At 37.3% G+C, this 69,103-nt stretch overlaps 10 protein-coding genes and 1 long non-coding RNA gene across 16 annotated transcripts; 7 read left to right on the forward strand and 4 right to left on the reverse strand.

The window, feature by feature from the left end:
* The first annotated feature begins 3,248 nt into the window (after positions 1–3,248).
* LOC122007087 (protein sym-1-like) lies at positions 3,249–9,123 on the forward strand. Its single transcript, XM_042562858.1, has 7 exons — positions 3,249–3,675; positions 6,416–6,503; positions 7,264–7,358; positions 7,608–7,680; positions 7,918–8,010; positions 8,102–8,188; positions 8,970–9,123. Exons 1-7 carry the CDS (start codon positions 3,284–3,286, stop codon positions 9,048–9,050), a joined length of 909 nt encoding a protein of 302 aa, XP_042418792.1. The 5' UTR covers positions 3,249–3,283; the 3' UTR covers positions 9,051–9,123.
* Positions 9,124–9,571: 448 nt separating this feature from the next.
* On the reverse strand, positions 9,572–10,556 carry LOC122007088 (18.1 kDa class I heat shock protein-like). Its single transcript, XM_042562859.1, has 2 exons — positions 10,072–10,556; positions 9,572–9,989 (listed from the first exon to the last, which is right to left on the reverse strand). The coding sequence occupies exons 1-2, from the start codon at positions 10,337–10,339 to the stop codon at positions 9,670–9,672; spliced, it is 588 nt and encodes a 195-aa protein (XP_042418793.1). The 5' UTR covers positions 10,340–10,556; the 3' UTR covers positions 9,572–9,669.
* Positions 10,557–11,883: 1,327 nt separating this feature from the next.
* LOC122007089 (CAP-Gly domain-containing linker protein 1-like) lies at positions 11,884–18,709 on the reverse strand. Its single transcript, XM_042562860.1, has 5 exons — positions 18,378–18,709; positions 15,077–16,931; positions 14,721–14,927; positions 14,240–14,557; positions 11,884–12,472 (listed from the first exon to the last, which is right to left on the reverse strand). The coding sequence occupies exons 1-4, from the start codon at positions 18,707–18,709 to the stop codon at positions 14,243–14,245; spliced, it is 2,709 nt and encodes a 902-aa protein (XP_042418794.1). The 3' UTR covers positions 11,884–12,472; positions 14,240–14,242.
* Positions 12,515–19,457, forward strand: LOC122007090. Of its 2 annotated transcripts, none has more exons than XR_006118841.1 (6): positions 12,515–12,652; positions 16,367–16,582; positions 16,759–17,043; positions 18,308–18,528; positions 18,631–19,021; positions 19,231–19,457. It is a non-coding gene; the product is annotated as an uncharacterized LOC122007090 (long non-coding RNA). The 2 variants fall into 2 exon arrangements; XR_006118840.1 differs by having other exon boundaries at positions 18,801–19,021.
* Positions 19,458–25,325: 5,868 nt separating this feature from the next.
* Positions 25,326–27,424, forward strand: LOC122007091 (FHA domain-containing protein At4g14490-like). Its single transcript, XM_042562861.1, has one exon. The coding sequence runs from the start codon at positions 25,454–25,456 to the stop codon at positions 26,432–26,434; it is 981 nt and encodes a 326-aa protein (XP_042418795.1). The 5' UTR covers positions 25,326–25,453; the 3' UTR covers positions 26,435–27,424.
* A 1,688-nt stretch (positions 27,425–29,112) lies between these two features.
* Positions 29,113–36,007, reverse strand: LOC122007093. Its single transcript, XM_042562862.1, has 5 exons — positions 35,634–36,007; positions 35,258–35,451; positions 34,068–34,389; positions 31,871–31,954; positions 29,113–29,703 (listed from the first exon to the last, which is right to left on the reverse strand). The coding sequence occupies exons 1-5, from the start codon at positions 35,730–35,732 to the stop codon at positions 29,668–29,670; spliced, it is 735 nt and encodes a 244-aa protein (XP_042418796.1). The 5' UTR covers positions 35,733–36,007; the 3' UTR covers positions 29,113–29,667.
* Positions 36,008–37,368: 1,361 nt separating this feature from the next.
* On the forward strand, positions 37,369–41,969 carry LOC122007094 (zinc finger protein VAR3, chloroplastic-like). 2 transcript variants are annotated; one of them, XM_042562864.1, is made up of 6 exons: positions 37,369–37,910; positions 38,022–38,139; positions 38,339–38,622; positions 39,663–39,761; positions 39,841–41,539; positions 41,678–41,969. In XM_042562864.1, the coding sequence occupies exons 1-5, from the start codon at positions 37,459–37,461 to the stop codon at positions 41,492–41,494; spliced, it is 2,607 nt and encodes an 868-aa protein (XP_042418798.1). In that variant the 5' UTR covers positions 37,369–37,458; the 3' UTR covers positions 41,495–41,539; positions 41,678–41,969. The 2 variants fall into 2 exon arrangements, with proteins under 2 accessions (XP_042418798.1, XP_042418797.1); XM_042562863.1 differs by having other exon boundaries at positions 39,841–41,969.
* A 3,842-nt stretch (positions 41,970–45,811) lies between these two features.
* LOC122004181 (protein LURP-one-related 8-like) lies at positions 45,812–46,693 on the forward strand. The gene is made up of 2 exons (XM_042559106.1): positions 45,812–46,114; positions 46,206–46,693. The coding sequence occupies exons 1-2, from the start codon at positions 45,833–45,835 to the stop codon at positions 46,563–46,565; spliced, it is 642 nt and encodes a 213-aa protein (XP_042415040.1). The 5' UTR covers positions 45,812–45,832; the 3' UTR covers positions 46,566–46,693.
* Positions 46,694–52,850: 6,157 nt separating this feature from the next.
* LOC122004185 (cyclin-dependent kinase B1-1-like) lies at positions 52,851–57,380 on the forward strand. 3 transcript variants are annotated; one of them, XM_042559110.1, is made up of 8 exons: positions 52,851–53,140; positions 53,508–53,652; positions 53,737–53,798; positions 53,874–53,985; positions 54,383–54,476; positions 56,626–56,695; positions 56,793–56,931; positions 57,062–57,380. In XM_042559110.1, exons 1-8 carry the CDS (start codon positions 52,944–52,946, stop codon positions 57,152–57,154), a joined length of 912 nt encoding a protein of 303 aa, XP_042415044.1. In that variant the 5' UTR covers positions 52,851–52,943; the 3' UTR covers positions 57,155–57,380. The 3 variants fall into 3 exon arrangements, with proteins under 3 accessions (XP_042415044.1, XP_042415045.1, XP_042415046.1); XM_042559111.1 differs by having other exon boundaries at positions 57,065–57,380; XM_042559112.1 differs by lacking the exon at positions 52,851–53,140 and adding an exon at positions 53,295–53,346.
* A 403-nt stretch (positions 57,381–57,783) lies between these two features.
* Positions 57,784–60,535, forward strand: LOC122007095 (pentatricopeptide repeat-containing protein At1g80150, mitochondrial-like). Of its 2 annotated transcripts, XR_006118842.1 has the most exons (3): positions 57,784–57,959; positions 58,055–59,643; positions 60,195–60,535. XR_006118842.1 is itself a non-coding variant. In XM_042562866.1 (2 exons), exon 2 carries the CDS (start codon positions 58,077–58,079, stop codon positions 59,436–59,438), a length of 1,362 nt encoding a protein of 453 aa, XP_042418800.1. In that variant the 5' UTR covers positions 57,784–57,959; positions 58,055–58,076; the 3' UTR covers positions 59,439–59,647. The 2 variants fall into 2 exon arrangements, 1 of the variants encoding a protein (XP_042418800.1); XM_042562866.1 differs by lacking the exon at positions 60,195–60,535 and having other exon boundaries at positions 58,055–59,647.
* Positions 60,536–63,609: 3,074 nt separating this feature from the next.
* On the reverse strand, positions 63,610–64,588 carry LOC122004718 (acidic endochitinase-like). Its single transcript, XM_042559560.1, has one exon. It carries the CDS (start codon positions 64,582–64,584, stop codon positions 63,610–63,612), a length of 975 nt encoding a protein of 324 aa, XP_042415494.1. The 5' UTR covers positions 64,585–64,588.
* Positions 64,589–69,103: the final 4,515 nt, after the last annotated feature.

Raw genomic sequence — 69,103 nt, forward strand, 5'->3', positions numbered from 1 at the left:
TTCCCTTGTCCTTTTGTCTCTTCTGTTCCCGCGCTGAGCGTCCGGCCGCTCGACAGTCCCATCATGTCCGACCAGACGTAGGTACGGATCCGCTCGGGAGATTCCAGGTCGTGTGCTCGGATGAAACTATTCACAACATTACTGCTTTATGCCTCGGCCGAGCGAGCTACCCGCTCGGCCCGGCGACCTTGTTCACCATGAGCGTCGGAGACCCGACTCCCCATCGGGTTGTCTTTGCTTCCGCTTATACCCCGTTCGGCCGGTCGGTCCCCCCTTTTCCGGTTGACCGTTTGACCTTTGACCACCACGTGGCATTGACTTCCCTCAAAGGGGGTCCCCCGTCCTTACTGCCGGATCACTACTCTTGGTGATCTATTATTGAGATAACATGTCATGTTAACCGAATCGGCTCAAACATTGTCTGCTAGCCCTGTATTCAGCCTGAGACATCTTGTCTTCTCAATGATTATCCTGTTCAACCTTTCTACCACCTCGTTGTATTGAGGTGAGTGAACCGAAAAATACCTCATTATCCAATGTTTCTCGTAAAATTCTTGAAACTTTGAATTTATGTACTCAGTCCTATTGTCTGATTTAAGGCGTTTGATCTTTCTTTAGGTTTAGTTCTTTACTTCAGTTTTCCACAATTTAAACTTTGTAAAAGTTTGTGATTTGTAATGCATAAAGTATACTCATACCTTTTGTAAGTAATTATCAGTAAACCTCACTGGCTGGTTCCCAGAAATCTATATGTACATAGTCCAGAATTTTTTCCGTTTTATTTATTGTCGTCTTGTATTACACTTTGATATGTTTCCCAATAACACATAATTTATATAATTCAAGCTTGCATGTTTTGACACCCTTCAACAAACTTCTCTTGTGAAGTTCTAGCATCTCACGTTCACTCATATGCCCTAACAACATATGCCACAAGATAGTACTGTATGATTCATTCTCCACCAAGGCGACTCCACTGATAACTGTAGTCCCTATCAACTTATAGATGTTCCTTGCTAACTTTTGTCATTTTATTACCGTCAAAGCTCTTTTGCTAACTTTTATCACTCTGCTCACTGATTTATAACTACAACCAATATCATCTAGTGCATTTAGCGAGATCAAATTCTTTCTTTGCTCTGGTATATACTCTGGTATATATTTGACATCATATAGGGTTCCGATCATACCATCAAACATCTTAATTTTGACATTCCCTATGTCGATAACTCTACATGAAACATCATTTTCTATCAACACTGAATCAGAATCCACTACCCTATAGGTGTCAAACTAATCCATGTTTGGAGTCATGTGATATGAACATGCAGAGTCTAAAATCCATGCATCCGTTAGTTGCTCTGGACTTGACATAACTGATAGCATATCTCCATCACCGCTCTCCAAATTTTCCTCTTCAACTATGTTTGCAGATTTTGTCGAACTACCTTTGTTCTTTGTAGCATATTTCTTTATCTTTGGATAATCTCTTTTTATATGACCTTTGCCTCTACACTTGTAGCATGTGATCATCTTTTTTTTTCTCGACTTAGAACGAGCCTTGTTGTCGTTACCTGATCTATATCGAGATTTGCCCCTACCATGCTCTTGGTTGCTATTTATCGCAAGTCCTTTTCCCTGAGAAACTTCATCACTTGTTTTGTTCCTTTGGTGAAAAACTAGCAATGCACCTGTCATCTCCTTAAATTTAAGAGTTTCCTTATCCTACATCAAAGTAGTAACAAAATTCTAATATGTAAGAGATGAAGATAGAGAATTTAACAACATCAACACATTGTCTTCGTATTCGATCTTCAAATCAACTTACTTCAGATCGCTCACAATATGGTTGAATACGTTGATGTGCTGGCTTAGATCAGTTTCCTCTGTAATCTTTAGCCCGAATAATTTATACTTAATATACAGTTTATTTGTCAATGACTTTGACATATACTAGCTTTCCAACTTTTGTCAAACTGTTATCGATGACTCCTCGTCCATGACATGTTATATCACATCATCCATAAGACAAAGTCTGGTTGTTGTCATTGCCTTCACCTGAAGTTCTTCTCTCTGATCTCTCCATACTTTCCGATTTTCTTTCTCCTAGCGCCTTCATCGTGCCTTGTTGCACCAACATGTTCTTAACCCTTCTTTGCCATAATCCAAAATTTCCAGTTCCATCAAACTTTACTATATCAAACTTCGTGGAAGTCATCCCCGACATATTGAAAAAATCAACCAAAATCTTGCTCGGATATCAATTGTTGCACAAAGAGGGGGGGCAACACTTCTCAAGCTCTAATGGGGAAGAAGAGGAAGAGAGAAAGAAATCGCATGGAGCAATGCGATAAAGATGCTCAAGAAAGAGAAAGGAAGAAAAAGAAGAAGAGGAAGAAGAATAGTTACCGTAGTTCGGTGGCTTGCCTACTCTATAAAAATGACCGAAACTTTATTAAAAATCTCTCTACACAACAGAATCACATTTAATGATTCTTATTATGCAATAGGTTTATAATGATTAATATAAATAGTATCTAAACTCTAGATCCGATAAAATTATAATAGGTTTCTATTATGAAAAATCACAACAGAATTATATTATGAAAAATTATAACAGAATTCTATTACGAAAAATTTTAATAGATTTTTTTTTTCCATGATGCCCTTCATATTAGCCTTCTTCATCTAAATATTAGTCACCATCATCGGAAGAACTTTTAGTACTATTAATTGAGTTTGATCAAATTACATAATGCTTAATCGAACAACAAATAAGCTCTAGTTATGTGAGTAAATCGTGGCTTGTAAATCATACTTAGATGATTTAATTATGAATTATGCCAAATTCGACATGAATCGTCCCCAATCATAATCGTCACAAGCAACTCGAATGATTATGATCACCAAATGATCTAAACCCACTAACTTATATGTCAAATCTCACTTTCTATTCTTCTTTAAGAGTGAAAGTCCCACGAGAGTACCTTATTTTATATAATTATCCGAGATAAAGAACACTATGTTGGCGTACTGATTTTTAAAAATTAAATTAAATTTCAATATATTAAAACTATTTTATAAAAGTCTATTAATTTATTATTGTATTTGTTACTTGAAAAAAGATTAACAGTTGATTTTTTTTTAAAAAAAAATTGAGGAACGATGGTGTAGTTCACGGGCCCAGTCACGGCCCGTTTAGTTGCCCAATTGGGAAAGCAGCATTAGCTGTCGATTCCACTACCGTCAAAACCTCGACAAAGCCACCGCCTCGTGGTCGATCATGCTTCGCTGCGGCGCGAAAATGGCGGCATTTCTCCCCAATTCCATTCTCGCCGTCCGATCCCTCCCTCGCCGTCCCAAGTCGGTCGCCCAACTCCGTGGCCTGGAGCGGCTCTCTTTGGTCTGCGAGCACCAGAACCTCACCGATGCTCGATTCCCCTGCCGCCCCTTCGTTTCCTCCCCTTGCGTCGGGTTTGGAGGTGCGACCCCTCGTTTTTGTCCCCGGTTTGAGCCGATGGCTCCCGGTTTCGTGCGGTTTCGAGCCGCCTCAGACGGTGGTTCTGGTGGTTCCACCGGCGGTGGTGCTGGGCACGGGGGATGGGGCGACGGAGACTCCCAAGGCGGAGGTGGAAATGATAGAGGCAGTGGGAATGATTGGTCCTTCCTTTCCTGGTAAATGCTGGGGTTTCCCCTTTCCTTTTGTCAGCTCCCTACATTGTTAAACTTACTGTGCTGCTGTTTTTCGTTATTGCTTAGCATCTGTTTTAGACCACCGCAAAGAAATGTGGGGTTGAACTGTTTGCAATCTTTTGTACATATTGAATAAATTTTATTCTATTTTTATTGGACAGTCAGTCAATAAGTCCAACAACATGCCACCAAATTGGACAACCAACAGCTTTTAATTAACTGTATTACGGGTAAATGGATAGTAGAATTTGTATCTTGTACAGTTAATGTTGTGCCTATGGCTGCCATACTGATCAATTCGGCAGCCATTTGCATTACCATCTATCTCTATATAAGGAGGTATATTCAATATCTCAACAAAAGGGTAGTGTAGAGTAAAAGCACTGTCACATTTTAAACGTTGCTCAAGCTTTGATGTTTGAAGCAAACTTTCCTATAAAGTATTCAGATAGTGTATTCTAGAGGCAACTATTTGATTAATCAATCTAACAAGATTTTGATTGGTAGAAGTTCACACGAGATCCTGATTAGGAAAAAAAAAGTTAATTATGAATATAAGCATCTAAGTATTTGGTCGTTTATATTATGTCTAAAGGCAACCAAAAAATGGTGACTAATTTGATGAAAAGGGAAGTGTGTGTTCCTTGGGTATCCTTATGCCCAAAAGAGTTGAAAGTGTTTAGATTCGAAAACACAGGAAATCTTCGTGGCAAAGGATGTTATATTTAGAGAGTCAGGGTTCCCTTTGCATGGAGTAAGATATTTAGAAATCAGAAATTCCAATTCAAATGATAGGCGGAGTTGAACGAAAAATGTAGTGACAAGCCTGATTGAAATTAGAATGCAGAAAGGAGCACAAAAACAGAAGAAGTTTGAAGAGGAAAAAGTCAATATAGCCTAAAAATAAAGGCACAATCTATCAACATAATGCATTATGATGAGTAGATAATTAGGCCCCAAAGAGTACAAAGACCGCCAAAACGTTTGGAAGATCATATTTGTTACACCATCACTCTTTCTTGGGCAATCCAGTCCTCCTCGGCACAAGTTCAGGTGTGCTTTATCCTATATGTCTTGTAATAAATTATATCATCTTATAAAGCTTTTGTTGTTGCCATTGACTCAAACAATAAGTCAGCATTCAAGACCCACGATGGAGAGAGACAATATTTGCAGACATACAATCTATAGAAGACAATGAGACATGAATGGTTGAAGACTTACCAATTGGTAAGAAACCTATAGGATGCTGCTAGGTATATACAATCAATAGAAAGGTTGATGGGAGCGTTGAAGATAAGAGTCAATTGATTGGTAAAGGATTCATGCAAAAGAAGTGTGGATTTCCTCTAGCTGCTAAAATGACAACACTGTGATGTTAATGAAAGACTGGGCTCTTCATCAATTAGATGCTAACAATGCACTCTTACATTGAGACTTGGTTACATGGAGCTACTATTAGAGTTCCAACCTACTAACCTGATTAAAGCGTGTCGTCTAAGAAAATCTTTGTATGAGATAAAGAAAGTTTTTTGAAATTGGTTTGAAAATTTCACTTTTGCAGTCAAGGATTATAACTTCAATCAAGCAGACTTCAAGTGGCCAATGCCAGACTATTCCTTGCTTATAACTCAAAAGGTGATGAAGTTTATGTTGATGACCTTATTCATGCAGGAAATAGTTTGGCTTCTTTATCCAATTTTAAATGGTTTTCAAGGCATTTTAAGATTAGAGATCTTCGGTTACTGAAGTAGTTCCACGGTATTGAGGTAGCAAGACAAAAATCTGCTATTTTTCCAGAATACACTGTGTTGGGCTCAAATCCAGTTGGCCTCCCAATGCTGGAAATGTTTTATCTTAATTCTTGCAAGCTCTACGAAAGGCATTGGAATGGCACAATGTGAATCTAGATATTTGAAGAAGAATCTAAGACAAGGAATCTTACATTAGAAATCAACCTCCGTCAACCTTGTTACCTTTTTGTGACTTAGACTGGACAAATTGTCTATCGGCTCATGATTTTTGTCAGTTTCTTCATCATTTTTGGAGAATGTTGTATCTCTTGGCAGACCAAGAAATAGATGACCATCACAAGATTTTTAATAGAGGCAGAACATTGGTCAAATGACAGTAGCAACAAGTGAGCTATTATGGATTAAAAGCTTATTGATGGACTTGGAGTTGATCACTCGCAATCAATGTGCCTTTATTGTGATAACAAAAACGTTCTCCACGTTGCAACCAATCTCTTGTTTCATGAACTAACAAAACGCATCAAAATTAATTCTCTTTGTTAGAGAGCATGTTCAATGCTGGGCCATTGCAATACGTCAGATCTCAACCAAATATCATGCTCCCAACTTCAAGCAAGTATTGGACAACCAATCATCAAGTTCGACAACAAACCACCAAGTTGGAAAACCAACTGCCTGCTCGTAGCTTGATTAATTTTATCATTAGCTAAATGAATTGTACAATTTGCATGTTGTATAGTTGAAGTCATACCTATGCTTGCCATATTGAGTATGGTAACCATTTACACTACATCTAGCTCTATATAAGGAGGTAGATTAATCTGTTAATCTTCCATCCTTCCACTTTCATCTTCCATTGTTTTCTTTTTTTTCCTCTTCAAATTAAAATTTACAATTTTTGTTTGAGTAACATTTGAGTCTTATCATTGTGTAATGGTAATGTTGATAAAATCTGTTGCTTCATGCAGGTACTTGACAGCTCTTGATAAGCATCCAGTGATTACAAAGGCAATAACATCTGCACTTCTAACCCTAGTCGGAGATTTGATTTGCCAGGTTCCTTCCATCCTCCATGGGTTATTAATTTTAAATAATGTTTTTTTTTTCATATGTGCTAGGCTTATTGATTTAGATTGGTTAAAGTGAAACTAACAAGATGATTAAGACTGAATTTGTCTTCATGAGTAAATCCTCAAGAATAATCTACGACTGCTTCCATTATGTTATTGCTTGTAAATATTGCTATTTTTTTTTTTCATTTTGGATCTTTTAAATCATTCCCACAGTAAGTACATGTATCTTTATTTTTTATTTTGGCTCTTTTAAATCATCCACAATAGGTCCATGTATCTTTATTTTTATTTTGGCTATTTTTAAACCATCCTCAGTCGGTCCATACATTATTATTTTTTTATTTTGGTTCTTTAAATCATTCCCGCATGAGATCCGGGCCATTGCTTGTCTTTCTTCGATAAAAAATTCATTCTCTTCAACTATGAATTCTTGTTTGTGCTTCATTTTTATTCTTCCCTCATGGTTCAAGCGTGGGAACATATATTCTCCATAACTGAACATTACCACTGTAGGTCCATGTATTATTATTTTTTATTTTAGTTCTATAAATCATTCCCACATTAGATCCAGGCCATTGTTTGTCTTTCGATAACAAATTCATTCTCTTCAACTATGAATTCTTGGTTGTGCTTCATTTATCTTCTTTCCTCATGGTTCAAGTGTGGGAACATAAATTTTCCATAACTGAACATTAATGCATCTCTCTCACCTGTACTTAATTGTCATTTCTTGGATTTTCCAGCTTTTAATTGATCAGGTGCTGAAGTTGGATTGGAAACGAACAATCGTCTTCACTTTCTTGGGACTGGTATTAGTGGGTCCCACATTGCACTTCTGGTAAATATATGAACTTATGCTTTCTCTGTAACGCTGTCAATATATTGGTACATTGTGTGGTTGGTCTGGATGAAGTCCCATGTTTAAATCGTGTCAGTGCTCAAGCATGCAGTTTGTAAGGGTGAATCTCTGTTTGAGGCCTGCCTTTTACCGGAATGGAGCGTGCTCAACTTGAATTTGCCAGCCTCTTATCCATACATTGTGCTTTTTATGCTCAAAAGATTCATGCATGCTCCAATTCTATTGCAGGTACTTGTATCTGAGCAAATTGGTTACACTTTCTGGAGCATCGGGTGCCTTTTCACGTCTTCTGCTGGACCAGGTATTTCTTTTTTCCTTTCTTATGTACTTGACCAAGCATTTCCATTCTGCTGGCCTAGGTATCTCTATTCACGTACCGAATAGACAAGGGATATTGCCTTAATATACTTCTTGTTGTGGTATTTGTAAATTTCATCTTGAATGGCTTTTTATCAAGTCTGATGTTTTTTGTTGCATTGTGGTTTTACAATTTTCCTCTTGCTCTGTTTCTTGATGTCTTACTAAATCTTCGGTGCAGTTTATCTTCTCTCCCATCTTCATAGGAGTTTTCCTTAGTTCAGTTGTTGCCTTAGAAGGAAGACCTTCCCAAATAAAGCTCAAACTTCAACAGGTATTTTTTTTTCTTTTTCCAAAAAATAAACGTATTTGATGAAATCTACAAGCTGAAGCTTACTCTTTCCTGCTTTCACTGATATTTGCAGGAGTGGTTTTCAGCAGTGATAGCAAATTGGCAGTTGTGGTTACCTTTCCAATTCCTTAATTTCCGGTTTGTTCCACAAAATTTTCAGGTGTGGTAAATTCCTATTAATTGTATAGCTGTCAAAAACCCTAATGTGTTTCTTTGTGGAGAAAAGGTGGGGGGATGAAAGAGGCTCTAGGTTTTTCTCTTTGTTTCTTTGGAAAGAAAACAAGGGAGGGTAAGAAAGGAGTGAAAAATATTCTCCCACTTTCTTCACTTTGGCTTTTTCTCAAATCAGGCAAAAAGTCACTACAACAGACTGTGGCTGTGTTTTATGGTATTTAGTATAGTATTTCTATTCATTTTTATGTTATTAAAAACCAAAATTTCTAATTTTACTTTCTTTCAAGAAGATGATGGGAAAAAAGTTTGATTGTTTCTTTCCCCACAAAGGAAACAACATGAGGGAACCACTCTATCATCTCTTCTATCCATTTTCTTTTCTCAGATATTTTTTTAGTTTCCATTTTCTTTCCTCAGTTATCTTTTTAGTTTCCATTTTCTTTCCTCAGTTATCTTTTTAGTTTCCATTTTCAATCAATCCTAAGAAACACAGCCTAAAGGATTTGAATCATTATAAATCAGCTGTCATATTCAATTTTTGACTTTCCATATTTTATCAGGGAAAGTTTTTCTCTATTTAATAATGTTATTCATGTTGCTCTATTGTTTATAAAGATTGAATGTGACTTATTTTTTTTACCAAAAAATTGGATTTGTATCCGAGATTTATAAATTCCTTTGCTTCTTCATTTATTTTTTAGTTCATTTCTTATTGCTTCTTCATTTATTCTTAATTCATTTCTTAATCTGACGACTTCTAATGGCAGGTTCTAGCTGCGAACTTTGTGGCTCTTGCATGGAATGTAATTTTGTCATTTAAAGCGCATAAAGAAATTGTGCTGAAATAGATAATATCTGTTTCTGGGTTTCATTGTAATATTTCAACAAATAGACTTATTACAAAACTTGATTTTAGATTAAGGCGTTGTTGAAAATGTGAGATATGTCAAAAGAGGAGATAGGCGGCCTTCTGTTTTCCAATATTGAAAAGAAAAGTAGGTAGAGAGAATAAGTTGCAAAATAAGTTAAACTTTGTCAAACTGTCGATTATTTATGGTCAGTTGATGAATATCTCCCTTTTAAATTTTATACAAAGTCTATATCACTAAAAAATTTTAAATTACAGTCCCTGACCATGATGACTATTATCTAAAGTTATATATTCTCAATGAAGGCTTGTGAATATTGATGGCTAATTGTTTTAAATTTATAGGTTTCAGTTGGTTTTGTGAATATGTTGACTCATTTTTAGTCGAAATTAACGATCACCGCTCGCAGTTAACCTGACAGGCTGATACCATTTTATGCTTCAGTTAGGGTTTAGGGTACGATGACCTTTTTGTAATTTCGCAATGAAGCAAAGACAAGATACAGCTAGCAGCTTTTTTATCGTTTATTTACTACAAAAACTCAACACATCAGTTCACACATGCAGATACAGGCACACAGACGAGTAAAAACGGAGTTTCACATTTCGGTCTTCATGGAGGAGGCCTTCATCTCCTCCCCGCCCTTCTGTTCCAGGATGTTCACTGCCCTCGGCTGCTTCTTCTTCTCCACGGCCAGCTTGGGCACCGTCACTCGCAGCACACCATCCTCCAGGTGCGCCTTCACGTTATCCATGTCGGCATTCGCAGGAAGCCGGAACTGCCGCCAGAACTTCCCGGCGGTCCTCTCCACCCGGTGCCACCTCTCGCCCTCCACCTCCTTCTCCTCCTTCCTCTCTCCCGAGATCCGCAGCACCCGGTTCTCGTCCACCTCCATCTTCATGTCCTCCTTCTTCACCCCTGCATTCATTCGTTCGTTAACCACATTTCACATTAGGATCAGAACTAACATTGTCACGCACTGCTAATGAATGGCACGAACCAGGCACATCGAGGGAGAGGATGTGGGCTTCCGGGGTCTCCTTCCAGTCGACGCGGGCAAGGTTGAGCATCTCGTCGGCGGCCTTATAGGTGGAGACGGGGAAGGGGGTGTGCTCCAGGATGTGGAAGGGGTCCAAGTCGCCGGCGGTGGGGAACATCGCATCCCACAGCCCTCTCGTGTAGGGGATCAGCGCGGTGGCCGGAGCAGAGGAGAATCCCAAGAGCAGAGCAGCGAAGAAGAGCACAATGCGCGGCGAGGACCTCATCATATCAATGGCGGATGTTGGCTGATGATTCGAGAGAGCGCCGGTAGCGGACTACGGAAACGATCGAAGCGCCTTTGCGACTGGGGGTGGAGATCGATAGGGTTTATATAGAGGAGGGATCGAAGAGAGGGGAGGTTTCGAGAGGGATCGGGAAGGTTGCTGATTCATCGAATTGGGGAAATGGGAAGAGGAGTCTGGGAGCTTCCGAGGGGAAGGAGATGGAATTTCTGACGTGGCTATTCTGGAATGTCCGCATGCATGCCGACTCATGCTGCGCTTACCGTCGCGGAGAGAGAGAAAGGAAATGGGTTTTTAACATCAGCCGGTTAGCCGGTTTGGTCCGCTTGCACTACTAATATCATTTTTGACGACCGATCGCCTTCACGGGCTGAATCGAATTGGCGGATAATAAAATTGTCGAGTCAGGTTCGAATGGGTTGCACTAATGCGGTCGCACAAGGTGACACTGCTCGGTCGCAAGCCGAGGACACCATTGCATGTCCGTGGATGGTGGTTCCTTTGATCGTGTCCGTACGAGCACTGTTTCCTTCCCTTCTCTGTTTGTCGATTATTAATTTTTTAAGGTTTAGTATTTTAAAGTTTCGGATTTATGTTTTTTTAATACCAATTATTAATTTTTAAATATATATATATATATATATAAAAGTTATAATTGATAAAAAAAATATATAAACTCTAAATTCTAAATCTTAGACCTTAAAAAATTGATATTATATATATTTTTAAATTCTCGTGCAATACTTTTGAACCCTATTGAACTTTAATGCCTTTGAGGCATGTTGCCTTCGCTGGATCAAGTTATTATGCACACTTAAACACAAGTTACAAGTTCTGCAGCTCATGTGTGTACGCTACACATCTTAACACATATTTAAAATATATATGCAAAATCTAATTTAAATTTTTATTCAAAATATTAATATTCAAGTTAAATTTAAAAATTTAGACCGTACTATCACTATCAAATGAACAACACTTCAATCATTGTCATAGTTGGTCGAGTCTCCATAGCTGACACCTCCCCTTCTGGAGAATTTTTTCAACATCAATGGCTAATTAATGACAGTTGAAAAGTAGTAATTAGAGAATATAATAATAATAATATTCTTAATTATTTTTTAATGAAAAAGTATTTTTTTAAAAATAATAATAATAATATCTCATTGTATTTTTTTTCTAGAGAATTTTTTTATTTCAACGTTGTTGTAACGGTGTAAAAGTAAATCATTTATTTTTTAAATTCAATTTAATCAAAAATAATATATATATATATATAATAATTTTAATGATATATTTTACCATGAAATAATTTTGATTAAATTTAAATAATATTGACGAGCGGATAAATTCTTTATATATATAGTGCTTTTATCCGGTTAAACTAATTTATTTAAGACATTATAGTAGATATTTTATAACTGTTATAATAATATTAAACTAAAAAACAAAATAAAATATTTATTTTAATAAAATTATAATTCAGGGAGGGATCTTTTTATTTTTACTATGTTTTTTTTTAGCCTCGGCATCGCATTCGCAGATAGAAGCGCTGAGCAGTCGTCGAAGCAACAGAGCTCCTCAGATCTGCCACCTTCTGCAGTCGTCGAAGCAACGGAGCTCCTCGGATCTGTTATCTTCTGCAGCCGTCGAAGCAACAAAGCTCCATCGCCCGCATTGATCGTCCCCGCCACCCAGAATCGACTTCCTTCACCGTTCGCGATGATCAGTCTGCTCCACCGCCCCCCACTTCTGCTAGATCGCTGCCTCCGCCGACTTGGATCTCAATCTCAACCCTCGCGCCGCTGTGGTCACTCCCTCGTCGTCCTCCTCCTCCTTTGTAACCGCAGACTCTCAAAAATCTATCATCGGCGGCTTATCCCACATCTTTTCGGCCTCTTCCGGTACGCATGCCACCGATCTTGGTTCCTTTCGACCTTGATAGGCGATCTTCTTCCCCCACATCTAGGAGCAGCAAATCGGGTACGCCCTGAATTGATAGTTGCCTCTGGTGGGAGGTCAGCACCTGGATCTCCAGCAAATCCTACCTCCATGCCAACTGGCCTTCCTTCCTCGTCAGCAACGATCTGGGCCTTCTTGTAGAAAAACCTAGAATTCCTGCCAAATTATGAGTTAGTTATCTAATCAATCCTCACCCACACCGATCGATCAACCTAAGCACAACACTGCTCGCCTCGCCAGAACACTCATTGGAGCTTGAAGCCTGTATGACAATGTCTTCCACGATGAATACAAAGAACGGCCAAACCTCCAAAAAGAAGTTTTCTTCAGCATGAGGTAACTAGACTTAATATGCCATTGCTACTTAGATTTCTAAGTGCTAAAGTGCTCATTTTGTTCCTCATTGTGATTCTTGTAATTCTAAAGTCTTTGTAGAGTAGAATAGTGGTTTCAGTAGATGATAGATTTACTTAATTGTGAATATTTGAATCAACCATAAATTTGATATGTGGCATGTTTATTTAATTTAGCATTAAATTTTTATTTAAAAGGGATATTTAATATTATGAAAATCTTTCCTTGCAGTATTTCACTTTATAGGATGAGAATAAATTCAACAGTATGCATACAAATTCAATATTAGGATGAGAATAAGTTACCTTTTATATATTTCACTTCTTATAGGATTTTAACTATTTCATTCTCTATCAATTTCATTCCATAAATCAAATTCAACATTGTGTACAAAGAGAGGAGAAACATTTAGTGATCCTTATATAATCATATGGTCACAAATACATTTAATATTTTTACATTTTAAATTAGTGGTGCATGGATAAATATTTAGTAGCACTGTGATACAATTTGATATTACCTACATAATCATCTTTGTTGCATCAACAAGTTTAAAAAAAACAAAATATTACTTTTAGGATTTATATACGAATTTACTTAAACTTCATGTGTGAATAAAGAAATCACTCTTCACAATGGGTGTCACACCTTCTAAGTTAATTGCATTACACCTTCAAATTGTGAGTGCAAGATATGTGCATTGACTCTTATAACATTAGAATTGTTAGATCAAGGAGAGACTATAAATACAATTTTTGTTCTTAAAAGAAACGAGAAATAAAATGTTTATACACAGGCAAGTTTGATAAATTTCATTTCCTAGGGACTATATGACAACATGAGAAAAACAAGAGTCAATGGACTAAAAGGGCTATAACCTATGAAAAAAACATGCCATCAATCTGAGCAAAATTTAATAAATTGGAGTTCCACATGCAGTGGACCGCTGCTCTGTTTCATCTGCCCATGTTTTTTTTTTGTTGACTACATCACCCAAATTTTATATAGCTTATAGTTATCTTCTTCATCACTTTCTCTTTGAAAGTGTCTTCCTTTTGTTTATCTAGCCTTGCAATCCCAACACTAGTTATTTACTTAATTGGCTTCCCCACATGTTTGCAAGCAAATGATTCATGAAAAATTCAAATAAAATAACTGGAGAAAGAAATTAATTAAAATGTTTTCCCTTTTAACTAGAACTTGCAGAATAAATCTAGTTTCTTTTTGTTTTATGGAACAACAAGCTAAATGAATGTTTACCTCTTCACAATAACTTTTATTTCAGCTGTAGCTGAATAGACAAAATTATGATCTATCTCTGCTCAAAATTTTATTTCAAGAGGCAAAAGAACTGAATGAAATTAGATTAAATCTTATAGGATCTGTCTTCTGTACCATGAGGGAGAACTTGGCACTTATGATGGAAAAGAAATTGAAGACATTTAGCAGTGAGAAGAGTAAGTTGGCAAAGAAAAAGTTGATTGGATCATTAACCAAGTAAATCTACTATACAATAAATACTATAGAGATCCTAAGTGTCAAGAGGACTAATGGGGGGAGAAGACTTACTGCTCATTCCAGTGAAAATTCTTTCACTGTTCTAGGACTACAGGTGATGTCAAATGGCTTTGAAAGGCTATCTCTCAAGATAGAGATTTGGCCCTCCTTTGTAAGAATGTTTTCGTCAAGTTCCTCAATCTTCTTTTGTAGAGAACAAACTTCATAATTAAGATGCATAATGCTCTCTTTTGAACTCTTTACTTCCTCCCACATATGGTTTCTCTCCTCGGTTACCTTCAATAACATATTCCGGGCAGCGGTTAGTTCTTTTGTGCACTCTTGATGGTCATTCTCAAGCTGTTTGATCCGTTCATCTTTCTGCATCAACTGTTTATGGATATTCAAACTAGTCAATAGATGGATTGTGAATTTTATGCGCAATCTCTTAACTGTTATAGTCGATAAGAAATCAGGGATTAGGTGCAGGATAAATACAAGATACATATGATAAAGAAATACAGGCCCAAAATCTCTAAGAAATGAGCCATACCTTGAGCTCCATATTAGTTGTCTTGTGGGAGAGACAGGAGACTTCATCCTGCATCCTCTGAATCTCTGTCTGGAGGACATCATGAAGCCTTATTGAAGAAGCCAAATCTGCTTCCAGTCGCTCGATTTCCAGTGCATTTGAGTGCAGCCTCTCCCTTAGTAATCTAGTCAAAATGACCTCTGACTTCAATCTGATTTCTAATTCATCCTATAAAAGGAAATACAGCATCAGTGATTCGAGGATCTTAGCAATAGCATTGACCACCTTTGCTCAAAAGGAATTATAGTCGATGAACGCAGATCTGCATCCACTTCAATATATATTACTAGTGTCATTTGGTTGAATTTGAATATTACCTTTGGCTGCTTGGGCATGTCACCTTCTGAGCTTTGTGACTGGCATACCATTGCATATAAATCTGACTTCTCATCCAGAACTCCCACGATAGTTTGTAGGCTTGTTCTTAAATATTCATGTCTTGCACGTAAACTCTGGCTTCTAATTCTATATTCGACAAAAGGATAACCATGTTCAAATTGTTTGCCCCTAAGGAGTTCTAATAGGTTGTCATTGAAGTGATTAAAATCATTCACTAAGGACAAACTGTCTGTTTGCAAGCAATCTACTCGAGCATGAAGCTCCTGATCCAGCTTAATTGATGAGAATTGGCCTCCATTTCCAACAGCCTGTAGACGATTCAATAAGGCAATGTTCTCTTGCCTGAGTGTCTCCAGTTCATACCGGCAAGTCTTTAACTCTTTTCTTAAATTTTGTTCAATACCTGTCAACCTTATCTGCTCCATCTGTAACCGATTTAACTGATCATTTCTTTCTGTCAAATTATTCTCAAAAGCATCACTATAACCTTGCCTCAAGCCATCAATAGTCCTTTCTTGCTCATTGCATGTTCTTTCAAAGCGCACAACCAGTCTTTGCAACTCTTTGTACTCTCTGTCTTTCTCATTGAAGCATCTTTCGATACAATCCCGTTCCTTTTCGGTTGCATCTAAACAGTCCTTAATCTCTAGCAAAGCTTTCTCAAGATTTTTATTCTCGGCTCCAAGTTTCTCCACGTTGGCAGTTAAATTAGTTACTTCCATTTCTAAATTCAATTTCCTACTTTTATTATCACCATCAGTGCCTTTGAGAGAAGATATTTCCCTCTGATAAGAAGCATTTTGCTCTGCTAGATGAACCACTTGTTCCTGTAGCCTCTGTTTTTCTAACTGAATCATCTCAAACTTCATCGACCAGTCACTTGAACTTCTCTCCAGTTCTTTCCTTAAATTAAATTGAAGTTGAATCTTCTCCCTCTCCAACCTCCGACTTAGTGTTTTCAGCTCTAATTTGGCTTGCCTTAAATGCCTTTTTGCAGCATATCTTTCTGCAAGTCTGCACTTTAGTTGTGCTGAGAGGTCCAATGCCAAATACTTCCTGTCTTCTTGGATATCCCTAATAGTTTGGAAGAGCGAAGACACATGTGACTCACTTTTGTTGAGTTCTTCGAGGTCAAAATATTCCTCACTAAGGAGCTCAATCATCTTTTCAATGTCGTTCAATTTCTCAAGTAATTCTTCATCTGTATCTTGTTGATCAGAGCTATTGTCCATGATTCTTTTTTTGACAAAGCAGTCATATTTTTCCAGGTCCTGAGCAAAAGAATCCATGTAAATATCCTCAACTGTTGCACTGCTGTCGGAGTCGTAGTCTGGGAAATTCATGGATAATTTTCCAGAAAATGCATGCGACGATTTCTTGTTACCCTCTTTTGTGTGTCTCCACGAGGATGCAAGACCAGAATCACCTCTCATGCAATTTTGTTTGGAAGAGTCATGAAAGGAATCATTCACCTCCCTCAATGAGTAAGTTCTTACATCCTCTTTATTGTACATAATTGAAGAGAGTGCTGTAGATTGGACATCGTGCAACCTTACTGCACTTTGATATGCTCTATTATCTTCGGAGAAATGGATTCCAGATTCAGACAAGCATTTTTCAGTTTGTCTCCCCGCTTTAACTTCCTGATTACCTCCATCAGAGTGCTGGTCAAGAAATTCATTCCTTTCTTGGAATCGCGATTGTTGAGACACATTGCATCTTGACAAAATCGGAGAGCAGCAAGAAGAATTTTCCGATGAAACTTCAGGATTCTTTGAAGACCCAGGAGAACCCTGTTTATGAACAGCATGGGAACGCAAAGGTCGATGGCAGCTGAATCAGAAAGCAAGAAAAATTAGAATATCTTTACCACAAGAAGAAAACTCTCAAGCATCAACATTCGACTGGAACTTTCCCATCTGGTTCAGAAATTAACGACAGGAAGGTAAAATTATAGCATGCACAATCATAGTGTGAACAATAGCTCATGAATGCATTAATCTCTCTCTCTCTCTCTCTCACACACACACAAGTGACAATCTGGACTCCACAGATCATCCGAGTTGGTAAGTGGTGGCATGCTTGCCACATGAGATTCCAAGTCGAACCGTAGGACTGTCAGGATGTAAATCCCTGGACCCTGTGCACCTTATCCCACCACCACTTGCCCACTCGGCTGTTGTAATTTACCTCCCTCGTGATGACCTGGGGTCGGATGTGACGGGGGCGCTGGGGGCGAGCGATTTCGTCTTTTGCCACATAAATGACAATCTCAACAACATCTCTCCTCATGTATAAATTGGAAGACCCATAAGCTAACACAATCCTCATCTATTTTGGTGGACGGATTAACTTTTTTTTATATAAAAAAATCTAACTTGAACCCAAATACAACCTAAAACCTCTAAACCTGATCAATCCGAATAACCTAATTAATTTTACTTTTTTGCTATTTTCCCAATAAGTTTTTTTTACTTTTATCTTAATTCTACATTATTATTATTATTATTATTATTATTATATTAACATTGATATTCATATATATATATATATAACCATCTTAATTTTTAAAATAAAATTTGAATTAACCTAAAAAAAAATTCACTAAATCCTAAACTCGGGTCAACTTGAACTCGACTCGAAAATCTTCAATCTAAAAACCCTCTAGCCTGAATTCGATCCGAACTTGAAAATCCCCAATCCTAACTTGATATTTTTTGGGTCGACTTGGATTGGCGGATTCAATTCATTTTTGACATCCCTACTAGAGGCTCCTTCAAGACTGCCTCATGTGATCTAGTAGGAAAATAAATCACAAGGGACTTCGTCAAGCAAAATGACTTTTTGCATGGGTTCAAGTGACCCGCGATGCATTTCACACACGGTAAATATCAATTTTGTCAACCCGTGGGATCAAAGCTAACACAACCCTGATATTCTAGATAGGTGAATCTTAACTCCTAATATGTTGGAATATCTATCTCTGTAATCACAAACATCAACCAACTACAAAAAGCTTCAACTACTCACCTTTAAAACCCTTGAAACATGAAAGCGTTTACCTAAGATGCCATCAAGTAAATGTAGTAATTGGTAACAATTTGTGCAAAAACAGACAAGAAAGATCAGTTCACAAACATGCAGCATATGCCAATCATTAATCGGGTTATATAAGCATCAATGAATATATTTGAATTTTTGTATTCCAGAGTACTTTGCACTTTGCATGTGGATCGAAGAACAGAATGAACACAGTAGTAATAGAGTTCTTGAACTTACTGCACTTGGCAACTAGATGCTTGATGTGGTGAGTTGCCACAACTGGCGACTGGTCTGCACAGATCACTCAAAGAAACAAGGTTCCCCTCTCTGAAGTCGTCGTTCATGGCACCGAAAGAAAACGAATGGCTTCTTCGAACAAGTACTCGAGGTGAGTCTTCATTTTCTGGATATCGACTGGGATCTTTCGCAATGTCTTTTACAGTCAGAGAACAATCACAGGCCTTCTCACTGCATCCCAACTTCTTGTCAGAACATGAAGGAGGTGTTTGTAGAGAAGTGCCACTTGCATCCCTTGACCCCAGAGATTTAAATGAAAAAAGCCTCTTCATTTACAAAGTTCTATTTGATTTCACTCCTGCAAGGCATAGAATTGTTTGTTTTAGGACTTCTCATTGTTATTACGTTTGAATTCACTCTCAGGCCCAAACAGTCAGAGTCCTAAAACAAAAGAAAGGACAAGAATTAGATTGAGATAACAAAGGGATGTTAAGCATCTTACAGACTAAGCTTAACAGAATGGTGCATAAAGATCAATTTGAAGAGACATCAAAGTGCAGGAGATACAAGGATTTGTTAGTCCAAAGAACAATTACAAGAATTTGTTAGTCAAGTTTGAGGCAGCAGAAAAATAAACTACAAAGGTAATTTTTGTCTCAGTTTGACATTTGACAAGCATAGATCACATTCGCACACGAGTTAACTAGTTTTATTAGTGTAATTTAGGACCTCAATTTACACTTCATGTGTTCATATTCATAATATTTTCAAATTGTGATTTAATATGAACTATTAAGTCAATTTCATCCCTTGTTCACTTTTCCAACACTAACAACTCTTGATCCAATTACAGTCAATTCGATCTTCAACAAAGAAAAGGAAGACTAATTCAAGCAAGCAAGCAAAAAGAGAATTCCTTTCATTCTGAAAAATTAGGCAAACCAAAGAGAAAAACCGCCTGCGCAAAGAGCAAACTTTTGGCGAGGATTGGAAGAGGAGAGGAAGAAAGCTAATCTACCGCACTCAACCTCTCTACTGCTTTCGAATCACTCGGAGAGAGGAAAGCGAAGCGAATTACCGGTTGAGCGGGCCTCCGGCGATCTGGAACCGAAAGGAAATCGTAGAAGATGGAGAGGAAGAGGAGAAGTCGAATACGGAACTGCTCTCGAAGGATTGAAACCCCGAGGAAGACGTCACTCGCCGCCGCGGCCACGAGCGAGCGAGAGAGAGAGAGAGAGAGAGGCAGAGAGACAGAGAAGACCGAGGGAGTTAACGGCGGCGTCGAGGATGCTGCCACCCAGTTGATTCGGAACGGAACCAAGTGGGACGGTATTTTACGAAAATGCCCCTGCTCGTCCACTTTCCTCCCAAAAAAAAAATGTGGATTAGGTACTAGTTAAGCGGATTTAAAAACTAAATTTAAAATTCTAGGGAGTTAGGTGTTAAATGGTTAGAGATGCTCGCACCCAACCCAACAGCGAAATTTTCTAGACCAAGTCTCAAACAAATCACACCTAACCCAACACACGACTCACACCTAAACTCGGTCCTGTCTAATTGAGCTATGTTTATTTTACAAAAATGCCCTTGTTAGTTTTAAAGGCCAAATTAGTAACTTTCAAATAATACAAACATTAATTAGTGACAAAAAAATTTTATTCTTAAAATAATATTTATCAACCATTAATTAATGAAAAACATTTTATCAGATCGTCTCAAAAGTGCTTGTAATTGTTGTAATTACATATACTTTTTGGGAAGGGGAGGGCCTTTAGGTACATAAATAATTATAATATTCCTTCATCGCCATAAATAATTATCGTTAGTGTTTGGTTTGTTCTACCTACATCACTCAACATCCAATCAATATTGCAAATGAATTATTATTATGAAGAACACAAACCCTAAAAAACCTTTGTTAACTTTTAAATATTTTATGTGGTATAAATATTTGGAAATTTAGTTGAAATGAAAGTGTTAAGTAAAGGCGAAAAGGAAGCATGCAAATAGGAACAAAGAAGAGTTGAGAAGTCCACAAAGAGTGTGACATTTTAGGTCAAACGTACCAATGAGACTATTAGTTTGCATCACATCATGTTTGATATAACCTATTGAATATCATAGTCTCATTAATAGCCTTTGTATTGTTTCCCATTTTGTGATTATTATTTATCAACCGAAATGCTGCCTCGGGTGGTATAACCTCTCGCTTTTGATGACATGTCATTCGTTGTCGATGACTTGGAGGATGGCTCACTATCGATTGGGCACCTTGGAAAGATGATAGATGTTGATAGGAATAATTGTGAATGAGGAAAAGAGGCGACGATGGATGTAAGTAAAGTTAGAAGGGAGGAACGCAAACTATGAACTATGAGTGAAGAGAAATAAAAGGAGGTGTTGCCAATGCTCAATGAGGAGGAGGAAGAAGAGTAGAGAGGAGAAGGTGATGTGAATGATTGAGAGAAGAGGAGGAAGAAGAGGATAAAGATGGAGGTAAGGTTATCGACGCCAACACTAGAGATAATTAAAGAGGGGCAAAGTGAACGGGACATTAAGTAAAATGAATTTTACAAAAGTATCTATAACAGTGATTGGCATTGAACAACAATAACAAATTCCAAAATATGTTACTATATAACTACATATATCATAGATCCCTTACAAACATTAACTTTCTTCAAAGCATGATTAATCTATTCTATTAATTTCCTCATAATTTCTTTTACAATGCACATTTAATTTGTTATAACATCATGATAATAATATCATAATGTTATTATGATTAATGTCTTCATATAGTTCCACCAATTAGTTATGACATATTATTCCGAAACTATGATCTTTGTCCTAACAATCTTTTTCTTAGGTCGAAATCTACTTTCTAACTTGATACAACATATAACGAATCATCACAAAAAATTTATATTTTAATTATTTCAATTTAGTTTTCTTAGTCTTCTAAACTTGAATTATAGAAAATATTATATTAAATTGTTTGCATGCACATGTCTATTTTTTATAAAAAAAACACATTTAATATAATACAAAAAAACTAAACTAGCACCCATAAATCATTCATAAAAAAATTAAGAAAAAAAATCAATACATGATAAACATGAAAAATAAAATAAAAATAATTCCATTTTTAATCGGTTAGTATGTGTTTTTCATGCATATCGTTGTTTTATTCTTCTTCTTTATTATCTTCCAATTTGATTTGACCTTTTACCATCCTTCGGTTGGGTTGGACCACCCGCATTATCTACTTTTTTTCTTTTATTTATTTTTCATATGTACCTAATTTTGTGTATAAATATCTTTATTATTATTATTTTTAAAAATAGATAATTATACTTATAATATTATTACTTATTCGCTCTTTAAAATGGATCAGAGTAATTCAAAAATATTTTTCTATTTAAATGAATTCCAAATAATCTAAATTAAAGATTCTTCAGTACTTGGGTTAGAATTCGGGCTTGGCCCAACAATTGTCGGCCCATTAAAATATCGCACTATTCTTTTTCAATAATCATTCGTGGTATAATTGTGAATATTTTAAAAGAATGATGATTTAATTATATGGTCGAATGATCCTGATTTAATGAGGAGTTATTGAATGAACAACTGATCATCATCAATATGTTGATTATCAATTATTAATTAATGTTGCGATTAAGAAGATTTTGGATTGTTTCATTTTTTTTTCATATTAGATTTAGAAGGCAATAATATGCTTCTTCTTTTACTTGTCTTTTGGATTGTTTTTGTCCCCGGTTTCATCTTCTAGGGGCGTTAGCGAACTAGCTAACTCACTGATATGTCTTTTAGGTAATTGTTTCCGATATGGATTGACAATACGATAATGTTATTGGAGGTAAGGTTAACAAGAGAGTTAGATGTTCTTTTGAAGACAATATTGTGATTATAATTATCGATAATTGTCTTTCAAAACATAATAACTTTTGCTTAAAATTACAAGGATTCTGCATACTAAATAGCTTGTAGAGAATGAGTTATACGTATTTAGTGTTATCTGTAAGTATCTCAGGTTAATTTTGATATTGATTAGTCGAATTAAGTTACACTATGTATATTTGATACTTTATGTTTGAGTGTGTAGGGTCTTAGGAATACAAGAAGGTGAGCGGAAAAATGTAATGAGCAAGAAAGATGACACGGGAAGGGAGTCAACGAGTTCAGTGCATCTGAGGGGCGAGGAGCTATAGAAAAGAACACCGGTGGAGCGAAAAGGATGAGTGAAGCTCATCCAAGAGATGAGAAGCCGGAAGAAAGTTTGTTTGAGGAGAAGATTGGAGTTAGGTTCGGGTGAGCTCAACTCCGGACGACCGGAACATTACCCAAGCCAACGAAGTCCAAAGATGATCAACTTAGAAATTAACCATTCAAGGTGCCTCCAATTGACTAGAGGTGCCCTAAAGACTTGAAGCCTTGAGGTGCCTTAGTTGGCTTGAGACGCCTCAAATGCCCAGAGAAGTCGTCACGGATGGGACTTGTGGCGCCTTCGATGTTCGAGGCACTTCAAATGAATTTGGAGCCGTTGCCGCAAAGATAAGAAGCATAGTCCACATCAGCCAAACTGAGGTGTCTCCGATTGAACTTAGGCACCTACGTCAGAACTGAGACATCTCTCATGAACCTAGGTGTCTCTGTTCAAACAAATCACCTGAACATTGACAAACTTCATCCTATTGGCCCAGTCAACTGATACGCCCTGAATTGTCACGTCAGCGAAACAGATACTTTGACCAATGAACTATAAATAAGTTCATTGTAAATAAGTTCATTGTAAGCTTTCAACCGCTATAAGGGGTTTCTCCTGCTCTGATCTCTATTGAAGGAATTTTTTTAATAAACTTTCTATAATTTATAAATAAGTAAATCCTTAGGCCCCTATTTTCTTTATATTATTTATTTATAATTAATTAGTATATTCTTACTAAAACTAAGCTAATAAGAAAATTATAATTCTAAATTATAGATTATTCATCCGCTCTAATTGGTTCATCAATCCTAACACTATCTTAATTTCGATCGCGCCAATTGACTTAGTTTGAAGTCCTAACTCATCATTCCTTTCGACGGTTTGGTTGCTCAACGATTGAAATTGCTATGGTGTTGGTATTCTAGGTTAGTCGAATGAGCTTGCGAAGTAGCCACATGGGTCATCAATTGACCCTCTTGGGTCGTGCCTCATTTTCATAGGAGCCCTTATAATTTTGCATATTATTTTTTTTAATGAAAAATTTAAAAAAATAAGGACCAAAATGAAATTACTCTGGTATATATTGAACAATGAACTAAAACTTAAGAGTGTTAGAAGCAATGAATCATATGAAAGAAAGATAGATAGCATTGGATGATATTAAACAAAGCAATCGGCTTATCGTGAGAAGAAATTAAAAAATTATCCGGTGGCAATCGTCGGCTCCGACGGCGGCAACTGCACAGCAGAGAATGCGACGACGAAGGTGGCGGTGACGAGGAGAGCCTAATAATGAAGCTTGTCCATTGTGTCGCCGGAGATTCGAGTTGCTCTCTTTCTCTGCTCTGCTCTGTTTGTGTATATAACTATAACTAAAACTGGAAAAAGCCAGCGATGGCATTAATCAACGGTGTCCAACTACCAAGTTTTACATTTACTTGGAAAAAAAAGAGGGAGAGAATCTACTTGTATTGAAATTTTGCATTTAAAAGGGTTTAGTTTGTTAGGATAAAATTTATTACATTCTAATACTTTTTTTTTAAAAAAAAAAACAAAAACACTAAAGCACGAATACCCTTTCCTTTATATTTTATCAGTTTACTTGAACTAAATAGACTAAACAGCTACTCGATCAGATATCCATTATTAAATCATAGCCAAATACACAAGGCGGTCGCAAAATCATGACTAGACGAGCATGATCATGAAATTACAATCAAGTGGGTATAATTTTGTAGCCGCTTAGCTAGTACAATGTATACTTAATCTGTTAAAAAATATTTATATTGTAGTAAATATGATTTCATAATTGTTACAGTGCAAATTTAACTTGCTCACTTAACATTTATGTTATAGCAATTACGAAATTGTAACTGCTACACATATTATAGTAATTACAATTTCATAACTACTATAATACACCCGAACTATTCATAATATAGATAAAAAATTTATATGAGAGATAATAATAAGAATAATACGAAGAGCAAGAGAGTACATTTAATTAGAAGAGACTCCGATTAAAAAACTAAAGACATCAACAATACTTATTTTTTAATCTTTTTATTTCTCTTTTTCCTCTATGTCATCATAAATTAAGATGCTAAGTTAGAATTTTCAAACTTAAGGTGCGTTTGGTTTATTTGTATTTTTATTTTATTTTCTAGAAAATCATATTTTCTCGTTTTTTAGAAAATAATTTTTCTATAATTTTTGTTTTCTTAAAAAATACTATCTCTTTTTCTTAAAAATGAAAATGAAAAATACAAATCAAACATGTTTTTTTTAAATTTTCTCAACAAATAAAAATAAGAAATAACATAAAAAAATATAAACTAATCTCGTCTCTTTCTTCAATTTTAGTAGTACTTCCTAAGTGACATGTCTTTGAAGATTTGTAAAAAATAATAATGATGTGTATTTTTTTTTACATTATTAAATAATTAAAATTTGATCCGTCAAATATATACATGCATACATATAAAATATCAGATATTTTAGTAATATCATATATATATATATATATATATATATATATATATATATATATATATATATATATATATATATATTAATTATCTATATATAACTACATATATTATAATTGAAAAGATAAATACACTTAGCTAGTCAAATTTTTACCAACAAAATTTACTTTTTTTTCCCCATATTTTCTACCCGAAAGATCGTCCGTCCCTCTATCCAACTTCGGATAAACAGAGCAGACCTAGAGCCGATAAGTGGAGATGACTCAGCAACATTTCAAAACTCAAATTTTCATTCCCCGCCTCTCCTCCTCGTCTCTTCGTCGTCGCCGACGCAGTAGGGTTAGGGTTTCTCGCTTCCGATGGAGCTCCCCTCTCTCCGATTGACTGTGGAGAAGGGCCCAAAGAAGGGTGAGACGTTCGAATGCAAGGCCGCCGCCGTCGCCCGTGTCGGCCGCATCATCAAGGGAAACAACCTCGCCGTCCGCGACCCCGGCGTCTCCCAGAAGCACCTCACCTTCCAGTTCCAACACGAAGCTTCCTCTTGGTCAGTCTCCGATCTCGGCACCTCCAACGGCACCTTCGTCAACGGTTTCCAGATCCCGCCCTCTTCTCCGTTTCCCGTCTCGGACGGCGATACCATCAAGATCGGCGAGTTCACCGCCATCTCTGTTAAGGTCCTCGCTTCGGAAGGGCCGCAAGTGGGTGATTTCTGTGTAGAAGAAGAGGAGAGGAGTGAGGTAGGCCGGAAGAGAAGGAGAGGGGCCCGGAAGGTCGCGCCTTCCCTCCCGGTCGTAGAGGAGTTGGTAGCTGATGTGACGAATGGGAATAAAGATCGAAAGGGTAGAGGAAGGCCGAAGAAGGGTACTTCTGCTTCTGCAAGCGTGAACAAAGATGAGGATTTGCAACCCCTGGTCGTGGAGAAAATCGTTGAAGTGGAGGTCCCTCTTGAAAAGCCTAGGACAAGGGGTAGAAGGCCTGCTACAAGATATACTGCTAAGGCTTCTAAGGATGAGAATGAAGTGGTCAAGTCTCATGATTCAGATAAGCATCCTGATTCCAAAGATGTTGAAGCTGTAGAAGCAGTTGAAGCAGAGAAGGTGGTGGTGGTGGAAGGTGATATTACTGAGAAAACAGCAAGTGCTGGAGAAAGAGAAGAATTAGCAAAAGAGGAAGAAGAAGAAGTGGATTTGGACAAAATGACATTAGGCCAATGGTTTGCTCGAATGGAGAAGGTGTTGCCTCTGATGATTAATGATATGGCAGAGGAGGCTATTGCAAATTTGAGGGAGACAGCACGGCGCTTTGATGAATTCATAGAAATGAGTTCCACTTCTCAATAAGTACAGATATGTTAAATTTCAGTTGTTTTGCTTTAAAATATCTAAAAATTAGTGAGCCTTTCCTCTAGTTTCTAAATTCGCCGTTATATTATCGCTAGAAATCTAGGAAATTAGTGATTATGATGGCATGGAAGTCTAGTCCAAGAGAAACCTTTTGTAGAACTATTTTGCATTTTCAAATCTTTTGAAATACATGGGAGCCACTCTCCTTTCATCTAATATTGCTTATCAATATATACACTTGAATAGATTTTTATACAAAATGTATAGATGTGAAAAATGAAGTAGAGTTTTGTTTTTGCAAGTATGTGAATATATCTGTGAAAATGTTAGGGTGAGTTTGATAGCTCAGAGATGTTCAAGATTGCCTATTGTTCATTTATTATATTTGATAGCCTGCAGTAGAGTTGCCTACTGGCTTATAGAGTTGTTAAGTGATTGGAAAAGTAGAGATGATTCTATGTGCATTATTTTACCATCACGCTATATGGCTTACTAATCACTGCATTAGAGATGAATACTTCAGTCGCATGTTCAGCACGCTCTATATTTTGCTTGATCAATATGATTTTCTTTGTGGTTGATTCTTTTGAACTGGTTGGATGGAATTGTCTGCTTTACTATTGTGTTTGACATGCTGACATGGATGATCAACTTAGTCTGATGGTTCTGATTGGTTTCAGATTCAACAATCTAACTGACCCAAGCAAACTGCTCATTTTATTTAATTTAGAGAAAAAAGGGATCTCGAAGATCTTTTTCCCTTGTATTTCTCTAAAATTGTTTCAACTTATATATATATATATATATATATATAGAGAGAGAGAGAGAGAGAGAGAATTTTGTTATCCTGCGCGACGCCACAGTGCGCGACTGTACGCACCGCGTAAGATAACAACTGTTTTTTTTTTTTTTAAATTTATGAATTAAAAAATAAAAAATAAAATTTTTTTTTAAGAGTTTATTTATAGGGTTCAGGCTTTGGTTATAGTGTTAAAGTTATTTTTTTTTTAGATTTTACCTTTAGGGTTTAGGCTTCCCAATTAGGTTATAGTGTTTGATTTTAAAATAAAATTAATTTAAGTATTTATTGAGTATTGTAATATGTTGAGGGGATATATTAAGGTATTAAAAATTTATATAAGGAAATGTTAAATTTTTTAATTGTTTTTTTAAATTTAAAATATTAAAAAAATCAAAAAAAAAAAAAAAACCGAGCGATCTCCTGCGCGCGCGCACAGTCGCGCACTGTGCGAGCGCGCAGGAGATCACTCCTATATATATATAGTGTCATTTCCAATGTCTCTGTATGACATCTGATTAATTCTGAGAAATATAATCATGTAGCAGTCTTGCATACATGGTAATGAACTATTTATTATTAATTGATCATTTGTTTGTTTGTTTAGACAATTTTCCTTTTGTAAATTCATCATTGTATTACTTTGTTTATTATATAACATTTTGATAACTGTTATACCTTTGGCTTATTTGTAATATGCAAATTATTATTAATTTATTTTTCCAGCACTGACATTAGGCACTTCCTCTTCATCTACCGTTATTCTATTAGGGCATGTTTGGTTCACTTGAATTCCTATTTTATTCCCCATTAGTTCTGAAGGTATGAGCAAGAAACATGGGTCGTCCTGATCGAATTTGAGGTGATCAAAGGGATAGGTATGACCAGTTCCATGGTAGATCACCATGCACTTTTTGAATTCTAGTTCTGCTGTTTTGATAAAATTTTGATCTGAATTTCAGTTTCGGTGTACGAGTCACTCCCTTGATGTTTAGATTTGTGAATTCAATTTTAGATTTGGCGAACAGATTTGGAGAACAGATTTGGAGAACAGATTTGATGAATTCCATGTTCAGATTTAGAGCATGTTTTGTTCATTTCCAGTGTACTACTATTGCCACTGCAATTGGTTAGAGAAGTTAACTCGACTCTGGTGATAACACACATGCTCTGTTTGAGTTCCACTGATAGAGTTAGAGCATGCCATGTGAGAGATTGTTGTTAACATATTTTTTGTTGGTCGGAAGGATGGCCAAAGGCCTTTATTTACAGCTTCTATACATTAGCATCTGTAAATGCTTGTAACTAGTTGAGACTTTTGACAAACACACACCCATCACCTTGCAGGCTGAATACCATAATGTTTTCACACATTTGTCGGCTAAAGATTTCTGCAATGTTAGAGTTTCTTTGATACTCTAAATGATACAATTTGATAGTCTAAATATAGTGAACATGTTAATTTTAGGAGCACTTTGTTAAGAAAATTTATAAAGTAGAAAATCATTTTATATAGATTTGCTTACAAGTGACATTAATCATCATTTTTGTACCAGTAGTCGATATTGTAGCTTTTGTTATGTATAACAAGTTGAATGTGGAATTGTTTACATACAAAGACTAATTTATTGCAATTTGTCTTTCAATGAGTTTTAAACTGCATACTTATACCTACTTGATAGTTGAGATTGATCCTAAAGCAACACTTGTTTGGATCTATTTAGAGTTTGTTTATTTTGCGGAAAAGAATTTACATGTCGATTGCTCATTCAGGTTGTTGTGAAGAAGTGGTTTTGGCTTCAAAGTCACAATACCAGTTCTTGAAGTTTTTTTTTCCTCGTGTTCTGAAATGTGCAGTAAAACTAGAAACCTTGACTGACAAAACAATATATTTTTTATTTCATCTCTTAAGAAGCTGCTATGTACAAATATATGAATTCCAACAATCTTTAACAACAATATAAGCAATGATGTTTCTACCCATTTGTATACCAACAATCTCAGAGCAAGAGAAATGAAATTTAGCAATGAAACTGGATTGACATAACCGATACTGCATACCGAGTGGATCAAAAGCCCCAAAGAATCGTAGAAGATCGTAAAACTATGGCCTGAAACACTCAACTGATGATAATCAATCCAGGTGATGTTAATGATTAGATCAAGGTATCACTCCATCTCCCTACATCCAAAATGATTTAAAGCTCCATGGTATCTGTTTCTAAAATTAGTGTTCTAGCTTTGGACACAGGATTTAGAGGCCAGAGGAAGAGCTGAAACTCCACTGAAATGCCCAAGAATCGAAAGAACAAGGACTGACGTTTGCATCCTATTGAGATAAACCATCACGCCAATGGTAATTGGGAAGCAACCAAGTCCTTGTCTAAAAGTCACCGACTCCAAAAAATTGTGAATAAGGATACACTAAAGATCATTGCAATAGGGGCTTTCTCAAAGCAATATCAGCCTGCACATATACATTTCAGTTAAATCTAGAGCATAAAGAAAAGAAGAATAGCAATACACTACTCTGTAGAATACAGAAGAGAGTTGAGCCTTGCTGCATTATTTAGTGGGTATTACATTTGTTCACTTTGAATGTTAGAATAGAATAACAAAACAACTGATTGGTCCTGAGATGTGTGGAGCTCAACACAAGAAAGAACAAATTTTAATGCATGAAAGTAACAAGAACTTTGCGATAAATAAACTGTCCATTAGAGCAAGAAAGAGAAGCCAGGAGATTAAGAACTCACTAGAAGTATATGACAAAGATATATTCCCTTAGCTTGAAAAGCACTAAGAAGTTTTATAGGGCTGGTGCACCATTTTCACAAAGCTAGAAGCAGTTCAAGTAATCTCACATGGTAAGCTCACATGGGGAAATAGGTAATGCCTCAAATAATCATAATCTTCAATTTAATGCCATGGATATGTTTGAAAGATCAGATAAGACTTGCAGATATCATAATTCCCGGTGTAAGAAATGCTCCTTAAGTTTCCAGCAAAAGAGAAGGTACAGAGTGATTACAAGACTAGGAAAAATTATATTGTGCTTCAAATGGGCCTGCAAATACTTTTCTAGTTGAACAAATTGCTACATCATTATTTGGCTTATTTTAGGCTCATAAACTATGGTTTATGAGTTCAAAAAGAGATTTGATATATCTCCATGTAATATGGTTAGATAAATGGGTTCCTCAACAGAAACAGGTGGTTATATTACAATTTTTCTTCCAAGAAAATGCATGTAATTGAAAGTAAGTTAATGATGCCCTACGCAAGAAAAGGAGAATTAAGTGTGTTTTCAATTTTCATTTTTAGTGAAAAATAGGAATAGAATAGTAAAGAAAAATTGAGAAAAAACATCATTTTTTTTAAAGTTTATTATTCCTTAATTTCTTTGGCAAATACTCTAAAAAAACTCTTATTTCTTAAGGGTTAATTGCAAAAATATCGTGAATATTGCCCTTTTAAACAAATTTACCAGATATTTCAAAATTATCAAATCTATCAGTAACCACAATTTTATTTTTATTAGTTAAATGCTGGCATTGCAGTAATCCCAGAGAGTATATTTATCAACTCAAATGCCACATCATCCCATTTATTAATTTACACTTTTATGGTAACAATACTCTTTTTTTTTTCTAGTACTCATCGCCTACATAGCACTTCTAACCCTCATGGCTAGCGTTGCTCCCCGGTCTTGATGACTTGCAACTAAATCAACCTTCCTACCTCAATTCCTCTCCCACCTCACCATAACTTGTTGCCAATGAAAAGTGCTTCCAAAGTCACTCAACATGTGTGTGATGCAGGTGAAACGGCAATGGTGACAGTGATGTTAGTAGTAGAGTCATTGAGAGCATAGCTTTTAGGCGCCACTAGAGCAGCCTTGAGTTTCAACAAGGCCTTGAAAGTTGAAACCAAAGAAAACAGCGAAAGTCAGGCTCTACTCTGTTACTTTGTGACTTCTTCACTCTTCTCAGGCTCTATCTACTCTGCAACTAATTTATACTATCTGATTGCTTCTGCTGCTTTGGTCTGTAAAGGCGAAGGAAGGGAATGTAATGCGAGGGGAGTGGAACACAACTAGTGCAGAGGGAACAAAATCACCTTGATATGATTGATAAGAAAATGAATGTAATATGCTTAGAAAAGTCATTCAAAGTATAGGAACTTGGTTAAATTTCTAGGTTGCCACAATGGTGATCAAGAAAGGCATTTCGTGAGTGAATATATATTGAAGGCACGCTAGGGATTAAATCATCACCATTGCAAGCGTGTCAAGGCCAACTATTCAGGTTAATGACATGGATCTTATACCCTCAGCACAATGCTATCTTGCTACATATGCATAAACTATTAGTCTAAGATGTTCAAGTTCACAAAAAAAAAAAAAAATAGTAGATTGATAGTTCCCTCAAGCTTAAGCTAACTTTTATCTGGTTCCAATTTGTGAGTCAGTACCATGTAAAAACAAAATATTGATTCTATGGAAGTTTTTTAAGTATTCAGTAATGAAATCCTCAACTCAGATACATCACATTTGCATGTATGGATTATATATAGAAGAATACAGCTCAACAACTAAATAAAGAAATTTCTCAAAAAGCACTTGTATGTCTAACCTGAAAAGAACCAACCAATGACGTGAGTTTTGGAGAATCATTTACTGAAGAAGAGTTACCATCATGAACAATCTGTTTTCCACCCTATCAAAAGAAATTAGCCAACAACTTAATTTATCATTATATACATTTAAAAAAAAACATACTATAAGCATAAAAGTCTCATATGAAACAAATCTAAGTGATAAGCTTTTCTTTGTATATGATATTACCAAAAAATCCTTTTATCTAATACTTAATTGCTTAAAGGACTTAACAAAAGTTTACAATTTCATGTGGAACAGATTGAGCTGATGATAAAATAAACGGAGTGGTAATCAAAACAAACAACAGTTGAATATTTATAGTGTTTCATATGAAACTTCAAAGATACAAAACAACAATCCATGGAAAATAAATAAATCCTGGAAAGTTATGTCTACCTATAAGATACTTGAAGCCATTTGTAAAATCATCTTTGAACATATCACACAAATATCTCGAGCATTCCATTCTGATATTTATGTAGATATGATAGTAGGATTATTCTAGTGACTAAATCGCCAAAAAAGGCTTCATCACATGGAACACAATTTTGTAAGAACAATAAGTATTTGCCAACTGTAATAAGTGGTGATTGACTTTTCTTTCAATTTTGAATACACTTTAATTATGAAGACATAATTTAATACGGCATAGTTGACACAAATTTTTTGTTCAAATATAATTTATTTTGAACAAAGATGCACTAGAAAATATAAATAGAGCAAAGGCTTCATTTATTTCATGAAAATCCATTCTAGAGGGAAATATTTCCAGTGGAAAATATCTTATTTTCTACTTTGTTATGCATATAAAAAATAATTGAGAAATGTTTAATAGTGTCTGGCAATGCAGATAAAAACATACAATTTGCAAACAAATCATAGTTCATCATGCGCACTACTGGCACTTCTCCATTTAAAATTATATTAGCTTTTTTACATGTAACTATACTTATTAAACTTTGTTAACTTGTATTTGAGCCACACATAGAGAAGTATATCTACATTGACTAACTTGTATTTTACTAAATTATTGGGCTATTTTTGCATAATTTCCCAGACATATAATTGTTTAAGTGTTCATTACTGACGAGTTGAGGGAGAGTGATACTGTTTTTGAGTGATTAGTTGTTTGCATAATCTATGTGGAGAACTAGTAGAGCTTGTATCAGTTTTTGTGCAAGAATCTTAGAATATTTGAGTATCAACATATTGATAATTGGAAACCAAACGACCAAAAATGCATAAACTGAGTTGATTATCTTCTCTTGTTTACTTCAGTGAAAACTAAGATGGAAGAAAGTTTTAGTCCATTGATTGGTTATGTGTCCTTGGCATAGAAAAAATATGAGAATGAAAGAAAAATAGCGAAAGAAAGCAAAGAGAAGAGAAATTAATATTTTCCCTAATTGTGTTTAGTTGTGGGGAAAGAAATAAGGAGGGAAATTAATTTTCTATTATTTTTATTGTATTTTTATTGTTTCGAAATTAAAGATTGAACTATGATGATCGAAAAGACGACAAGTGGGATCAGAGATGCAAGCAAATGCAATAGCCCAGGCAAGCTCCACACCCAATGTATGAGTTTATGACGTATATGATGACAATGTGACTACAACCAAATCATTGATGGACTATACCACCTCATGGGTACTTAATGTCATCTAACTATCAATTTTCATCATTATAATTGTGCATGTTTGTCCTGACTAATTGAGGTTAGCTCTCCCCACCCCACCCTGCAAGTAAACAAAGGAAACAATACTTTTAAGAAATTCTATATAGTTGACCTAAAAAGTTCCAGCATAGAAACACTGACAATTATACTTGACCTAAACTGAGATAAGTAAATGCCAGGATTCTTCTATGGTATCACCTAAAAGTTAACTTTAAGTAACATAGAACAAAAGTTATTCAGCACAAGTTCAATTTAAGAAACTAAAGCTATTGTTATGAAAAATGCATTGAAACCAGCCAAAGTGTAATCTGGATGATGCACCAAAAGCCTATTTTTTATAATAACATTGTTCATTTATAGACATATTTTCCAAGAAGTCTACAGTGAGATAAACAAGAATACTAGCAGAATAGAATGAATGAGCTGCATTATTTTATGATGATTTAGTAACATATGACAGCATTAAGTTGAAACAAGAAAAGAGTACAGATAATACCCTAGGATTGTGTTGCTTTTCTTGTGGGTCTTCAAAAAGAGAGGAGTAATAGGGTGGATCATAGACAGAACCTCCCAAAATTTCATCACTAGTGGAGTTTTGCCTAGCTACTCCATGTGTTGGAGGGTTCACGAAGCTATTTCTAACACTATAATCTGTATGGTATATGGAACTGTCCACTGTTGAAAGGCCCAATTTATACATCTGAATCCATAAGAATGAGGACAAAAACCTCACCAAAAAGCCAATTATTTCCATCAATAAAGCAAGTCTAAGTGAGAAGATAAGTAGCGGCCCAAACTTCTGATCAGGAGTGATATTCCTACAGAATATACATTGCAAAAGAAAAATCATGTGTCGATACCAATGCATAACGAATATAAGGTCACAAAGCCTTGATGTAAACCAATTATGATAGCTAAAATTTTTTTTTTCACCTAAAAAAGTTTGGAGTTACTAATAATTTAATGTGATTATGTGTTGCATTAATTTGTAGCATAGCATCATGCAAGATGACTGAATTTGCAACAACTATGAATAATAAATATATTGTCAAAAATAAAACATGCATCATAAGTGAAAGAGATAATTGGAGATAATGCACTAGATTTAGTTCTGGCATCATGCCATTTGAATTGTTAGTCTCTGGTGTTGCCATGTGTACATTGACCCCACACTATACCATTCTTGCTTACTTATCAATCAATTGGTCATTGTGTGAAGAAAACTCTAATAGGATCCTCAATTCAAGGCCATTAATGTAGCATATGGGATTAAGTTCCCTTCCTGGTAAAGAAGTGATGAGGCTTTCAATTTAACTTTTTTTTTTTCTTCTTCTAGCAGATCCTTTGACACAGGAAGGACTTCTTTTAGCAGGTTTAAGAACTTTGGAAGAAGTATGACTGCAGGTCAAGTAGTTACCAATTGCCAATATTACTCGATCTTCTCCGAGTAGAAAACGAGGGTGATGGCTAACTTCAATAGTGAACTCAACTTGTATTCTATGAAATTTTAGTGCAGCAATTAAGCTCTGAAGAAACCTTAAAATGGATCATGCAAGAGCTAGTCCGATATGTATTCTCTTGTAATCAACAAGTAACACAATTGAAGTTCAGATTTCAAACATCTAGCTAGACTTGCTACTACAACCTACAAACATGCGTTGTTACATAAAACCATAATGCTCTTACCATATTGTACGCGAGAAAAGTATGAACCAAGCAACGTCGAGCACAATACAGAAGAAGAGAAGCACTGCATAAGTCCTTCCCAGGCTCTGACTACTGCTCTCAATGGCAACAAGTGCGAAAAGTGCCACCACCAGATTGATCAACAAAACGCCATTGAACAATGCCCCGAGCGATCCCAACAGAGCACACCCGATCTAGTATAAAAAAAGTTAGCACATAATGGTCAAACATCATCAATCCCAATCACATTCCAAAGATTCTTCAAGTCATTCAAATAATTATAATTAATACCCCACAAATCCCAACCGAATCCTAAAAGGAAAAAAACAATGAAATAATCCTAATAATAATGGGGGCAAAACGATGAATAACTCACCTGGATATAGATGAGGACAACAGCGACGGACTGCAAACGATCGTAGTCGCGAAGCCAGGATCGAATCCGTGATCCGAGTGGCGCAGAAGGCCAGGGCATGATAAAAGAGCAATGTCCGCACAGAACGAAGGGCTCAAAAATTGAATCGAACACCTAAAACAAGAGATTGGAAAAGAGAGCAGAAACGGATGATTCTTCCAAAACTGAAGCCGATTGAATTTGATGCTTCTTGCGCCCTCGAATTCCCTTCGGTCGTTGGAGTCCGGCGAATTGGATGGCCGCGAGGTCGAACCATGAAGATCGACGAGGCATCTATTTTTGGGCGAAGAGAGCACGATTCCTGGAACTTGCAGTTCAGTCCTCACGAACGAACAACCCTTTTTATTCGATTTCACCCCCTCAGTTACTAAATTTCTATGAGCCCCACTACCTAATTGTATGCCCAGCCCGGCCCAATAGGCCTAGTCCTCACAACAAATAAATTGTATTTTTCAACCCAAAAACAAGTCCGGCCTACGACCTTTTTTAAAAAAAAAATAATCCACGTGTGCACGCTTCATCCTACCCTCCCCTGATTCGCCCGTTGGGTTCATCTGAAAATACTAACGATATATTTTTTATAACGTAGGATATATCCAAAAATTGAAATGCTAACGGTATTGCACTGGCGATCGATCTCTGCGGTCTTCACGGTTCCAACATCAAACTATGTGGCACTCATAATTTTTCTGCTCATGGATACTCAGCCCACAGCCATCTCCGATTTAGAAATTTAAGTATAGAAGAGTGATCATGATCTAAATTGAACGTAATTATTTTTTACATAAAATAAAGGACGGTATTATTCATCTTCATCAATGAAATCTTATAATATTATGAGTTGCACCATCAGTAAAGAGGGATGACCGTCGATATCACCCCCCTTGAATATGCCCTTAGCCATCTCATCTCAAATTTTCCATCAAATTTAACGTCAGCATATGCCCTAACCAAGAATTGAATAGCGATGTTTTGGAGTGTCCTGTAATGCCTCATCATTGTGTCAAGCCAGAAGCTTCGGAGCTGAGGTAAGTTTAATATACCAGTAAGAATAATATATTTCATTAATATTAGTTATCGTGCACATATACATATATAATATAATGTGTAAATATATAAAAATTATATAAAATAAATATAATTAAATAATATTATTCAATAAAAATTAGATTATTAATTATATCTTAAGTTAAGTAGTGAGAATGTCTTATATCATCCGAATAATCGATGAGATATAGAGATAGATAGATACAATTATAAATTATTTTTTTTTGAATAATTCATGAGATACAAATATATTGATGTATTGTGATATAAAAATGATAAGAAAGAGAAAAATGTAGTTAAAATTGGATAAGGAGAGAGGAGGAGAGAATAATGAAGAACATGAGGATGGAGATAGTAGAAATTTGATTATGCTGATGTGATTTGAGAAATATACGAGGTTAAAATTAAATAGAAAGATTTTGATATTTAATTGGATAAAACTTATTTTTATATAATCAACAATAATAAAAATATACCCCGGTGTATTGGGTCAATAGTTAGATCTCAGGGTTAATCAGTTTGTTAAACAAAATTTAAACTCCAAAACTTAAGTTAAATTTTTAATAAACAAATTATAAATAAATAAAATCAGATATTTTCTTTATATAACCACTCACAAGTGGCCACGTCGCCCATCCTCCGTTTTTATCCTTGACCTACCACAACACTCGATGCTCTGTTCCCCGTTGGATCACGGGTAAAACCCTCTTCCTAGGTTTTCCACGCAACTCCGACGGCGATGGGCGGCGCCTCCAGGCTCCTTCTCATCCTCAGCACACCGTTTCCTCGCCCTCCAGCCCTCCGCTTCGTCCGCCATCCCGCCTTCTCGTACGCCTCCGTTTCCTCAGTTCACTGCCGCCGTTTCCTGCCCTCCCCCGCCCGCCTTCGGCTTGGTTTCTCCTCTTCCGCTGCCTCCGTGCAGCTCCCTTACCAGGCCGCATGTGCCAGGGACGGCTTCAGTGAGACCCTGGTCTCGACGCCCACTTTCCTCGCAAATGCTTTTCACCCATGGCCGGAGTGGTCCAATCTTCTGGATTATCTGCGAAACGCTGGTTATTTTAGCAATCAGGCGCCTTTGGCCATTGGGGATGACGATGATTCGCTTGTGACCGGAGAATATTTAACAGAGGAGTTGGTGAAGACTGCCCAAGCCTGCCTTTCCTTTGCTAGAGATCGATCTCATTTTATAAGGTACTGGGCGTTAATATTTTAGTTTGCGATTACAATTTTCTCCTAGCATTTTATCACTTGCTCTGTGAAGTAAAGATCTTCTTGAATAGTGTTTAATCTCGTGTTTTTTAGGTTCCTTAACAAAAAGGATATTGAGATTATAGTGGAGAATGGCTCACCGTTCCTGTTTAAAAATGGTGCACATTCAACAAGGCGATTGCAATCATTCCTAAGGGCTGATGGAGCTGAGGTAAGTTTAACTGTGAAGGAACCAGAACATAAATTGTCATTTGGCGATTACTATTTGACATTGTCACTTGCAATTTAGATTCTCTTCCATTGAACATTATAAATGTGGCTCGTTTTTCTAAAGTAACACTTGTTTTACAAGTTATTACGGTAACTTGTTTGAGAAAATATAATGTTCTCTAATTGCTTGGATTACTCAGGCACAGGATTCTGAGGTGGCTCAAACTGTTGATATTATGAGATATTTAGTGAGCTTTGCTTGCAATATTCATGCCACTAGTGATGCAAATTCCTTAAGAAATAGAGACCTTGTTTGTGGATCTACACGAACTCTATCGGCCGAGCTAGTGAATCTGGTTGTCAATGGTCCAGGATTTGGGTTAAATGAAGCAGTTCATGGACATAATGTTATGGGACATGATCAATTCCCAAGACCTACTGGACAAAATGTCCAGATGAAAAGAGGCGACTGGATTTGTCCAAAGTAAGTTATTTTGTAACTTCAATACTTTCTACTATCTAAATATTGGCTGATTACTCGTTTGGTGCTGATATTATCCAATATTTTGTTACATTTAATATTATTTTTTTGCTATCTAAAAATTGGCTAAACTACATGTTGGAGCTGGTTTGGCAATATTTTACATGTCTAATAATACAACATGATCTGAAATATAAATGAGAGTGAGTAAATCAAAACTTGTAAATCTCATAATATAGCATGGAAATGTGTCATGACAGTCCATTTATCTAGTAAATTATTTTTTAAAAAAGGAATTACAATTTTTGGTCGTTTAAATTTGATTTCACAAAGTTTTAGTAATGTTTTGTGACTTTGTCATTTAATCTTATCTTTTCAGGAAAAGTAACTGTTTTTATCATTTCTTATTTTATATTGACATGGAATGAAAAAACCCTAGTTATGACAGAATTAAGTGGACTTAGAGAGATGTAACTCTCATGTTGTATTTAGTAGTATGGGCAGGACGCTCACCCTAGTTAACATCGGATAGACTCATATCACTTCAATAAAATCGTAACTTTTATTTGAAAATTACATTTGTCTAATTTAGTTGATTATTTTTGTGCATTTAAATTAATTTTTCTCACCAAATTCTTACATATCATCATATACCCTATTTAATAATAACCTTTTCATTTGCTTTAGTCTACCTTCATCAATCATTACAAAAAAATAAATAAATGATTTATATTCATATAGGTAGTCTCTCGTTTGCTCCATGAACTACTCCCTTTTGTTGAGCTACCGAGCAACATTTTTGCATTCTACTCTATGTAAGGGCTTTTGTTTAGCCATCATGCATCATCTAAAAAAAATATTATATTTCATTATTGTTCCCTTGTATATGATGTTTTATACAATATATATCTATTTGTATATGTAAAGGCATAAAATGATATACTTAAAATACTAATGTGAGATTAAATTTATTATACTAATGGTTCTATTACCTGATGCTGTTAACCTTGATAACTTGTTATTCTACCTCTTTTGTTATGCAGATGTACTTTCATGAACTTTGCAAGAAATGTAAGATGTCTTGAATGCAATGAATCTCGGCCAAAAAGGGTTTTGACAGGTGGAGAGTGGGAGTGTCCTCAGTAAGTTTCCCTCAAAGAAACATCCTTCTCGTCTTGACTTATCCTTGTTTTTCTGACTCCTTTCTTTCTCATATGCTAGATGTGATTTCTTCAATTATGGACGAAATATGTCATGCCTAAGGTGTGACTGCAAACGCCCTGTAGCAACCCCATTGGAGACAGAACATTCTGCTGAGCAGATCCTTAATAGAAGTGGCATTGACAAGTCTGAAATTGAGCGGAAGCTAGCTGCCAATGATGAGAAGACTGAAAGATGGTTCAATAAAATGTCCCAGTTAAATGATTCTGCAGATTTGAGTGATGCAGTAGCTGATGAAGATTTCCCCGAGATCATGCCCATGCAAAAGGGGATGAACAGATTTGTTGTCAGCACAAGAAAAACACCTCTGGAACGAAGGTTGGCTAATAACCAGAACAACGGCCGGACTAATTCAAGTTCTTCAGAGGGCAATCAACTACAGCAAGGTGCTTCAGTTGGGATGGGTTCTCATAAAACTTATGATTCTGTAATCAGTGAGACACTTGACAGGATATTTGGTCGCACCTCCACATCATCATCAGGAGAGAAGCCTGTGAGTGCAGGAGGGATTGATTCTGGATCTGGAAATAGATCCAGCTTTTCAGAATATAAGGATCAATTGGTCAACCACAGGACAGATCCTGACTATGTGCCATTTGTGCCTTTACCTGAAGATACATTTGCTAAACCTCAAAAGGGGCAATCATCAAATTCAGAAGGCCCAATTCCCATCGAGTCCAGACAGACAAGTGATTCTTTGCCAAAGGGGACTGAGAGCTCAGCTGAGGGAAAGGGAAGTGAGTATTCTGATTCTTCCAAAAGCTTTACAAAAGTTTCAGAGCTTGATAATCAGGCAAATGCAGCATATAATCAGGCAAATGCAGCATTGGACAACTTTCCAGAAATCATGCCATTGCGAAAAGGTGAGAATCGGTTTGTAGTCAGCAAAAAGAAGGACCGCTCTTTATCATCGCCACAATACAAGAGGCGGGTAGCAATGGAGCAAGCCAATAATTCAAATTTTGTTCCTTTTGTTCCTTTTCCTCCAGACTATTTTGCAAAGAAAGATAAACAGCCAGAAGTTTCTAAGCCAGTAGCTTCTGCATCTGAAGGGTCCTCGGCACTGGGCGAACACCCTCTTAGTGTGAATGAGAAGTCCAAACAGGCTGATGGAAATACAACAAATTGGTCTTCCACTCAGACTTATCATGAGTCTTCAAACATGAACTCTTCTAAAATGAACTCGAACAATTATGAAGTTAATCCGCCAAACACTAAAACTTCTTATTCAGCAGGACTGCCAAATAACTCCAGATATCCGGGTGATCATTCGTGGAACCAATATAACGGTCCCAACATTTCTGCTAGTCCTCAGCAAACAGAACTTTCTGGGAGCACCAACGAAGGCTGGAAACCAAACTTCACTGGTAAGAGTTTAGAAGGATCATGTGTCACAGAACCTGATCCTCTTGACATGTCAGAGGAGGCAAAGGCAGCAAGATGGTTTCGGAGAGCTGCTCAAATTAAGGACATCTCAGAACTCAGCAACATTCCGGATGAAGATTTTCCAGAAATAATGCCGATGAGAAAAGGGGTCAACCGATTTGTTGTAAGCAAAAGGAAGACACCATTGGAAAGGAGGTTGACATCTCCCCAATACAGAAGAAACCTTCCTATTATTAAATCTGAACCAGATAAAGATGCCAACGAATAAGCCTGCATCAAAAAATTTCTGCTCTCTTGGCAAAAAAATAATCAGGTCTCGTAAATTTTCTTTAGCATATTTTTTAGTCAGAGGATGTGCATCTGTTGTTATGGTATAAAAACTCTTAAAGTCATTAAGTGATTCAAAGGTTTCATAATTTAGTAGCTCTTACAGGGCTGCTCATATATGCAGTGTGCTGTGTAGGTTGGGCATCACTTCTTTGGTGGAACTAGCAGTAGCATAACACTCCCTTTCACTGATAGTTACATGCATAGATGTTGCTTTGATTTGAAAAGTTTTATTAGTGTTTAGTGTTATGTACTGAAGTCAACCACCTTTTTTTGGGCACTGAAGCGTATAATAATTATATGCTTGTGGTGGTTGATCTTGCAATTTGTCTGGTAATATTGTTGTAATAATTATATGTTCAGATAATAGCAGATGAAAGGGGGAAATAAAACCCCTGCCAAGAGATTTGTTTCTATCAACTGCTCATGTGGCTTGGTGAACTGTTCCCATTACCATCTCATGTCGCCATCATTTCCTAGAACATCCTCCTCGCTATTTGTCGCCACTAGTAATCTCAATCTCACATTTTCACTTTCATTCTTTTAGTAAGGCTTATATAAACAAGCCAAGTGCAGTCAAATTTTAGGTTGTTCAAGTTCAAAGTTATTATAGTTTTCCGTTCAAGTTGCTTGGTTGTTTATAATTTTTATATGTTTTTATAAATTTTGTTCATAGCTGTTAACAAGCTAAATAAATTTATTTATTTTTATTGTTGAATGAATATTAAAGTTGTTTACTTGAATTCATTAGTAATCCTGCTTTCAAATGGTCAGACCTGTACCATTTTTGATGGGATAATGTTGATTATGTATCATTTTCTCTCCACTATTATTGTCTTTTATGGCTTCTTCCGAATGGTAAACATTAAAAGATATTATATTTTAGGACAACTGATAAGGCAAGACATGATGACCTTGAATTGAGTTGACTCGGAAAAATTCCTTCATCGGGAAGTAATATCCGTTGACTTACACGTTGCAAACTATCGTTTTTTTTTTGGCCCTTTTCTATTTCCGTCTAACCTATCAAAAAAAATTCCAATAAAAGGTAATTTGTTCAAATATATTCGATGAATTAATACATGTAGATCCAAATTTAGTTTAGAATTAGAAAACTTTCTCTACTAGTTTAAGAGCTAAAAATCCATAATGTCTTTAGTGTGTTTATTTTTTTTTGGTAATTCTTGCGTTTAATTTTTTAAATTGATTAATCCTGGAAATGAACGACTTGATTTTATGAAAGTTTTTTTTATCCGACATTAAGATAAATTTTAAAAATGTTAAGTGGCTCAACAATCGTAGTTAGGTTTGTTGGAATTAATCAGGTTAGATAAATGCTTCTAATGGAAATTGATCTTAGGTGCTCCTATTAGTATCATCAGAAGATTATAATGTTTATAGTTTTTTCTAATGCCACTTGTTCAGAAGGTTATAATATTTATAGTTTTTTTAGTTGACATCAAGTATTTAATTTACATTGATCAACTTATAGTGATTAATTTTGAATGACCGATTCGATCCTATGTAAATTTTTTATCAGTATCGGAATAATCGAGAAGTGCTCGTAGTGGATAATCTATCAGCTCAATTGACTTATTAGAAAGGTTTTCTAGGTCAATTATTTATTAAAAAAAATTTATCTGTAAATTTATTGAAACTGAAACCCAACTCTTAATGTATTATTGTCCCTCAGGCATAATGCTTTTTGTTTGAATTTAGTATTAGCTAACTCAACCACTTAAATTGAATGCAAGTCTAGGTATGTAGGACATATGTATACATGTAAAAAAAAAAAAAACCTAATCGAGCAACCTTCACAAGAAGTGATTTGGTTGGCTAGAAAACGAAAGGCAAGGTCTTACTTTGCCATGTGACTTCTGGGTCCGGATTGAATTGTGCCCGTAAGCATGGCCCCTTTGAGAACCAAACCCTGTGCAATCGAATGTAACCCTAGCCCTTGTTTAAATCATTAGCCATAACTTTCATTGCTAAAGATCAAACGACATTGCATTGTTTGCCTTGTGCTCTTGTCCCCTCACTTGGATTTCTCCAATGTGTTGTGTTTGTATACCGAACTACATGATCACTAATGCTTTTTAATTTTTAGGGTTAGTCACTTGTCCAAGATCAAACTAGGGAACTTTTAAGCTACTATATGTAATTTTTTTACCAATATTTTTTAATGCTCTTAATAAAAAAAATATTTATTATTGTAATAAATTATTAATATATTGCATATTAATAAGAAAATTTCCAATTTTCCTTCAAATTTCTTCAATATCCTCATTGTTAAAATACTCTAGTAAAGTTCTAGTGCCATGATATAAAATATAAGGGGGTTTTTGCAAAAGTATTAAAGTTAAAATTCTTGGAAAATTTTTCATGTTTGCTCTTGTATTTTTGTCTATTTAGCAAACTATTCCCACTTCAAAAAGTATCTTACAAATTGACACGACAAAACTCAAATATATAACAAATATTAATAAAGTTAATGTCTTATAATTTGATTTTTTTTTAGATAGTTTAAATAATCCTTCTAAAATTATTAATTTTAAAAAATATATCACTTTCCTCGAACAAGCTCTCATATATAGTAATATATACTATCTCAAAGGTATTTTATTACCGACTTATAATTAACAACTAAGAGCTAATTTAGCACGCGATCATGCACCAATCAATCAATCAAAACGCTACTACCATTGCAAATTAAATAATCAAAGATAAACATCCCTAACCAAGATTATTATTATATTTAGATTAATACTAATCTCAATCATTAGTTAATACTTATGTTTTCATCCCTATCTTAATTAAAATAGTCCAAAACTTGCCATCAATTATGACCCTTTCAACTCAACTAAGCCATTGAAAAACCTTTCGCTTTCTACCCTAAACTCCACTAGCCACACTATTTCACTGAATGAGACGATAGCATAGCGCGAACATGTAGCATCTTTTTCTTAGGGTCGAAATCCATTGAGTATAAACAACTTTTTCAGTGGTTGAAGAATTGGGGTTTATCGAATTGAAAGTGAGTTTACATCTTGGTTATAGCTTAATGGCTCGATGTCTCATCAGTGTCTCATCGGGTCGGTTTCGTCTTAACAATGTCATTGATTAGTCGATACAAAGTTAGATATTTTTTTTCCTCTTAAATGCAACTAAGGGAGCGAAGTTCATCCCCAACAACTTTAGAGGTAAAAAAATACAAAATTTACCCATTTTTAATCAACCCAATAATTTAATACTTAATCAAAACAGGGTTCGTAGCTTTTTTTATTCCATTAAAAGCCCAAATTTTCAAAGTTAAGCCACCTCGTGACACCATCAATTACAATTAAATATTTGTGTAAGTTTTTTATTCGTTGTGCACATTTTTGTGCAAGTAAACATGAAATTAAATTTTTTTATCTGCGATTTGACCACTAAATTGGATAAGTTCAAACCTAATAAAACAAACACTATTTCTGGGCCTCATTGAAATAAATGTAAAATAAAATAGTTAATTGTCAAATCCAACCAAGAAACATGGGGCAAAAATAGGAGACGGATCCTTTATCTGCAAAGGCTACACCAATTCATGATCCAATCTCTTTGTCCCGGTTCAGGAGCGGATCAAGATAAGAGGATCAGAAGATCCGATCCCCAAAAATACAGACAACAGATGAAGAGGATTATTCATTTTATTGATTAATTTATTTTGATGGACTCCATTACTTAGATAAACAAAATCTATCATAGTCCATCAATCATAAGTAATAGATCATCCTTTAATCCGTAAATTATGAACCAGAGGATCTCACTTAGAAAATACACTCCAAATTATATAAATGAGCGTCTTCTTTCAAAAAATAAAATAAAATAAAATAAAAAGACTCTCCAAATTTTATTCTAAGAATATTCTTGGTGTCAAAAGAAAGAAGAAATTTGACCCGAGACGTCATATGTTAACCATTAGATTATCCTTAGTGATAATAATTATTGATAATTATTATAATATATAGAAGATATTAAATAGCTTCTATAACGTATAAAAGTTACTTCGTAGATGTTATAATTATTTTTAAATAATTTTAGTATTTATAATTTAGAATTTAGGATTTGGAGTTTAGGATTTAAGTATAATATTTTGATTCTTTAATTGAGCATATTATTTTTCAAATTACTGTTGAATAGCTGCCTTTCCGAGGGGTATTTATGTCCATTAAATGTCTATATATATGAGCACCGCTTGCCTTCTCTAATTAAACCGCACTCCCAAATTCGCCAGCGGACGATGACAAAGATCCACCCAAACACCTCCGTGCGATCCGCAGAGCTGCCGTGCCTACCTGAAGCTTTCTCCGACGTCGGCCGGAGTAGTTGCGACGGTGGCAGCACTGGCAGCGTAGTGCTGACGGTGTGGCGGAAGTCGCTCGTGTTGAGCTGCAGCGGGTTCACGGTCTTCGACGCGAACGGCGACTTGGTCTTCCGAGTCGACAGCTACGGGTCGGGGCGCCCCGGAGAGCTCGTCCTCATGGACGCCGCCGGAAATCCGCTGCTCACCCTCCGGCGAAAGGTGCGTTTTTGTAGGAGTCCGTCAGCGAGTTGACTCGGCGAGCTCGGAATCGGATCGCCTGACTCTGTTTTCTTTTTTAACCGACTCGCAGAAGCTGAGCCTGAGCCTCGCCGACACGTGGCAGATATACAACGGGGAGGAGGCCGTCGGGCCGCAGCTGGCGGCTGTGAAGCAGCACGTGAGCCTGCGGCACTCAAAGGTGCTCGCGCACGTGAGCGCGGGGGGCGGCGGCGGGTACGTGGTGGAGGGGTCGTACGGGCGGCGGAGCTGCAGCCTCTACGACGAGCGGCGGCGGCCCCTGGCGGACGTCCGGCGGAAGGAGGCGGTCGGCGGAGTGGAGTTCGGCGGCGAGGTGTTCCGACTCGTCGTGCACTCGCCGGCGGACCACGACGCCCGCCTCGCCATGGCCGTCGTCATCGTGCTCGACCAAATGTTTGAATCAAGATCTTAATTCACAACTTTATAATGAAATTTATTTTTTTTTATTTAATTTAGAAGGTGTTTAGAAGGCAAAGCAAGGCGATTAGTTGTAGATAAATTGATTCATAATTTTTCAATAAAATTTTGGAATAAAATCTTGGATTTATTTTGGATAGATCAATCATATTGATCGATTTAGAGCTTGTTTCATTTTAAAACCTTGCAAGTTAATTAGTGAACACAAAGAGCAATTAGATCTGAAAGTTCTCTTCAATAATATTTTTTTTCCACCCAAGGTAGAATTTTATTTTTATCTTTTAAGTGTGTTTGAGTTTTGTGAGGTTATTCACATCCTTTGATTGCGCGTTTCATTTAAATTTTTTTTTTTACAAATTCGTTAAAGATGAGAATCAAATCGTGGATGCTTAAGTGATAATCTGGATGTCCTATCACTACACCATGATCTCGGGAGCGAATTTGATTACAAAGAATACCTAGAAACACTTGATTTGGATTCGATTATAATTATCAATCGGTTAGAAGACTTCTAATAACGATAAGATGTCGCTCGGAATGTTTTTAATAGGCCAAAGGACGTGAGATCACACTTTGTGATATTAAGAATTACATCGAATAGTCCATAACTTGTCCTTTAGAAGAGTTCTAGTATTGCATCATTATTGAGACTTATCCTATTGCCTCGTTTAAAGAGGTGGATTGAACCCTAAATATATCCCACATAATGAAATAGAAGGATCAGAGCACCCGTATCGATCTCCATACCCATTCTGAACCCTATTCTTACTTTTTTGGCCTCCGACCATTCAATCACCATCTACAAAGACAACTACATCCATGTCTAGTTGATTCTTCGTTTGAAACCATATTTTTAAAAATAAATTAGGTTCAAATGAACATTTGTATTTTAGGATATGAGGCTAAACCACGTTAACAACTAAGCGTTAGTCGCTTACGGTGAACTGAATTATGCACCCGAGCATTATCACTAACTAGATCACTAGAGAACAGAGGAGAATTATATTGAAGGAAGAGAGGGGGATTGCTCTTTGTTAGATTCTTTACCTGTTGTAGAAGAGCCTCTATTTATAAGCTCTAAATTGTTTCTATTTTAGGCAATGCAGTTGTCATTTTAGTTTCGAGTTTTAGGTAGTAAAACACAAATGACAAAGCACAAGAGAAAGAACCTCCATCATGTTGCTTAAAGGATAAATAAGAGGACGAGAATTCAAATTCTAACGAGTGATAAAACATTTAATGAAACACAATATAGAACTTATACTTGTAAGATTTTTAAATTATGATTCAATGTAAATCAATTCGATTGTATTTTTATTTGAATTGGAGCCAATTTTATCTAGTTTTCTTTTACTTGTTGTTTTCAATGGAACTACCCCACAAAATAGAAAGATGCTAGCGCAATTGAGCAATGGAAATAATGGTGCATGTTGCGGCACAGTAGTAAGGTCAGCCTTTAGCTCAGAGAGGGCCTGAGAAGTTGTGAGTGACGGCCCCACCAGGCCACTGAATTGAGTGCTAACACAACTAGAAACTTCGCCACCATACATTTTAAAAAAGAAGATTGATTCGGGGATGAGGGTCTCATCAAAGATAGATTAAAATAAAGAAGATTCATTAATATGAAAGGTAAAATTCAAGAGGGTATTTAAGTCCGAAGAGTAGACTGGTTATGGTCTAGCAGATCGAGTGCTATTGAACGGATCAGTACTGTCGAGTGAATGATACAATTTGAGAGAAAAATAAATTGGATCTATCTCGATCGAGTAAATTATCCTATGACCACAAAAGAAGATAAGTACTCATTAGTATCACCGACCGGGTACCACGTTTGGTCAGACGAAAATAACTAAGAACAATCAAGAAGTTCTCAAAGGGACGAGCTAGGAGGTTTAATGATACTGATGAGCAAGAGAAGTCTAACCTAGCGAACGTCAGTCGGTCGAGTATAATCTCATTGAATATTTTATCATATCTTTTTGAGAGTTCGTGTCGCTGACAGTAAAACATATCCAATAAATAAATTGTACTTTAATTAGAAACTTTCATGCGGTTACATCATATGATTATATGACTGCTTAAGAATAATGTCAGAGATATTTTTTGATCACTCTCTTCTTAAGACATTTAGGAGGACGTACCTATACCTTGAGATATGTGTACGAGTATCATATTGACACTATAAAAAAGGGTTCATTATCGGAAAAGATATGCACAATTTAATCTTTTATATCTACAAGATAAGTTATAAAAATTTATTTAATTTTAGTCCAACGATTTTTCTAAAAATTAGATACGAGATAATCTAAAATAATATTTATATCTCTAACCACCCATAACAAATCCGGCCTTAGTACTACCATGATTACATCGCGGGAACCCCCAGGGGCTGGATCAGTTGGTAAGTGGCTGGGATGTTTGCACCATGATGTAACGGTTCGAGTGTCGACGGTTGCAATATGGGATAATATCCCCGTCTGCCGGCTTAAAAGCCTCGAACCCCAGCCACTTGTCAACCCAGCATTCACCCTGATTAACCCTCCTCCTACATCACTGTGGGGCAGGCGTAGGGGGCCGTCGGAGCGACAGATTCCACCTTTTTTGCACCATGATTACATCGCGGGAGCCAACAAGCATGTGTACCGTATTCTTCTTTATAGCTTTGAGGAGCATAATCATTGAAGGTGACAGCCAATCGTATAATAATTCAAGGATAGAATATATAGAGACTTATAACTCCCAATTGATAATAATTTTTTTAAGAGATATATATATTATATAAAAGAAGAAAGATGATATTGTCAATGTTTTAAAAATGATTATTTGAGGGTATAGAAAATAGCTTCTTCAATAATCTATATTTATTATGATGGTGTGGTGTATTATAATAAGTTGACTCGTGTATAAATACGATTTATGCATATCAAATACTAGATTAGTAGGGGCAAAATTTGCCAAATGATTAATATAAAATTTATAATCGACAAAAATTTCTAGTTCGACATGTTAAATAACTTTTATTCAATCATTTGAATAATACAAAGGTCCAAACTGTTATATAAAGAGGTTCTGACTAAGAACAAAACGAACTAGAAGCAAAGAAATCAGACCACCTCATTCTCCTCTTCCTTTCTCTATATTAAACACTCTGCCCGACGAATTCTATTGGTAGTGTTCGGGTACGAATTCAATTCGTCGCAATCACTAGTACTTGATTATATTTGCAGTGTGTTATTATATCTTAGGAAATAAACAACCCATGATAATTTTGAAATATAATCAAAGGTGAAATGAATCTGTTTTAAGGAAACTGGATCAAACAGAGATCTCGACATCTTCCTTTCGAACTCATAATTAGGAGCATAGTTTGGAAAATCGCGATCCGGATAGTAGGATGATAGGATCATACGATCCTACGATCCGGAAGCTTAAAATCGATCCAGGATCGTGCAGAATCATTTTTGCAGTAGGATCGCAGCAGGATCGGAACAGAATCGGTAGGATCGGAGCATAATCGGAGCATGATCGGTGGAAGCTTTGAGAGGTTATAACTTTTGACTCGGATTGAACCACGGAGCCTATAATATATCAAATCAAAGCTCGTTCAGAGATCTTTAATAAATTTCAAAGTTTATCCTTAACCACCATATTTCAAACCCAAAAAATATCATTTAAATCCTTTTCAGATGTCTAGAAGATTTTATGTTTTTTTTATTATTTTTTTCATCTTATTAGAGTTTTAAATTATTCAAACATATGTTTAATTATTTTTGAGTTAGTTTTTTATCAATAATATTCTATCATTTCTTTTCTCCAAAATAATAAGTTTTTGGATATCTATTGTTTAGTATTATGTGACATCAACCAGTCTTTAGAAGATTATTTCCAGCATTTATATTTGAATCAAAAGATTCAATAACTTCTGTTATATACGTTATGTGGTTTGTTGAATTATCTTATAAATTAAGGAAATATTTTTGACATTTAATGTGTTATTATTATTATATTAATAGGAATTTTATATTCTTTCATTTTATAATATGAAAATATAAATATTATTATTACTATGTGAGAATGACAGTTGAATTACAAGTTAATTTAAATTTATACATGTAGTAATGTAATTTGAGGTGTTGAGTATAAATAATTACATATATATACAAAATTAGTTATTTATTTATATGCAAATGAGCTTTTAGGTATTTTTTTCTAATTATTAATCATGCATGATAATATTTTAAGGGTTTTTTGTAGGATCGTACAATTCTACGATCCGATCCTGACCAATCCGATCCTGACTCTAAATCGATTCTGCATAGGATCGCGATTCTACAAACTATGATTAGGAGTACTCAGCCCAACTGACTCGGGAGTACTCAGACTCGTTAGAAGTACTCGGCTGATCAGTTGACTCGAGGGTACTCAAACTCGGCAAGAGCATTCAACAACTCAACACTCGTGAACTTGGACAAGTGCTTCATCAGCTTAATTAACCTCGGATATCTCAGCAGTTCAGCTCAACCTCGAGCTTCTCTTCTCGGCTTCAACTCAACTTGGACTCGGACAGCTCAACCTCAGACAAGATCAGCTCGGCCAAAGTCTTTCAACCGACTTTCCAAGCAGCTCTTCTTTCTTATTTGACAATCTAAATTTATCAGTTCAGATTATCTCAATAATAAAAGTTGCACTTCAAATATATTTCAATTCAACAACTCTTCATGTAATCTTCGAAAGTAATTTTCATTGTGAAAGATTGTTCGACAAAAGATTTTAATCAATTTGATAATAATCAAGTTACGTCACCTTTTCGGTCCAAGCTAAGAAATTAGTTAGTTATGATTCAAACTAAAAAACGTGTTCCAAGAAGAGAAATGAAAAAGAAAGAAATATCAGCTCCATTTATGATTTATTTAGATTTTTAATATTGTCATTTTTACTTTAAAATTTTAAATTAAAACAACCAACTATTTATACCAACACAATGTTTATTTTGATGGAAATAAGAAAGAAACAAAATAATCAATTTCTCATGTTTACTTATAGTGACAAAAGATCAATACGTTTGTTTCCAGCGCTCCCACTAGCTCATCTCAAGATCAATATGGAGCAGGGCCGTAACTTCCATGAGGCCAGAGAGGCGATCGCCTCAGGGCCCAGCCCAATGAAGGGCCCATTATTTTATTAAAAAAATGAGAGATATGAATCCTAAATGGTCGTTAAACCTATTCTCACAGTTCCGAGGCACACATTGACGCATGACTCTTATTTGCACATAATTTATTCTTCGGTGTTGCTATTCTTTGCACGTGATTTCTTTTTCGGTGTTCTTTCTACTAAGGCACAGATCCACGGAACAAGAGGTAATCATAATCTTCTTCTTCGACCATCTTCTTCGTCTTGCAACACGTGACACTAATTGTAACCTAATCATGCAACAAGAATCGTTTGTGCGACCTAATCGCGTCGATTCTCACAGTGGCTATCTCACTCGATGCGGGTTGGCAGTTGACCTTTGTTCGCGTGACTTAATTGCATAGCACGGGGCTGTCACACGCTACCTCAGTCGCTTGTACGAACTGCGACCTAATTGCATGGTGGTTACTACTTGTCGTCTTGCTACTGTCTGTGGCTACCGCATTGGTATCAGTATTATATGATACACTAAATGAGCTACCAATGTTATCTATTGAGAAAGAAAGAGTTCGACAATTGAATTATGCAGATTTGATAATTGTTTTTATCTCTAAAATATCTATATGAGTAGTGTTTATATAATTATTTTAAATATTTATTATTTTTTTGTTGATGTAATATATTTATTTTTAATTTTTTTATATATTTAATATATATGTTATTTGTAAATTGAACTTTATTATTATTTATCGTAGCAGAAGAGTCATTTTTTTAATATGCGCTTCAGGCTCCGTCGTACACAGGTACGGCTCTGATATGGAGGAGATAAATCACGGACGTTATGTTTACTTATAGTGAATAAGGGGAGGAGGAAGAAATCTCCTTCCATTTCCATTTAAACTAAGAAAAATAAAATGAAAAAAAAGACACCGAAATCCATTTCTTTTCGTTCCGTTGACTAAATTATTTAATTTGCCTCTTTTTTTTTTTTTTTTGTCCTCGAATCAGTAATCAATATTCAACAGTAGCAAAGCCACTCGACCGTTGGACCCATCTGGTGCAGAAAGCCCAACAACCACAGCCCAGCCCAAATAATCGACCTCCGATCTTTGAAAACGAACCCTCCTCCAGTTCCCTCCCTCTCTTCGTCCCGTCGACGTTTCTGTGGGCATTTCTGTGGCGATCTGCAACTTGTTGCTCCAGATCGAGGACCAGGAAGGAGAAGGCCTCGTCGGCGGCGATGGATGACTACGTGAAGCTGGAGAAGATCGGCGAGGGGACGTACGGGAAGGTGTACAAGGCGCAGGACAAGAAGACGGGGCAGCTCGTTGCGCTCAAGAAGTCTCGCCTCGAGATGGACGCGGAAGGCATCCACCCCACTACTCTCCGGGAGATTTCCCTCCTTCAGTTGCTCTCCCAGTCCATTTACATCGTCCAGTATCTCCCTCTTCTCCTTTCCCCTGCCATTGATCATTGCTTCTTTGTTTTGTTTTGTCTCGTTTTTTTTCTTCGGTTTTGTGATTGGGTTTAGGTTGAGATCGATATTTAAGTGAATTGGTGGTTAACCATTCTTTTATCCACCCCACTACTCTCCGCGAGATTTCCCTCCTCCAGTTGCTCTCCCAGTCCATTTACATCGTCCAGTATCTCCCTCTCCTCCTTTCCCCTGCCATTGATCATTGTTTCTTTGTTTTGTTTTGTCTTATTTTTTTTTCGGTTTTGTGATTGGGTTTAGGTTGAGATCGATATTTTAAGTGAATTGGTGGTTAACCATTCTTTTGTCGGTTTCTTTTTTGTTGGGCAGGCTACTCAAAGTGGAGCAAGTGAAGAAGAACGGAAAGCAGCTTCTTTATCTGGTTTTTGAGTATTTGGATTTAGATCTCAAAAAGTTCATTGATTCCTACCGACTAGCACCCGTCCCCAGTCTTGTTCCTTCTTCAGTCATTCGGGTACTCCAGTTTGGACCACAAATTCTCCTCTTTTTTTCATTTGGTTTTGAACTTCTTTGACTAACTGCCTCTTTCTTGTTGCAGTCATTTATGTATCAATTGTGTAAAGGAGTTACACATTGCCATAGCCATGCCGTGCTTCACAGGTTATATTTTTTCTTATATTTCCCCTTTTCTCTGTGAAATGATGTGCCTCATATGCATGACTGGATTTAAAACAGGGATCTGAAACCTCAAAATCTGCTTGTTGACAAAGAGAAAGGCATATTAAAGATTGCAGATCTTGGACTGGGAAGAGCCTTCACGATCCCTCTAAAGAGCTATACCCATGAGGTTCTTATGAGCATAAATTTTCATTCCCAGTAATACCCTTTGAATTCACAGTCAATGGAGATGCTACTTGATTACTTGAACTTTGTTTCTGGCTATCTTTTCTTATACTCATAAGGTTCTTATGAGCATAAATTTTCATTTCTACTAATAACCTTTGAATTCACAGTCAATGGACATGCTACTTCTTTACTTGGAACTTTTTCTGGCTATCTTGTCTTATGGTCATGAGGTTGTTATGAGCATAAATTTTCATTTTCTAGTAATAACCTTTGAATTCACAGTTAACGGACATGCTACTTGTTCACTAAAATTTCTTTCTGCCTATATTTTCTTATGCATATGAGGTTCTTGTAAGCATACTGGATGCCATGTGAAATGTAATTGCTCTGTTGTGTAGGTTGTAACACTTTGGTACAGGGCTCCAGAGATCTTGTTGGGAGCAACACATTACTCAACTGGGGTGGACGTTTGGTCTGTTGGATGCATTTTTGGTATGATAACATCCATTTGTGTGTCTCTTTGTTGTTAACTCTATTCCATGAGTATTTCTTATTCATAGCGCTACAAAGATTTTACTACATTTTATTTGTTTGATGCAGAAGTTAATTAATGTTTTCATATTACAATATATATGCGAAGGAAGCATGCAAGTAAATGTTAGTTCAGGCCATTTAAATGTGGGTTAATTTTATAGTTTTGCATATTTTCTAAAGGCATAAACAAACTAGATTGACAAGTTGTATATAGGTGGACTATTTTTTGGTGTATTATTTGAATGGTCCAGTGCACTCCCTTGAATGACGAGTTACTTTGTCTAATTTGACTTGTAAAAACACCTTATGAGTGATCTTTGCGTCTTGCCAACATAAATAAAGAAAGTTGGTTGGTGGTTCCTTCAGCATCCTCTCCTTGGTTCCTTTGACAAACACAAGATTTTGAGGTAATAATGATTCCATTTTCTCCTCCTAGTATCTAATTATATTTTTTCACTAACCTTATATCTGCATTCTTCCTTTTCTACCTTTGACGGTCTTCTTGGACCACTTAAATCATCTCCCTCCATATCTCACCTCCTTTTATTTGTACTTGTTCTTCAACAATCTTCTTGTTCATTATAAGTTAAAGTTATTCATTGCGTGCTATTTTTGCATGATAGTATATTGTATTACTGTTACACCTACTTAAACAAATTGACAACATTATTTGTCAACCTACGGGCAAAGTCATTATTCAAAATCAAAGGCCTCAAAATCAAGGATGTTAAATTTTGAATATATGTTGTGGATTTTGTTAGTGAATGTTGATTCATGAATCATACTTTTCAACTATAAATTGTATAATAGATTAAAAAAATCAATCAAGTGGGCAATGAGCCTAGGGTGTTGGTAGAGATTATGAGTAATGGTTAACATATCATCAATTCAATAGCTTTATAGTAAGGGTTTATGTAGGGAAGTTGGTCAAGGGGTATGGTTTTGTTTAGAGTCATTAGGGCCATGGATTGAGGCTTGGTGAGGGTAGACTTGTAGCCAGTGAATGATGGGGATGTGGAAGTCTAATAGTCGCTTTTGTGAGTTGCAACCGCTATGGTTGAGAGGAGAAGCAATGTAGTGTAGGAGAGGAAGGTGATGACAAACTTGGCCGACAATCTCTCCTATGAGATTACTTGGGGGAGGTCTTAGATAGAGCGAACGAGGGATTAATGGTGGGTTTGGGTAGTGAGGTTTAATATATTAAATAAGGAGGTTTAGTAGTCTCGTTGATGTGTGTTTGAGGAGTCGATGACTAGGAGCTGATGTCGATTTGAGGAGGTCATCAATCAATGCGATTTGGAGCAATGATGGTTTGGTAGAACAATGTAGATTAGCTTTCTAGAGAATAAACTAACTAGGGAGTAATTTGAAAGTAACAAATGAGAATTGGAAGCTAGTAATCATTATAGAAGGAGATGGCATGCAGAGGTGAAAGCTGACCTAGGTCGTTGTCAATAGGAGGTCTTAGAAAAGGTTATCTTTGTTATTGAGGATGTGAAGAAGGATAATGAGGAGGTTCCAATGATGGTTAAGAGGAGATCTTTGGTGTGGTATGGTCATTCGAGCCTATTGATAGAGATTAAAATTGTAAAGTTTGGCGCTCACCATCATGGTGTCATCAAGAGACACTATGGCTATGGATTAAGGAGGAGAGCCATTTGATCAAATAGAAAAAGTTCTATGTCAATGGCTCACTAGCGAACCAACTTAGACAATCAACTAGTGAAATTGACCTTAGTTAAGGATTCAATTAATCTTTGATTTAAGTTATAAAAACTATACTTATATATATTAATCAATATAAACATATCTAATTACTAGAATCTAAAATAATGTGTTTATTAAAGGACAATTTTGCCCATTTAATATTAGAGTAGGAAGGTAAAATTGTTATCTTATGGTCACAAGTTTAAGTCGTGTAAACACCCTCTTGTAATGTAGGGAGGGTAAGATTACATATAATTGATCTGGTCATTTATGAAGCAAAATAGTATGGTTTTAATCTTAGTTGCCGCTAGGTTAACCAATTACAGCTTAATATGATAGTGACACGTAGATATGCAATTTGATTAATAATATTAATCTGTTATCTCTTTTATTGAAATAGCTGAAATGGTGCGGAGCAAAGCACTTTTTATTGGTCAATCAGAACTACAGCAATTGCTTTGCATTTTCAGGTTTGTTTTTTCTACTCATGACATCCTTATTAAGCCTACGTTTGATTGAAAATTTCTTATGCAAAACACCTCAACTGAGGATTGAAAATTTCTGAAGGCTGCTGGGGACTCCAACTGAGGAGACATGGCCTGGAGTTAGCTCACTGCGGGATTGGCATCAATATCCACAGTGGAGACCTCATGACTTGGCTCAAGTAGTTCCATCGCTGGAACCCGAAGGGATCGACCTTTTGTCGGTAACTCACAGTTCATTCTTCTCTTAGTTAACTTCAGTTGCTTAGACTTCATCACATTCGGTTGATTTTTATTGGAGTTATATTGCAATTGGCATTCAAAGTCTTGTTTTCTGATTGCAAAATTATGCAGAAGATGCTTCAATATGACCCAGCTAAAAGAATCTCAGCTCTAAAAGCAATGGATCATCCCTACTTCAATTCTTTGGACAAGTCACAATTTTAGTGACTTAATCTCTATCATTCACTAATTGCCAATTCCATTACTTATTTCATTCAGTATCATGTTTGGGCTCGAGTTCGATCTCGAGCATTTCATCCCATAAATTCCCACAGCTTTTGATTTATACTCGTTATGCAGTCTCAGATTGAGCTCGGCATGGATCATTAGTTTCAATTTCTGATGTAATATGAATTAGGATAAATACTCTATAAAAATTTATTTGTGATTATGTTGAATGAATATGCAAAAGCAGATTCGAATAAGCTCTTTTCCCCCATTATGTTGAGTGAATATGTAAATATATATTTTTATGAGTATTAATTTCTTTCAATAATTTTTAACCAAACTTTTAAAATTTTCAATTTAACAAATCTAATTTTAATTCTCATAAAATCCATTTTTTATTCAAATATATTATTTTTTACAAATATTTAATTTTATGGAAAAAGGAATAAATATTAACAAATTTTAATTACCTCGGGAAAATTCCTGTCAAAATCGATTTGTTAACAGAGTTATCGGATTCGGAACCAAAGCCGGACCGGTTCAAAATCGAGCCGAGCCGAACCGTGTTCAATCAATCTAGCGGCCAATCTTTCCCTCTGCTTGACTAAACCCTAAAATCTTAAATATCGCGATTTACGAAACCCTAAACGCGGATTTAATCCTCCCGGCCGGATGCTGTGGGAGATCATATGAATCTCTGGATTGCCAAGTTTCTCTGTTCCGTAGATTTCCTTTCCGGTTCTTCCCTTTTGGAGCTTATTTGTCGCTAGAGTTCTCCGCCATAGTTGATTTGATTTAGCAGGTACGACAGTATATTGGATTTTTTTTCCCCTTGATTTTCGTCCACAAGATCAGTCGATATGAAAAAAGTTTGTTCGTTTGCATCGTGTTTTTCAGTAAAACTGCCGCCTTTCGGATCATGCTCTCTTTGCGCACCGTTCGTCGAATCTGTGCTGCAATCGATGCAGCTAGCGTGACGTGTATTGTTGCTGGTCTATCGAAACTGAGAAAAAGATCGGATTTTTCTGTATGTGCCGGCGAATCTGGCTGTCCTGACGATTTCCCTACCATCTCTGCATGCAAAGCGGCGGTGTTGAACAATCGTCCTAGACCGAAGCCTCGTCTGGAGAAAGAGACCTCATCGACCCGCAATTGTCAGGGTCCACTACAAAACAGCGAGCCTGCTCTATTCAAGCTCAAAAAAGAGAAGGATCCAGAGAAGCTCTTCCATCTCTTCAAATCCAATGCAACCAACCGCCTTGTAATCGAGAACCGCTTTGCATTTGAGGATACAGTATCACGTCTTGCGGGTGCCAGACGTTTTGACCTCATCGAACACCTCCTTGAGCACCAAAAGACACTTCCCCAGGGTCGTCGTGAAGGATTCATTGTTCGGATCATAATGCTATATGGGAAAGCAAGGATGCCTGATCATGCCCTGCAGACATTCCGTCAAATGCACCTGTTTAGCTGCCCAAGAACGGTTAAATCATTCAATGCGATACTTAAAGTATTGTCTCAAGCCTGCAAGTATCAGGATGCCCAGATGCTTTTAGACGAGTGTGCTACGAAATATGGAATAGCGTTGGATGAGATTTCTTATAATATCACTATCAAGTTAATGTGTGAAATGGGTGATCTGGATTCTGCTTACTTAATCATGGTAGAGATGGAGAAGGCTGGGCTTAAGGCAGATGTTGTTACATACACAACACTCATATCTGCATTTTATAAGAATGGGCGTGGCGAGATTGGCAATGGATTGTGGAATCTGATGGTGCTTCGAGGCTGTTTGCCAAATTTAGCTACTTTTAATGTTAGAATTCAGTATTTGATCAACAGAATGAGGGCTTGGCAAGCCAATGAGTTAATACACTTAATGTTGAAAGGTGGTCCAAAACCAGATGAAATGACATACAACTTGATTATCAAAGGTTTTTGTATGATGGGTGAGTTTGATATGGCTGAGAAAATTTTCTATGCTTTGCGCAGAAGGGGATGCGAGCCAAACAGCAAGATTTATCAAACTATGGTGCATTACTTCTGTGAAGGAGGAGATTTTGATTTTGCATTTAGGTTGTGCAAGGATAGCATGGAGAGGAATTGGTTCCCAAGTGTTGGCACCATTGATAAGCTATTGAAAGGCCTTATGAGTATTTCAAAGCATCAGAATGCGAAAGAAATTTTAAAATTAGTTGAGGCGAGGAGTTCATATTCGAGTAATGAAGTCAAAGAATTGGAAAACTTGTTAACTTGCGATAGTAAACAGCAGAGTCAGTGAAGCTCTGGGACAATTGTTTATTTATTTGTCTTATAATTTGGTTGAGAAAGAAGTTTCTCTTACAATCTTATTTATTTGTTTCGTAAATCATCTCACAAACATTCTGGATTCTTTTGATATGGAGAGTCACACTTGCTTGAAAGGAGCTCACATGCTTTGAACTCCCTGGAATTGCCAGCTATAGCAAACTTTCTGAAGTTATTTGGTATGTTCCATCTCGAAATGCCTTATCATGCACAACATGTCATAGTTGTTTGTTGTTTTCTTAGCTTGATAAGTTTCTCATTATGACTTCTTACTCCTCTTCCATGACATAGTCTACAACTTCGTTAAGTATCATTATTTTGTGTATGTTAGTTGAGTTTACTATGTTTGGGTTGTATCAATTTGAATCCATGACTAAGCCTACAACTTCATTGACTTGGCATTTGCCCTATGTTATTTTCACTAATCTCATGACAAACTTTGGCCATGATAATTCCGGCGGTATGTCTGGTTTCTTGCACTTCGAAGACGTAGTGGTTTGCAATTATGCCATAGATTCTTTTCGTTGAAAACCCATTACAAGTTAACATTAATTAGATAACTTAAACTCCATTATTTTCGTTATACTTTAGTCTCTCCTATTTTCTCCCTTGTATTTTATCTCGAGTCGTTTGTTGCTATCACTGTGTTTTTCCTTATTTCAACATAATCAATTAACTCTCCCAGCATGTTATTTGATATGTCTTAATACTGTTTGCTGGCTTCCATTAGGTATAAAAGAGACTCAGATGTGACGAGATTATACAGCAAGATGTATTTACATTCAAGATTGGGGCCTTTTTGTCTCTAAGCATGGCTACCTCTTCCATCGAAAAGATTGCCATCACTGCTCCCTTCATTCATTGTTGCTAGATCATGTATCACTGATCGAAAAGGTATCGGCATCCGTCCTTCTGTCATCATAATCAGAGGAAGATATGCTACATGTTTGTATGGAAATGTCGATTAGTTGTATACCAAACCTCTATGTATGAGCAAAAAAAGGAGATTACACATGAGTTTATGTTCAACAAATCTTAATAAACAACCATTTTCAAGCAGGTTGTGCAGTAAGTTGAGGTTTCATTTGCTTCATTCCTTTTTCTATGTTACGAAGTTTGTGTTGTGAAAAAAAATAAATAGATCATTAGAATCACTTTAGTTAAAATTTATTGGGCAAACTATATTTATATATAGATAAAGTTAGAACCATCATGAATATCAAATCTGATGAATAAAGTGTCCAAACAAATATGTTTGCTTTTCTTGTGATTGACTGAGTTTTTGAAACAGGATCTGTTCATCTTTGATTATCTTGTGAATGAAGTGTTGAACTAGAGATGTTTGGTTTTATCGTGATTCATTAAGTTACTTTCTAAATGGATTAAGATTTATTTTATTACAGAACAACTTCTAGGGACGTGTTCAAACTGGTGGTATGATTTTGTTGGTGCAATTTGTTTCAGATCAGGTTGACCAGATTGATTAAATTAATTTGAGTTTGCTTAAGTTTGAGTTTTGATATTTGATAATATATGGAGATTGTAGGTGTAATCGTTCGTTTGGGGAAATTGTTGGGGTAATTATCCTCTGATCAAGGTTGATCGAACACTTTACTGAGAAAGTCTTAATTGAAGATAGACAAAGGCGACAAAGGCAAGTCCGACAGGATGGTTGACAGAAGAAGAGTCAACTAGGTCAAAGTTGATTGGATATTTGACTAGGAAGTTCTAGTGAGTGAAGTTAGGTAATGAAGAAGTCTTGATAAGTGAAGCCAGACAGTAGAAATCTAAGTGAGTCAAGCTTGACGGGACATATGGTGTTTGGAAGTCCAAGTGGATTAAGGTTGACCGGACACTTGGCATGTAGGGAAAAGTCTAAGTGGGTCAAAAGATTGATCGGACACTTGGTGACAAAGTCCCAACAGGTAAGGTTGATTAGATGCTAGGCAATGAGGAGTTCCAACAGGTCACGGTTGATCGGATATTGGATGTGGAACCCTAGACTTGTGTTTGGCGAGATAGGGCTGGTTGATCGATTGGCCAAAGCTCAATCGATCGATTGGGCAATTATCGTGTGAGGACAAAGGGTTTCTCAACCGATCGATTGGGACACTCTAATCGATTAGCCGATCAATTGGGAAAGTTTTTCTCATAAGAACGTGAGACAAACGAAATCGATTGGTCAATCGATTCTAGGGTTTTCTACAAGAACATAGATGTGCTCTGGATCGATCAGTCGATCAATCAAAGTCTCCCCAATCGATTGGGATATGACTGTTGCGCGGGTTGCGAGATTTGGATGTTTGGGATCGCACAGATCTAACATGACAATCGATTGGGAGCTGACCCAATCGATTGAGAGTCCTAGAAGCATAGATATAAAGGTGATGATGAGTTCAAACAACGCATCGATTCTCATCTTCTTCGCAGGACACTCACCCCCAATTTTTGGGAGCTTAGAATTGAAGTGCTACTACATTTCCAAGCTACAAGAGGCTTTTGCACCAACAAGAGACTAAACATGAAGAGGTTTTGCAATTGTAATCTTGTATTTACTTCTTGTGTGTGTTGTATTCCCTGTTGAGTATTTTTGTTGAGTGTTGTACGAGATTTTTCCACCTCCGGAGTGTTTCTGAGAAGAAGCTTTTTTTAATAGAGAGTGTGTACGGTGTGAATCCTTAGATTAGTTACCGCTTAATCGCTTATTGAAGTGGATATCAAATAAATCTTAATGTTAATATTTGGGAGTTTATCACTTCAGATTTATTCAATGTAATAATATCAAAGAAATGAGTAAGTGAGCGAGACTAGTTATTCATCTCATGCTCTTGGGTGAGTAAAAATATATAATGAGTATTTTAAATTTAACATATATAATGAAAATGTTTGTCAAAATAGATAAGTAATAATCAAGAAGAGAGAGAGAGAAAAACAAAGATAATGCACCAGACTGAATTTATCTATTAAATTAAATAATAATATTTTTTAAAGAAGAAAAAAAATATAATTTGCACTGTATGATAAAAAAAAGTTAGGGAAGACCGTATGTTGGAATTAAACCGGATTTTATATCTTTTGAATATTCTTTGTACTAATCATTTGTTTAATTCTATTCCACTATCATCATTCAAAAAAGATAGATTACGGCTATATCTACAGAAGAGAAATGAAACACACAAACCGTGAATAAAAATGAGAATGAGAAAAAGAAACGAATAATATAGGTATAAGATTCTCTATCAGACTAGGAAGAAATTAGTATTCATGTGGTAAAAGATGATTCGCTCGTCTCCAACGTCTCCATCAATCCGTCCCTAAGTCAACACGGAGGAGGTAAATCATGGGTGATTACTAGTCATTAGTGTAAATGATCAAGACATGAGAAAAATTATGCTCAATTATGCTATGAAGAAATTGACATCCATGCTAGGCTCTTTGGTGTAGAAGGTGCACCATGAAGCTCCTAAGCAAGAATGATTTTTACTAATTGTGGGTCAAGATTTTTATTTAGAGGAGCGTAGATGATTATCATAACAAAATAAACAGGATGGAAGTGACGGTGATGATTAAATGGTAATATACAAATAACTATGAAGTCAGAGTAATTTTTTTATAATATAATTTTATCTAGATTTTTATAATGGAAAGATTTTTATCGATCACTGGGATAAATCTACAAACATAAATAACAATTCACATAATGATCCAACAATCAATGCAGGAGTCAGATCTCATATGCTCTCTAAGTTTTGAACCTTGGTACTTGAGGAGTCTTTAAAATAGGGTTACCATTGTATCATAGCCCGGGACAGAATGGGTATATAATAAAATTGCAATAGAATTGACGGATCAACAAAAAAAAAAAAAAAAAAATTAATAATGAATTATACGAGGAGAAAACAAGACGTAGTTAACAAAACCATAATAGATGAAAAACAAATGCTATAAACAATATCAGATCATAATAATTTTTTATAAATTAATAATATGAGTCATTATAAAATAACTATTTTTTATAAAAAAACCTCTGATTATTTTAATAAAAATTATAATAACCTTTACAATTAAATACTCGAGTTTTTTTTAAAAGTCTTAACTTATTTTTAAAAATATATAAAATAAATATTTTAAAATTTTAAATAAATCTAAGAAAAATTACAATCTGGGCAGCGTTGAATAATTTTTACTTGAATTAAAATTGTAGAGTTCGTTGGAATTAAATTTTTTGGCTGTGTGGAGTTCTGTACGGCAGCACTGTATCCACTGATCCGGTCGAAGTACCTACTCCACAGCATGATGCCGCCGTAGTTGGACGCCTGCTTGATCGCAGGCAGCACCTGCGACGTGAGGTCGCCCGGAGGGATGTACCCGCTCCCTGCTGCATCCGTCGACGCCGGCACCCCCAGGAAGACAGTCGACGACTGCAAGCTGGAGGTCCACGTTCTCCACGCTCCGGCGACGCCGCTGACCCCCGAGCTGTAGTCGCAGCTCGGGTTGTTGTAGAATTGCACCCACACGTAGTCGAACGTCACGGCCCGCAGAGCCGGGCCCAGCAGCTGGTCCGGGAACGGGCACTGCGGCGCCGCTGACAGGTACACTTTGGTGCCCGCCTGGCTGCCCAGGTCTAGAAGCGACTGCGCCAGGTACCCGTAGTTGTCCGACGTGCCTTGCGCGATATCGAAGTCGATGCCGTCGAGCGCCGCGTCGCCCAGCGGCCGCGAGCTCGACGACCCGCCGAGGTAGTTGTGCCACAGGTACCTCGCTACGCTCGTCGCGTCGTCGTCGGAGGAGATCGAGTAGCTGCCGCTGGATCCGCCGAGCGACAGAAGCACCCTAATGCCTTGGGACTGGCACTGGCGGATGGCGTCGCTGAGACCGATGCAGGTGCCTGAAGGAGGGTCGCAGTGGCCGGCGAGGTTGAGGACGGGGGTTTGGCCGTTGCCGAAGGTGGTCAGGAAGGAGATCATGACGTAGGAGTAGAGACCGGTGTTGCATGTGTCGGCCAAGCTGCCCTCGTTGCCATTCTGGCCCCAGTAGATGGCGATGTTGCCGGCGTTGGAGAAGGCGGCGAGAGCAGGAAGAAGGAAGACGATGAGTAGGAGATGAGAGGGAGAAGCCATGGAGAATTTGGACGGTGATGATGATGGAGGATCAATGGGAGCGAGGGTCTCTCTATATAGAGAGGGAGACGGAAGGGATGGGAAGCGTATCGGTCAACGGAGTAGTAAACACGGATTTAGAGAATTTTAGACACCAAAACTTTGACTAAATGGTCGCTACTTGACCAGGTCAACGTTTATGCTTTCTAATTTCCAACACAAATTTAATTTCTTTCGCCTTCATTGATTGTTTTTTCTTATTTTTTTCCCCACTTTATCGATTCATGAAAAAGGAAAGGCCATGTCCCGGAATAATATAGATGTAAGATTTGAATCTCGGTTATGATACATTGTTGAGGGTTTTTTTTCTCCAGTGATTTTTTTTTTTTGTAGAATTAGATTGGTTAATTGAAGAGTTGGAGAAAAAAAATGTATTTATTTTGTTTTTATCTGTAAATCAATTGCTTGTTGACTATGATGTGTTTGCCTCTGAATTTTCCATGAGCGAAAATGACAATAATACTTTTAGTTTATTATTCTTAATTATTTGATTACGAATTAATAAGTACTGTTGATCTCGTTGGAAATCCGAGAAGATGGAAGGGTCGAAATGATGTGACTGGAATATTAATTGTATCTCCATGATTCGGATGGTGAACTTTTTTCTGTGTTGACCAAGTCATCATAGGGCTTCTGGTCAACAATACCTGTAGCCAGCGATCAGGTTACCACGGTCCCTGGTACCCCGATGCTCGAGACGAGTCTCACGAATATATAAGCAGTCAAATAATAGTAGAACAACGAAATAAATACACGATGAATACAGTGACGTACCCTGGCCCCGAGGGGTGCCCTCGGATGGATCGGTGAGCTTGTCGCGATGCTGATCGAGTCGTCACGGCCCTGAAGGGTTGATGAGTGTGAGTCAGCTGAGGAGCCGGATCTGGGGGCGACGACATGGAGTCCGGTGTAGCATAGATTCAAAAGGCGGCATGTAGGACGAAATATGACAACGACACATAGGCCAGCATACCCCAGCGGCTCAGAGACCGGAACATGGCACGCAGGTCAGATAATACCCTTAACTCACAACTCAAAACACAACGGCTCGATGGCTGGAACACAGCACACAAGGCAGAACACATATTATGGTGGCAGAGTGCAATAGCAGTGGCCCGAAGGTCGGATCAGCGGCTGGCGTGAGGGAGAGAGGCATCTCTTGCAGCGGCGGAACCAAAAACCCAACAACCCCCCTTTGAGGCGTGGCGGCAGCTGTGTCGGCGTTCCCCAGAGTCCCTTTGCGCGAGATGGTCAGAAGCAAAGAAGCGAGATAGAGGGAGAGAGGTGTATGAGCCTCCGGCGAGATGGCGGTGAGAGCCTTCGGCGAGGCACCGCTGAATGGGGGTGGCGGCTTGCGTCCCTCGCGGCTGCGATGGCGGCGAGGAAGAAAACACAGTAGTCCCCGCGCGAGGCGGCCAGAGGTGTCTGCTAGCCAGAGAAGAGGGAAAGGAGAGGAGATGTATGGTGGCTCGTCGTCAATGAGGGGGCAAGGCAGCTGCGGCGATGGCAATGGCATGAAGAGGGAGAAGAGAAGGCGACGTCGATGTCGAAGGAGAAGGTGGCCCCGAAGAGGTCATCGCCGGCGGATCCCCTCGGTGGTGCCGACGAGAGACGAAGGAGCTCATCTCCTGGTTCTTGGTGGCGGCGCAGGAGAGAAATCGAGCCCAAACCACCCCCCACCCCCCATGAACAATGACCACTCATTAAAATCCCAAAATCCTCAACATGTGAAATGATGAAAATACCCTCCTCTTCCTAAATCTTCCCTTCAAGTTTAGTTGAAAGAGGCGCGAATCTGACTGACTAGATAGTCTATCGTAAAGGCTAAATCACTCTCGATATCAGAGTCAAATCGCTGAACCCATCGTATAATGTCTCGTATAATGCCCCCATAAAGAGTAGCCATCCGATGGACACGGATCGGCTGAGCGGCTCTTCCGCTCGGCACTCTCCCGCTCGGACCAGTAACGGACAAATGGAGAAGCTGGGAATATCTTCCTAGGAACCAGTGTCACCGACAGGCAGTACGACTGGCGGCATGGTCCGACAGAATCGTACGGTGGAAGCTTCCACTGTCACGTCAGGGATATGCCCGGGCTGTTGAGGTATGACGTCAGACATGCTTTTCTGACATATTCTTTCAAGGTATGCTTTGAGGAGCACGCACACCTTGGGAAGCATGCACGCGTCTCCTGGGAGCCCTATATAAGGACCCTAGGGGCTTTGACGGAGGTATGCTCATTCTACTGTAGCTACGGTTACGCTGTCACTTTTATTTCTTTGCTTGCTTGCTGCTTCGCCGGAGATCTGATTTGAGCGTCGGAGGGCCATCGCCGGGGAACCACTCCCTGGCTCAGCACTGACGCTTTTGTGCTTGCAATCTAGTCTCGTCGGAGGTCCACACACGGTCAACCGGAGCGCCACATCCCCAATGTCCGTCACCTCGACTCTCGGACAGGATCATTGAGCATTCGACCGAATAGTTCAATCATGTGGCTGAGCGGACGACTAAGCGATACCGGCCGGACGACTACGAGACTGCTGATCGAGCGACCCAGAGAATGTTGACCGGGCGATTGCAAAATGCTGGCTTGGCTATCGAGTAGTACTGAGTGGGAGAGGATCGCGAGAGCGAAAAACACAACGTCGATGTCATGAGTGGGTGCGAGGCTCATACGACCGAAGGGCATGGAACCCACAGAATACCCTGGTCTGAGACCAGTGAAGATACTTCGGTCCCAGTGCCGAGTGGGCACAAGTCCAACTGACTAAATATCCTGTTGCAAAGGCTGACTCGCTCTCGACATCAAAGTCAAATCACTAAACCCCTCCTATAATGGCACGCGAGTGGCCGCTATCGTAATGGTGTCGCACGATAGATGGTAGCAATGTCGAGCGAACGACGAAGAAATGAGTGAGGCAAGTGCTGACAGAATGACGCGCGCTTGGCAAAATGGCAAGAAAAACATGTGTCAACTGAGCGGTGGAAAATAGTGCCGTGCAGATGCCAAGAAAGCTATCGAGCGAATGCCAAGTGAGCCTCGGGGCGAATATCGAACGAGCGATGAGGCAATGATGGGCAGAAGTGGAGCCTGAAAACTGAGCGGGAGCATAGCCCGTAAAATCGAATGCGCACGGAAATGAAAGTCATGAGCCGAGCGGGCGCATTGCCTGTGAAGTGAACAGGAGTATAGCCCATGAATCGAAAGCGCACGAAAACAAAAGTCGTTAGCCGAGCGGGCGCATCGCCCGTGAGTTGAATGGAAGTGTAGTTCGGGAATCGAAGACGCATGGAAGCGAAAGTCGTGAGTTGAGCGGGCGCAGAGCCTATGATATATTCTGGTCCGAAACCAGTGGAGATACTCTTGTTCGCGACCATTGGAGATAGCTCGACACTGAACAGGGGAGATAAGATGCTCTGATATGCTCCGTGACCGGTGAAGACCGCTCGACCCCTAATGAAGGAGATACGGGATCCCATAAGCTGGTCCGAGACCAGTGAAGGTGAAGACCGCTCAACCTCGAACGGGGGAGATAAGGGAATCTGCTAAGCTGGTCCGAGACCAGTGAAAACTGCTCGGCCTCGAACGGGGGAGATAAGGGAATCCGTTAAGCTCGTCTGAGACCAGTGAAGATCGCTCGACCACGAACGGGGGAGATATGAGATCCGATGAGCTGGTCTGAGACCAGTAAAGATTGCTCGACATCGAACGGGGGAGATATGAGATCCGATGAGCTGGTTCGTGACTAGTGAAGACCACTCGACCCCGAACAGGGGAGATAAGGAAATATGATATGTTGGTCTGTGACCAGTGAAGTCCGCTCAACCCCGAACGGGAGAGGTACGAGTTTAAGGTCGCAGCTCGACGGTCGGTGGAGACAAAAGTTTAAGGTTGCCGCTCGACCGCCGGTGGAGACAAGGGTTTATAGTCGTCGCTCGACCGTGGGTGGAAACAAGGGTTTATAGTCGCCGCTCGACTTCTAGAGCCCGTGGCTCTAATATAACTGAAACCCGGCCGATCGACACGGGAGTCTCTGACTCAAGGGTTTATAATCGCCGCTCAACTTCTACGGTTTATAATCGCTGCTCGACTTCTAGAGCCCATGGCTCTAATATAACTCAAACCCGGCCGATCGACACGGGAGTCTCTGATTCAAGGGTTTATAGTCGTCGCTCGACTTCTAGAGCCCGTGGTTCTAATATAACTCAAACTCGGCTGATCGGCACGAGAGTCTTCAATTGGGGAATTGTGACAGATCCTATGACTGAACGAGAAAATATAACAAAAAAAACTATCCTACCAATCAACAAAGGATCTGACTCAGTTCCTCGACTCCTAAATACCTTGTTGGGTGCTTCACGGAATTCCGTTCTATTTCCCCTGTACAAAAATTTGTACAAGCACAGAACTTTTCCTAGCATCCCATGTGCTCTACAGAAGTTAAACTTGGATTGCAAACGAAATTTAACATTTTTAAT

This window comes from Zingiber officinale, chromosome 7B (assembly GCF_018446385.1).
Source record: "Zingiber officinale cultivar Zhangliang chromosome 7B, Zo_v1.1, whole genome shotgun sequence".
Classification (NCBI taxonomy): Eukaryota; Viridiplantae; Streptophyta; class Magnoliopsida; order Zingiberales; family Zingiberaceae; genus Zingiber; species Zingiber officinale.

Coding starts and splice junctions, on each gene's coding strand:
- LOC122007087 (XM_042562858.1), top strand. CDS start 3,284: ATGCTTCGCTGCGGCGCGAAAATGGCGGCATTTCTCCCCAATTCCATT. Junction 6,504..7,263: donor TCGGAGATTTGATTTGCCAG/GTTCCTTCCATC, acceptor TGGATTTTCCAG/CTTTTAATTGATCAGGTGCT. Junction 8,011..8,101: donor TAAAGCTCAAACTTCAACAG/GTATTTTTTTTT, acceptor TGATATTTGCAG/GAGTGGTTTTCAGCAGTGAT.
- LOC122007088 (XM_042562859.1), bottom strand. CDS start 10,339: ATGATGAGGTCCTCGCCGCGCATTGTGCTCTTCTTCGCTGCTCTGCTC. Junction 9,990..10,071: donor CCTCTCCCTCGATGTGCCTG/GTTCGTGCCATT, acceptor GAATGAATGCAG/GGGTGAAGAAGGAGGACATG.
- LOC122007089 (XM_042562860.1), bottom strand. CDS start 18,709: ATGAAGAGGCTTTTTTCATTTAAATCTCTGGGGTCAAGGGATGCAAGT. Junction 14,928..15,076: donor ACATGCCCAAGCAGCCAAAG/GTAATATTCAAA, acceptor TTCCTTTTATAG/GATGAATTAGAAATCAGATT. Junction 14,558..14,720: donor CAACTAATATGGAGCTCAAG/GTATGGCTCATT, acceptor ATCCATAAACAG/TTGATGCAGAAAGATGAACG.
- LOC122007091 (XM_042562861.1), top strand. CDS start 25,454: ATGGAGCTCCCCTCTCTCCGATTGACTGTGGAGAAGGGCCCAAAGAAG.
- LOC122007093 (XM_042562862.1), bottom strand. CDS start 35,732: ATGCCCTGGCCTTCTGCGCCACTCGGATCACGGATTCGATCCTGGCTT. Junction 34,390..35,257: donor CTTTTCTCGCGTACAATATG/GTAAGAGCATTA, acceptor TATATTCTGTAG/GAATATCACTCCTGATCAGA. Junction 31,955..34,067: donor AAAAGCAACACAATCCTAGG/GTATTATCTGTA, acceptor TTCTTTTGATAG/GGTGGAAAACAGATTGTTCA.
- LOC122007094 (XM_042562863.1), top strand. CDS start 37,459: ATGGGCGGCGCCTCCAGGCTCCTTCTCATCCTCAGCACACCGTTTCCT. Junction 37,911..38,021: donor GATCGATCTCATTTTATAAG/GTACTGGGCGTT, acceptor CGTGTTTTTTAG/GTTCCTTAACAAAAAGGATA. Junction 39,762..39,840: donor GGAGAGTGGGAGTGTCCTCA/GTAAGTTTCCCT, acceptor CTCATATGCTAG/ATGTGATTTCTTCAATTATG.
- LOC122004181 (XM_042559106.1), top strand. CDS start 45,833: ATGACAAAGATCCACCCAAACACCTCCGTGCGATCCGCAGAGCTGCCG. Junction 46,115..46,205: donor TGCTCACCCTCCGGCGAAAG/GTGCGTTTTTGT, acceptor ACCGACTCGCAG/AAGCTGAGCCTGAGCCTCGC.
- LOC122004185 (XM_042559110.1), top strand. CDS start 52,944: ATGGATGACTACGTGAAGCTGGAGAAGATCGGCGAGGGGACGTACGGG. Junction 53,986..54,382: donor TAAAGAGCTATACCCATGAG/GTTCTTATGAGC, acceptor TCTGTTGTGTAG/GTTGTAACACTTTGGTACAG. Junction 56,696..56,792: donor CAATTGCTTTGCATTTTCAG/GTTTGTTTTTTC, acceptor AAATTTCTGAAG/GCTGCTGGGGACTCCAACTG.
- LOC122007095 (XM_042562866.1), top strand. CDS start 58,077: ATGCTCTCTTTGCGCACCGTTCGTCGAATCTGTGCTGCAATCGATGCA.
- LOC122004718 (XM_042559560.1), bottom strand. CDS start 64,584: ATGGCTTCTCCCTCTCATCTCCTACTCATCGTCTTCCTTCTTCCTGCT.